Raw genomic sequence first — 72,089 nt, 5'->3', positions numbered from 1 at the left:
ACAGAAAAATAAAATAACCAAAATAATGAACTAGTAGGTTTAAGAATGGATAATCTACAGCTGAAGAAATAATTGTTATACTAGAAAATAGGTCTGAAGAAAACAGCCAGAATATACACCGATAAACAATTAAATAGAAAACAGACAGAGAGGGGGACATAGAAGATACAATGGGAATGTTTAACCTATGTGTAATTGGCATCTGAGGAAGAAAGAGGAAAAGAGAGAAAGTGGGGATAGAAGAAATATATGAAGAGCTAGTGGTTAAGGACTTTTCAAACTGATAAAAAGGCATCAAATCACAGATTCAAGAGGCCTACAGACTGCAACAGGACAAATTCAGAGAAAAAAGCCACCGAGGTCCATCACAGTAAAACGACTGTGATAAAAGACAAAGAGAAAAAATCAAAACCAGGTGGAATGAAATTATATAATGTTTGGGATTTACTTGGAAATGATGAAACAGTAGTAGGACAAGTCTATGGGGTAGATGAAAAATATGAGGAACTTTCACTTCTAGAAATAATGGAATAACTGAAAGCAGAGTATCCCTGTCAAAGTAAACCATAAAAATGGACAGAATATACAAGGCAATTGCATTCAGGCATTAGAAATTAGACATTAGGTTTTAGGCAACAGACAATACAAAATTGCAAACCTTGGGAGCAAGTGATGAGCTCCGCAATTGTCCCAGTTCTCTGCACAGAGAACATTTCTCAACTGCAGTGAAGTGGGCTGGAATCCAAGCAGACCATGGTGATCTTATGGAGGTGAGGAGGCAGATATCAGTTTGGGGAAGCTAAAATGTGACTTTGGGGATAGGTCTCAGAGTGGGAGGAATCATAAAAAGTCCTTAGTTTGCTAGGGTTGTCCTAACAAACAACCACAAACTGGATGGCTTCACCCACAGAAATTTATTATTTGCAATTCAGGAAACTAAAATTCCAAAATCAAGATGTTAACAGGGTTGTTTCCCTCTGAGGGCTATGAGGAAAAGATGTGTTCCAGGCTTGTCGATGGCTGTCTTCTCCTTGCGTCTTTTCACATTGCTTTCCCAGGATGTGTACCTCTGTGTCCAAAATTCCTCTTCTCATAAGGATACAAACCATATTAGGGCCCATCCTAATGGGATCTCACCTTAAATTCATTAACTCTGTAAAGACCCTGTCTCCAAATAAAGATATATTCTAAAGTACTAGGGATTAGGAATTAAACATATGAATTTTAGGAGAACACAATTCAACATATAAAAGTCTGGCCCAGTGCAGTGGCTCATGTCTATAATCCTAGCACTCTGGGAGGCCAATGCAGAAGGATCACTTGAGCTCAGGAGTTTGAGACCAGCCCAAGTGAAAGCAAGACCCCATCTCTACTTAAAATAGAAAAATTAGCTGGTCATTGTGGTGTGTGCCTGTAGTCCTAGCTACTCAGGAAGGTGAGGCAGGAGGATCCCTTGAACCCAGGAATTTGAGGTTGCTGTGAACTAGACTGATGCCACAGCACTCTAGCCTTGGGCAATGGGTGTGAAACTCTATCTCAAAACAAACAAACAAACAAACAAACAAACAAAAAAAACATATAAAAGTCCACGTGAGGTCTCCTGCAAGTCTTTGGCCGAGTCTGAGCCATTAATAGGCAAGGCAAACTATCCAAGATGACAAATACATTTAAAATAAACACTGAGATGGTACAGATGTAGATTTTAGCAAAGATTTCAAATAACTATAAAAATTTATTGTAAGAATAAAAGGAAATAAGTTATTCATGAGTGAACAGACAGAGAATCTATGCAGAGAAATGGACATTACCCAAAAGAGCCAAATGGAACTCTAGAACTGAAACGAACAATAGCCGGAGTGAATAATTCACTGGATAGATTTAATAGCGGTTTGGAAAAACCAGAAGATAAAGTCATTAACTTTGAAGACAAATTAATAGAATTTATCCAATGTGAGGAATAGAGAGAAAAAATTGAAAACTCACACACAGCCTCAGGGTCCCATAGGACATCAAATAGTGTAATACAGAGGTGTCCAACCCACAGCCCACAGGTTGCATGTGGCTCAGGATGGCTACTAATACAGCCCAACACAAAATTGTAAATTTACTTACATTTTGAGATTTTTTTGTGATTTTTTTAGTGAAACTCAATTGAGTAGTTCTTGAGTGTGAATTTTATAGATGACAACATCATATTCCAGTATCATGTGAAATAACTGTATGTGCTCTCACCATTTGTACACACGCATGGCTTCAGTTTTACATAGCATGTGGCTTCTAATGTGTTATCTTCAGAGTGCACAGAGTTGAATTGACACCATCAGATGTTATGTGCTCGTGGTAACTTAGTTAAGTAGACATTATCAATAATATTTCAACCTACCATTGCCATGTTATGCATTTACTGTTATTTAGAAGTCAGGGAAGGCACTGACTTCTTACTTGGTTATCAAGGCACTTCCACACCTTGGTGGCACCTCACACATCGCCTGCCTGGCTTTACAATTGGCTTTCAACCTTGCCCTGCATCAGCAGCCAAGATGTGGAAGGGCCCAAACCTTGGTTTCCATTTTCCTGTCAATTAATTTTCATAATAAAAGTAAATATAGTCCCTAATCTATTATTATTTTTTAATCCCAGCATGGGCTTCTATAGTATCTCAAAAGAAAAAGAACATCCAAAACAAAAAATTACAGACAAAGGAAGACTGTTCAATGAAAACTGGACAGATGACTACTTATTTCTTGAGGCAAATAGTAAAGCACTCTGCTTAACTTGTAGGGAATCTGTGTAAGTTTCCAAAGGCTATAATTTGAAAAGGAATTGTAATCAAAAACATGCTGCCAAATGTAATGTGTATGAAGGGTTGTGTCAGAAGGACAAAATAGGAAAACTGAAAAAAGTCTGTCTCCTCAACAAATATATATTTTTTAAAGTTAAAACTCACCCCACCTCCAGAAGAGCTACACGAGGACCCTCCCAGACCTCCGGAAGAGCCACGCCACAACCCGTGATCGGCACCCACCCGGAGCTCCAGAAGATCTGCACCGCAACCTGCGATTGGCACCCTCCTGGACCCCAGTAAGAGCTGCACTGGGACCCTCCTGGAACTCCGGAAGAGCTGCACCATGACCCGCAATTGGCACCCCCCCGGAACTCGGTAAGAGCTGCGCAGGACCCACTACCCTGCCCGCCGGGCCTCCCCATGCCCTGACCAGGAACACCAGGAGCCAAGCAACCCCGCATCCTCCCTCCTGTACCGTCCCTGCCTCCACACTGGCCTGCTCATCTAGCCAGGGCACTGGTAGCCACGTGCCCTCCGGAGCCTTCCCTGCCTCGGCATGGAGCCCTTCCCCTGGCCAGAGACTGCTGGAGACTTGGGTGCTCTGTGCCAAAGTCACTGAGCACCAGGCACTCCCAGAACCATCTGTACCACCCCCGCCCTGATACTGGATCCGAGGGTGTCACACTCAGGAGCTGCTCCCACAACCAGAACTCCCTGGCTGGGGCAGCCTAAGAAGAGCTACACAGGGTCACTCCCTACAAAGATCCAGCAACAATACAGTGATCCCGCTGGGATCTAATCTCGGAGAGATGCCACCCCAACTCTGAGGACAACCAGAGGCAATGGTGAAAAACAATCGTGAGACGAAATCAAAGGAAAAACTCTGGCAATATGAATAATCAAAGTAGATCAACGCCCCCAAGGAACAATGGGGCAGAAACAGCACAAGATCCCATGCACAAACAAATAGCTGAGATGTCAGAAATCAAATTCAGAATCTGGATAGCAAATAAGATCAAATTAGAATACCAAGCAGTAACCCAAAAGATGTCTCAAGAATTCAACAAATTCAAAGACCAAATGACCAAAGATTTTTGACACATTGAGACAAGAAGTGGCAACCCTCAAACATCTGAGAAACACAGTAAAATCCCTCAATAACAGAATGGAGCAAGCAGAACAAAGGATTTCTGACACTGAAGACAAAACTTTCGAACACTCCCAAACTCTCAGAGAGGAAGAGAAATGGAGGGCAAAAACAGATCATGCTCTCAGAGACCTCTGGGATAATTTGAAGAAAATCAATATTGGTCTAATAGGGATCCCTCAAAGCAATGAAGTGGCTTCACAAGGCACTGAGTCTCTTCTCCATAAGATTATGAAAGAGAACTTTCCAGACATGCCAAGAGATTCTGAATTTCAGATAGCTGACAGTTTCAGAACTCCAGCATGACTCAACCTGAATAAGACATCCCCCAGACACATCATAATCAATTTCACTAAAGTTAATATGAAGGAGAAAATTCTGAAAGCAGCCAGACAAAAGAAAACCATTACCTACAAGGGGAAGAATATTAGAATAACTGAAGATCACTCTGCTGAAGCCTTTCAAGCTAGAAGAGGATGGTCATAGACTTTTAATCTCATAAAACAAAATAACTTTCAACCCAGGATCCTGTACCCAGCTAAACTGACTTTCATTTATGATGGAGAAATTAAATACTTTAATGACATTGACATGTTGAAGAAATTTGCCACAACTAAACAAGCTCTCTAGGATATTCTCAGACCTATCTTCCATGAAGACCAGCATAATCCTCCACCACAAAAGTAAACCCACCCAGAATATTTTGATCAAATTCCAACTTCCACAGTCACAAAAGGATTAAAAATGTCCACCAGACTCTCGAAAGGCTTATCAATATTCTCAATTAATGTGAATGGTTTAAATTGTCCTCTAAAGAGGCACAGGTTGGCTGACTGGATAAAAACTCAAGCCAGATATCTGCTGCATACAAGAATCTCACCTTACATTAAAAGACAAATATAGACTCAAGGTGAAGGGATGGTCATCTATACTCCAGGCAAATGGAAAGCAGAAAAAAGCAGGTGTTGCAATCCTATTTGCAGATGCAATAGGATTTAAACCAACCGAAATAAGAAAGGATAAGGATGGACACTTCATATTTGTTAAAAGTAATACTCAATATGATGAGATTTCAATTATTAATATTTATGCACCCAACCAGAATGCACATCAATTTATAAGAGAAACTCTAACAGACATGAGCAACTTGATTTCCTCCAGTTCCATAGTAGTTGGAGATTTTAACACCCCTTTAGCAGTGCTGGCTAGATCCACCAAAAAGAAGCTAAACAAAGAAATCTTAGATTTAAACTTAACCATTCAACATCTGGACTTAACAGACATCTACAGAACATTTCATCCAAACAAAACTAAATACACATTCTTCTCATCAGCCCACGGAACATACTCCAAAATTGATCACATCCTGGGCCACAAATCTAACTTCAGCAAATTTAAAAAAATAGAAATTATCCCTTGCATCTTCTCAGACCATCATGGAATAAAAGTTGAACTCAATAACAATAGGAATCTGTACACCCATACAGAACATGGAAGCTAAATAACCTTATGCTGAAGGATAGATGGGTTATAGATGAGATAAAGAAGGAAATCAACAAATTTTTGGAACAAAACAACAATGAAGACACAAATTATAAGAACCACAAGGATACTGCAAAGGCAGTCCTATGAGGGAAATTTATAGCACTGCAAGCCTTGCTCAAGAAAACGGAAAGAGAGGAAGTTAATAACTTAATGGGACACATCAAGCAACTGGAGAAGGAAGAACATTCCAACTCCAAACCCAGCAGAAGAAAAGAAAAAATGAAAATCAGAGCAGAAATAAATGAAATTGAAAACAAAAGAATTATACAACAGATCAATAAATTCAAAAGTTGTTTTTTTGAAAAGGTCAATAAAATAGATAAAGCTTTGGCCAACCTAACAAGGAAAAAAATAGTAAAATCTCTAATGTCATCAATCAGAAATGGCAAAGATAAAATAACAACAGACACCTCAGAAATTCAAAAAATACTTAATGAATATTACAAGAAACTTAATTCTCAGAAATATGAAAATCTGAAAGAAACCGACCAATACTTGGAAGTACACCACCTATCAAGACATAGCCAGAACGAAGTGGAAATGTTGAACAGGCCTATATCAAGTTCTGAAATAGCATCAACTATACAAAATCTCCCTAAAAAGAAAATCCCAGGAACAGATGGCTTTACATTAGAATCCTACCAAACCTTTAAAGAAGAATTAGTACCTATATTACTAAACCTCTTCCAAAATATATAAAAAGAAGGAATACTACCCAACACATTCTACGAAGCAAACATCACCTTGATCCCTAAACCAGGGAAAGACCCAACAAGAAAAGAAAATTATAGACCAATATCACTAATGAATATTGATGCAAAAATACTCAATAAGATCCTAACAAACAGAATCCAACAACACATCAAAAAAATTATACACCATGACCAAGTGGTATAATCCCAGGGTCTCAAGGCTGGTTCAATAAACGTAAATCTATAAATGTAATTCAGCACATAAACAAACTAAAAAATAAAGACCATATGATTCTCTCAATTGATGCAGAAAAAGCTTTCGATAATATCCAGCATCCCTTCATGATCAGAACACTTAAGAAAATTGGTATAGAAGGGACATTTCTTAATGTAATAGATGCCATCTACAGCAAACCCACAGCCAATATCGTATTGAATGGAGTTAAATTGAAATCACTTCCACTTAGATCAGGAACCAGGCAAGGTCACCCATTGTCTCCATTGCTCTTTAACATTGTAATGGAAGTTTTAGCCATTGCAATTAGGGAAGAAAAGGTGATCAAGTGTATCCACATTGGGTCAGAAGAGATCAAACTTTCACTCTTCACAGATGACATGATTGTATATCTGGAAAACACTAGGGATTCTACTACAAAACTTTTAGAAGTGATCAAAGAATACAGCAATGTCTCAGGCTACAAAATCAACACCCATAAATGTGTAGCCTTTATATATACCAACAATAGCCAAGCCAAAAAAAAAAAACAGTCAAGGACTCTATTCATTTCACAGTAGTGCCAAAGAAGATGAAATATTTGGGAGTTTATCTAACAAAGGACGTGAAATATCTCTATAAAGAGAACTATGGAACTTTAAGAAAAGAAATAGATGAAGATGTTAACAAATAGAAAAACATATCATGCTCATGGCTGGGAAGAATCAATATTGTTAAAATGTCTATACTTCCCAAAGCAATATATAATTTTAATGCGATTCCTATCAAAGCTCCATTGTTATATTTTAAAGATCTTGAAAAAAACAATACTTTGTTTTATATGCAATCAGAAAAAAACTCGAATAGCCAAAACATTACTCAGAAATAAAACAAAGCAGGAGGAATCACACTACCAGACATCAGACTACACTATAACTCGATAGTGATCAAAATAGCATGGTACTAGCACAAAAATAGAGAAGTAGATGTCTGGAACAGAATAGAGAACCAAGAGATGAGTCCAGCTAATTACCATTATTTGTTCTTTGACAAGCCAATTAAAAACATGCAGTGGGGAAAAGATTCCCTATTTAACAAATGGTGCTGGGTGAACTGGCTGGTGATCTGTAAAAGACTGAAAGTGGACCCACACCTTTCACCATTAACTAAGATAGACTCTCACTGGATAAAAGATTTAAACTTAAGACATGAAACTATAAAAATACTTGAAGAAAGTACAAGGAAAACTCTTACAGGAATTGGCCTGGGTGAATATTTTATGAGGAGGACTCCCCAGGCAATTGAGGCAGTATCAAAAATACATTACTGGGACTTGATCAAACTAAAAAGCGTCTGCACAGCCAAGAACACAGTACGTAAAGCAAGCAGACAGCCCTCAGAATGGGAGAAAATATTTGCAGTTTATACCTCCGATAAAGGTTTAATAACCAGAATCCACAGAGAACTCAAATGTATTAGCAAGAAAAGAACAAGTGATCCCATCTCAGGGTGGGCAAAGGACTTGAAGAGAAACTTCTCTAAAGAAGACAGATACATGATCTACAGACACATGAAAAAAAGCTCATCATCCTTAATCATCAGAGAAATGTGAATCAAAACTACTTTGAGATATCACCTAACCCCAATAAGAGTAGCCCATATAACAAAATCCCCAAACCAGAGATGTTGGCGTGGATGCGGAAAAAAGAGCACACTTCTATGCTGCTGGTGGGAATGCAAACTAATACATTCCTTTTGGAAGGATGTTTGGAGAATATTTAGAGATCTAAAAATAGACCTGCCATTCGATCCTATAATTCCTTTACTAGGTATATACCCAGAAGACCAAAAATTACAATATAACAAAGACATATGTACCAGAATGTTTATTGCAGCCCAATTCATAATTGCTAAGTCATGGAAGAAGCCCAAGTGCCCATCGACCCACGAATGGACTAGTAAATTGTGGTACATATATACCATGGAATATCATGCAGCCTTAAAGAAAGATGGAGACTTTATCTCTTTCATGCTTACATGGATGGAGCTAGAACATATTCTCCTTAGCAAAGTATCTCAAGAATGGAAGAAAAAGTATCCAATGTAATCAACCCTACTATAAAGCTAATTTATAGCTTTCGTATGAAGGCTATAACCCAACTATAGCACAAGAATATGGGGAAAGGGCCAAGGGAGGGGAAAAGAGGGGGGAGGTTTTGGTGGAGGGAGGGTAATGAGTGGGGCCACACCTACAGTGCATCTTAGAATGGGTTCAGGCAAAACCTACTAAATGCAGAACACAAATGTCTACATACAATAACTAAAAAAATGCCATGAAGGCTACGTTGAACAGTTTGATGAGGATATTTCAGATTGTATATGAAACCAGCACATTGTACCCCTTGATTGCACAAATGTACACAGGTATGATTTAACAATATAAAAATAAATAAAAATAAAAGTTACAACTCAGTTTCCATTGTAAAAAATAGTTATGTTATGTGGTAGCATATTTCATAGCAAAAATAAAATCAAAACCATTTACTGAATGTATGGAAAGCATAGCAGATACAATTTGCCCTGATTAAAAAAAAGGGGGATATATCTAGCATCAGTTTGTCCCAGTAGATTATAGCCAGGCAAATTTAAGAAACTGCAAAATCTATCAAAAGAAGTTCTGGGAATAAAGCTGCTAATTTTAAATTTTATGCTTTGGCAATGGGTGACAGCACTGTTGCTACAAATATAGCTCAACTTGCCATTTTTATTAGAGATATTGATGACAAATATAATATCATTGAGGAAATGGCTTCTTTAATGTTATTAGAAGACAAAACTAAAACAAGAGATTTACACAAACCAGTAAAAAATGTGTTAAAGGGATTTTCTTGATCCATTGTCAACGTAAATTATATATTTACTGATGGTGCGCCCCAGAGATGGTAAATAAAATTCATAGACAACAATGCAATTACTACACGAAACCCACGTTTGATGAAGAATCATTGCATAGTACATTAAGAAAATTTATGCACAAAACTTTTTAAATTTATTTACTTATGTTTATTTTTAAATTTAACTTTTATTAAATCATAACTATTTTTAGGGGGCACAACATGATGATTTTATATACAATGTGGAATGCTTAATTCTAACTGATTAACATAACCATCACCTCATTTACTTATTTTTTGTGGTAAGACATTTATAATATACTCTTATTTTGAAATGTACCCTTGCATTGAGCACATTAGGTGAGATCTCACTAAATACCCTCCATCCCCTTGCCTTTCCCCACTCCCCTTTCCCTCCTCTACCCTCCTTTCTGAACTATGTTTGTATCATTCGTATGAATGTGTAAGTGTTTACATATTGGTTTCATAATAGCATTGGATACGTTTTTTCCCATTCTTGAGATACTTTACTAAGGAGAATATGTTCTAGCTCCATCAAGGTAAAGAGAAAAGATGTAAAGTCTCCATCTTTTTATGGCTGCATAGTATTCCACAGTATACATATACCACCATTTGTTACTCCATTCAGGGGTTGGTAGGCATTTGGACTGTTTCCACAACTTGGCGATTATGAATAGGGCTGCAATAATCGTTCTGGTGCAAATGTCTTTTTTGTAAAATGATTTTTGTTCTTCTGGGTAGATACCTAGTTATGGAATTGCAGGATCAAATGATAGGTCAACTTTTAGTTCCTTGAGAATTATCCAAACTTCTTTCCAAAAAGGCAGTATTAGTTTTCAATCCCACCAGCACTGAAGAAGTGTCCCCTTCTCTCCACATCCATGCCAACATTTGCAGTTTTGGGATTTCGTGATGGGGACTAATCTTACTGGAGTTAGGTGATATCTCAAAATGATTTTGATTTGCATCTCTCTGATGATTAAAGATGATGAGCATTTTTTCATGTGTTTTTTGGCCATTTGCCTGTCATCTTCAAAGAAATTTCTGTTCAAGGCTCTTGCCGACAAAGAAATGAGGTTGTTTGTTCTTTTCTTACTGATTAATTTGAGTTCTCTACAGATTCTAGTTATCAGACCTTTGTTGGAATCATAACCTACAAAATTCTTCCCCTATTTTGAAGGCTGCCTGTTTGCTGTATTTGCAGTGTCCTGAGCTGTGCAGAAGCTTTTTAGCTTGATCATATCCCAGTAATATATCTTTGGTGTTGCTTCAATTGCCAGGAGCGTCCTCCTCATAAAATATTTTCCCAGGCCAACAACTTCAAGTGTTTTCCTTGCACTCACTTCTAGTATTTTTTTTTTTTGACAATTTCACTATTTCACCCTCAGTAGAGTCCTGTGGCATCACAGCTCACTGCAAACTCAAACTCTTGGGCTTAAGTGATTCTCTTGCCTCAGCCTCCCGAGTAGCTGAGAGTACAGGTGCCTGCCACAACACCCAATTATTTTCTTGGTTGCAAAAAAGCCTGCAAAAAGAAGGATAAAATAAAGACATTTTCAGATTAACAAATGCTTAGAGAATTCATTGCCAGTGGCCTACACTACTAAAGGAAAATGATATCTCATGGGGAAACTCAGAACTAGAGGAAGCTAAAAGTGCATGGTATAGAAGTAAGTAATCATAAAAGACCTTCTTTTCAAATAGTACATTTCGAAATTTCCTTAAAATTTAAGAAAAATAATATAAGGTTAATAAGATAGGATTTGTGACATATATAAAAAATAAAGGATTTGACAATGATATCACAAAGCACACAGTGTGGCTGGTAAATCCAATTTTTTATCTACATTTGTGTCATAGTTAAATGTGAGGGGGACCATACCTATGGTGCATATTGCAAGGGCACATGTCAAATGTATTAAGTATAGAGTATAAATGTCTTAACACAATAATTAAGTAAATGAAGTGAAAGCTGTATTATAACTAGTTTGATGTAAGCATTCAAAATTGTATATAAAATCAGCACACTGTACCCTATAAAAGCATTCTGGTATACATGATCTATGTGTATATGACTTAATTTAAAAAAAAAAAAGAATCCTAGCCAATAGATTACAGCTTATCATCAAAAAAGTCATTCATCATGATCAAGTAGGTTTCATCCCAGGGATGCAAGGCTGGTTTAACATACGCAAGTTGTAAACGTTATCCACCATATTAACAGAGGCAAAAATAAAGATCATATGATCCTCTCAATAGATGCAGAAAAAGCATTTGATAAAATCCAGCATCCTTTTCTACTTAGAACACTGAAGAGTATAGGCATAGGTGGCACATTTCTAAAACAGATTGAAACTATCTATGACAAACCCACAGCTAATATTTTACTGAATGGAGTAAAACTGAAAGCTTTTCCTCTTAGAACTGGAACCAGACAAGGTTGTTCTCTGTCACCTTTACTATTCAACATAGTGCTGGAAGTTCTAGCCAATACAATTAGGCAAGACAAGGAAATAAAGGGAATCCAAATGGGAGCAGAGGAGGTCAAACTCTCCCTCTTTGCTGACGACATGATCTTATAATTAGAGAACCCCAAAGACTCAACCACAAGACTCCTAGAAGTCATCAAAAAATACAGTGATGTCTCAGGATATAAAATCAATGTCCACAAGTCAGTAGCATTTGTATTCGCCAATAACAGTCAAGAGGAGAAGCTAATGAAGGACACAACTCCCTTCACCATAGTTTCAAAGAAAATGAAATACCTAGGAATACACCTAACGAAGGAGGTGAAGGACCTCTATAAAGAAAATTATGAAATCCTCAGAAAGTAAATAGCAGAGGATATTAATAAATGGAAGAACATACCATGCTCACGGATGGGAAGAATCAACATTGTTAAAATGTCCATACTTTCCAAAGCAATCTACATATTCAATGCCATTCCTATCAAAGTACCAACATCGTACTTTCAAGATTTGGAAAAAATGATTCTGCGTTTTGTATGGAACCAGAAAAAACCCTGTATAGCTAAGGCAGTTCTTAGTAATAAAGCTGGGGGCATCAGCATACCAGATTTTAGTCTGTACTACAAAGCCATAGTGGTTAAGACAGCATGGTACTGGCACAAAAATAGAAACATAGACACTTGGAATAGAATTGAAAACCAATAAATGAAACTAACATCTTACAACCACCTAATCTTCGATAAACCAAACAAGAACATACCTTGGGGGAAAGACTTCCTATTCAATAAATGGTATTGGAAGAACTGGATGTCTACATGTAAAAGACTGAAACTGGACCCACACCTTTCCCCACTCACAAAAAATGATCATATTGATGTACACAGCTATAACTTAATAAAAAAATTAAGAACAATATAAATTTCATAATCTGAAAAAAAAAAGATCGATAAAGGACTTAAATTTAAAGCATAGGAAAAACACTGGAAGATATTGGCCTGGGGAAAGCTTTCATGAAGAAAATTGCCATGGCAATTGCAACAACAACAAAAATAAACAAATGGGAATTCATTAAACTGAAAAGCTTCTGTACAGCTAAGGAGACAACAACCAAAGCAAAGAGACAACCTACACAATGGGAAAGGATATTTGCATATTTTCAATCAGACAAAAGCTTGATAACTAGGATCTAGAGAACTCTAATTAATCCACATGAAAAAAGCCAACAATCCCATATATCGATGGGCAAGAGACATGAATAGAACCTTCTCTAAAGAAGACAGACGAATGGCTAACAAACATATGAAAAAATGTTCATCATCCCTATCTATTAGATAAATGCAAATCAAAACAACCATGAGATACCCTCTAACCCCAGTGAGAATGGCCTACATCTCAAAATCTCAAAACTGCAGATGCTGGCATGGATGTAGAGAGAAGGGAACACTTTTACACTGCTGGTGGGACTGCAAAATAGTACAACCTTTCTGGAAGGAAGTATGGAGAAACCTCAAAGCACTCAAGCTAGACCTCCCATTTGATCCTGCTATCCCATTACTGGGCATCTACCCAGAAGGAAAAAATTTCTTTTATCGTAAGGACACTTGTACTAGACCGTTTATTGCAGCTCAATTTACAATCGCCAAAATGTGGAAACAGCCTAAATGCCCACCAACCCAGGAATGGATTAACAACCTGTGGTATATGTATACCATGGAATACTATTCAGCTATTTTAAAAAATGGAGACTTTACATCCTTCGTATTAACCTGGATGGATGTGGAAGACATTATTCTTAGTAAAGCATCACAAGAATGGAGAAGCATGAATCCTATGTACTCAATTTTGATATGAGGACAATTAATGACGATTAAGGTTATGGGGGGGAGGAAAAGCAGAAAGAGGGAAGGAGGGAGGGGGTTGGTGTGTGTCACACTTTATGGGGGCAAGACATGATTGCAAGAGGGACTTTGCCTAACAATTGCAATCAATGTAACCTGGCTTATTGTACCCTCGATGAATCCCCAACAATAAAAAGAACAAAAAAAAAGAAAGAAAGAAAAAGGAAGTGTGAAGAGGAAGTTGGAGTGTCAGGTGTAAAGTGGTAAAATACTCCAAATACATTGATCTTGATAAGCTAAAGATGCATATTGATAAACTAAACCAGGCACTAAAATAATAACAATAATAAGGGGTATAACTAAGTGATTAAGTTTCTCTGCATCCTCCCTATCCTTGGTATTGTCACTGTTTTATTTAGCCTAAAGCCAGGCAGTAAAAATAATAATAAGGGGTATAACTAAGGACTAGTATACTACAAAAAGTACTAAGCAAAAAGAAACAGGTAAAGAGCAAATAAGGGAGAGGGTAACAAACACCAGATAAAAGAAACTGAAAACTAATATTAAAGGTAAAACCATAAAAATTTTTAAAAGAAAACAGAGAAAATCTCCCTCACCTGCAGTTAAGCAAAGAGTTCTTAGATATGACACCAGAATAATTGATCATAAAAGAAAAAAGGGTCAATTGAACTTCATTTAAATTTTAGAAATTGGCTCAGCAACAAACGCTAACATAAGAATGACAATATTAGCAAATCACACATCTAATAAAGGATTCATATCTGGAATATATAAGAATTTTCATACCAAAAAAGAAATATTTTTTTTAAAAAATTAAGCTTTTATGGTAACTATAGATTCACATGCAGTTGTAAGAAATAATTCAAAGAGCCAGTGTGCTCCTTCCCAGTTTCCTCTAATGATAACATCTTATTAAACTGTACTATAATATGACAATGAGAATATTGACATTGATACAGTCAAAACACAGAACATTTCCATCACCACAAGGATACCTCATTTTGCCCTTCAATAGCCATGCCTATTTCCCTTCTCCTTTACCCCTCTCTTAACTCTGATAACCTCCAATCTCTTTTCCATTTCTATAATTTTTTCATTTAAAGAATTTTGTATAGAGGGTGGAGACAAGATGGCTGACTGAAGCCAGCTTTCCACAGAGGCTCTCGTCCAGAAGGAGAGTTAAAGGACAGAAATTTAGCAAGTAACCTCGTGGATTACAGCTGCACCAAAAGAGAAGGATGAAGAACGCACATCAACCCCGCTGAGGAGAGCTGCAACGCCAAGGATACAAACAAAAGGTACAAAATCCATCACCAAGCGGACGGGAGTCCCCTCCCCCATGAGAACAGCTCGGAGTGCCCCACAAACAAACAAGCAGAGTTCAAAGGTCCTCCCACTACATTTCACGGGAGAGACCCTCTAAAAGCTGGACCTATCTCCCCTACTAGGATGCTATGGTGTTCTCCTGCCAGGCTTAAACCTGTATAAAACTGTACATATTCTCTACCTTCAATTCTGAGCTCCCAGCATTCCCCTCCACTCTCACTCTGAGGTCTGGAGGCCTGTCCCCCAGGAGTCCAGATTCTTGGGAGGGGTGTGGACAGGGCCTAGACTGCAGCTAATCAGTGCTTATTCTGCAGCACGGGAGTGAGGAAAGGACTGTCGGCTGAGAGGGAACCACACCGGAGCAGTGGTGCCCCGAAGTGCAGAGCAGCAGCCGTTTTTGGCAAAAATAGGGCTCACTCCCGATATTCCGAGGCCAAACCCCCTGTCTCCCTGGGCAACCAGAGGAGGCTAGTCATCTTCTCAGGTGGCAACCAACACAGAACAGATCTAGGACGGAAATGCAGGTCCCATAAGTAAAGGGTTTGCCTGAGGCGTTACCAACCTGGGTGGAGTGCAGGGACTAGAAAACACATGCATAGAACCGGGAAATTCCCAGGGTGAGGCCGACCCAGAGGACCACTTTACTGAGCCTAAGATGCACCCAGCCGTCAGGGGACCATCAGCCTATAGACAAAGGAAGGCATGAGGCTAGAACTGACAGATAACTGAATACAAACCTGCAAGAGCAAAGACAGGGCCTGAGTTGCAGGTTCTGGGAACTCAAAACAACTTCTCTTCTGCAGGGGAATTTAGCAGGGACAGAAACGAATTCCCGCAAAGTTATTCTGTTCTGTCAGTAACATCAATCAGGGGCGGGGCTGGAACTGAGTGAACACCCCCCAGCATCCATCAAGCGCCCGAGGTTGTCAGGCCTCACCTCCCCCTGATGTATAGAGGCAGAAAGTAGCAGCCTGGCTGAATAGATATAGATTTCCTTGTGATTCAAGCAGGTGCAAATGCCTGGAGTATCTGCTCACTGGAGGCAACTGGGTCACAACCCTGTGGGGCTATCAGTGACTGGGTGTGACAGAGGTACAAGGGGGAGAAGGAGGCATCAACCTTCTCAGACTAATCTATTTGCTGGGTGGGTCCTCCTGACTTCATGGAGCACCGGAGCAAATCATATCTGAGTTGTCACCAGACCCCTGCGATCCAGGTGCTGACTGAGACAATTGATTTGGACCTTTTGAACGGAGCCAATTGCCCAAGGACTATGCAAGTAGTGCCCTGGGTGTGTGGTTGTAGGAAGGTTTCATTTTCCTTTTCCAATTGTTGCCTGTGGGGGGCAGGGTGACTTAATTGCTGGTATTTCTCCACAGCTGAGACTTCAACCCTGAGTAACTGTTTTACTAGGGTCAGACAGAGACCAGCTGAAAACACGACAGAACCACTTAGCCCCACCACACCAAACAGGTCCCCAGTTTCTCAGGCCATAGCACTGTACAGGTCTGCAACAAAGCTCCAGGGGAAAAATCAAATGGTGTAAAATAATCATGGGGCAGAATCATTGGAAAAACTCTGGTAACATGAATAAGGAGAATAAATCAACCCCCCAAGGAAAGATATGGCGGATGTAACTGAAGATCCCATTCATAAACAGCTGGCTGAGATGTCAGAAATCGAATTCAGAATTTGCATTGCAAACAAGATTAATAGAATGGAGGAAAATTTGGAATTAGAAATTCGAGGAGCAATTCAAAAGTCGAACGTAGAAATTCAAGGAGAAATTCAAAAGTTGTCTCGAATATAAAGACAAAAAAAAAAAAAAGAAAGATTTTGACGCACTGAAGCAAGAATTTGCAGCCCTCAAAAATCTGAAAAATACAGTCAAATCCGTCAGTAACAGAGTGGAGCAAGCAGAAGAAAGGATTTCTGACATTGAAGACAAAGCTTTTGAACACTCCCAAACTCTCAAAGAGGAACAGAAATGGAGAGCAAAAATGGATCATTCTCTCAGAGAACTCTGGGATAATTTGAAGAAGGCTAATATCCGCCTCAGTGGAATCCCTGAAAGTAATGAAGTGGCCTCGCAAGGCACAAAGGCCCTTCTCCATGAAATTATGAAAGAGAATTTTCCAGACATGCCAAGAGATTCTGAAACTCAGATAGCAGACAGTTTCAGAACGCCAGCACAACTAATCCCAATAAGACATCCCCCAGGCATATCATAATTAACTTCACTAAAGTTAATATGAAGGAGAAAATTCTGAAAGCAGCCAGACATAATAAATCCATTACATACAAAGGGAAAAATATTAGAATGACTGCAGATCACTCTGCTGAAACTTTTCAAGCCAGAAGAGGGTGGTCATCGACTTTCAATCTCCTAAAACAAAATAATTTTCAACCCAGATCCTTTATCCAGCTAAACTGAGTTTCATTTATGATGGAGAAATTAAATATGTTAATGACATTCATATGTTGAAGAAATTTGCCATAACCAAACCAGCTCTTCAGGATATTCTCAGACCTATCCACCATAATGACCAGCCGAATCCTATACCACAAAAGTAAACTCACTCAGAAACTCTGGATCAAACTCCAACATTTATAGTGGCAAAAGGATTAAAAATGGCCACTGGATTTTCAAAACATTCAATACCCAAAATTTTACCAGACTTACCAATATTCTTCATTAATGTGAACGGCTTAAACTGTCCTCTAAAGAGGCACAGGTTAGCTGACTGGATACAAAAACTCAGGCCAGATATTTGCTGCATACAAGAGTCACATCTTACCTTAAAAGACAAATAAAGACTCAGGGTGAAAGAATGGTCATCCATATTTCAGGCAAATGGTAATCATAAAAAAGCAGGTGTTGCAATTCTATTTGCAGACACAATAGGCTTTAAACCAACAAAAGTAAGGAAGGACAAGAATGGTCACTTCAAATTTGTTAAGGGTAATACTCAATATGATGAGATTGCAATTATTAATATCTATGCACCCAACCAAAATGCACCTCAATTTATAAGAGAAACTCTAACAGACATGAGCAACTTGATTTCCTCCAGCTCCATAATAGTCGGAGATTTCGACACTCCTTTGGTAGTGTTGGATGGATCCTCCAATAAGAAGCTGAGGAAAGAAATTTTAGATTTAAACCTAACCATCCAACATTGGGATTTAGCAGACATCTACAGAACATTTCTTCCCAACAAAACTGAATACACATACTTCTCATCAGCCCATGGAACATACTCCAAAATAGATCAAATCTTAGGTCACAAGTCTAACCTCAGTAAATTTAAAGGAATAGAAATTATTCCGTGCATCTTCTTGGACCACCATGGAATAAAAGTTGAACTCAGTAACAACAGGAATCTGCATACTCATACAAAAACATCGAAGTTAAATAACCTTATGCTGAATGATAGCTGGGTCAGAGATGAGATTAAGAAGGAAATTGCCAAATTTTTGGAACAAAACGACAATGAATACATGAATTATCAGAACCTCTGGGATACCGCAAAGGCAGTTCTAAGAGGGAAATTTATAGCACTGCAAACCTTCCTCAAGAGAACAGAATGAGAGAAGTTAACAACTTAATGGGACAGCTCAAGCAACTGGAAAAGGAAGAACATCCCAACCCAAAACCCAGTAGAAGGAAAGAAATAACCAAAATTAAAGCAGAATTAAATGAAATTGAAAACAAAAGAATTATACAACAGATCAATAAATCAAGAAGTTGGTTTTTTGAAAAGGTCAATAAAATAGATAAATCTCTTGCTAACCTAACCAGGAAAAAAGAGTAAAATCTCTAATCTGAACAATCAGAAACGACAAAGACAAAATAACAACAGACTCCTCAGAAATTCAAAAAAATCTTTAATGAATATTACAAGAAACTTTATTCTCAGAAATATGAAAAATTGAAGGAAATTGACCAATACTTAGAAGCACATCACCTTCCAAGACTTAGCAAGAATCAAGTGGAAATGTTTAACAGGCCAATATCAAGTTCTGACATAGCATTAACCATAGGAAATCTCCCTAAAAACAAAAGCCCAGGACCATATGGCTTCATGTCATAATTCTACCAAACCTTTAAAGAGAAACTAGTACCTATATTACTCAACCTGTTCCAAAAGGTAGAAAAAGAAGGAAGACTACCCAACACGTTCTATGAAACAAAAATCACCCTGATCCCAAAACCAGGAAAAGACCCAACAAGAAAAGAAAATCATAGACCAATATCACTAATGAATATAGATGCAAAAATATTCAACAAGATCCTGACAAACAGAATCCAGCAACACATCAAACAAATTATACAACATGACCAAGTTGGTTTTATCCCAGGGTCTCAAGGCTGGTTCAATATCCATAAATCTTTAAGTACAATTCAGCACATAAACAAATTAAAAAACACAGACCATATGATTCTCTCAATTGATGCAGAAAAAGCTTTTGATAATATCCAGCATCCCTTCATGATCAGAACACTTAACAAAATGGGTATAGAACAAACATTTCTTAAACCGATAGAGGCCATCTACAGCAAACCCACAGCCAATATCGCATTGAATGGAGTTACATTGAAATCATTTCCACTCAGATCAGGAACCAGACAAGGCTGCCCATTGTCTCCACTGCTCTTTAACATTGTAATGGAAGTTTTAGCCATCACAATTAGGGAAGAAAAGGCGATCAAGGGTATCCATATAGGGTCAGAAGAGGTCAAACTTTCGCTCTTCGCAGTTAATATGATTGTATATCTGAAAAACACCAGGAATTCTACTACAAAACTCTTAGAAGTGATCAAGGAATACAGCAGCATCTCAGGTTACAAAATCAACATTCATAAATCAGTAGCCTTTATATATACCAACAATAGTCAACCTGAAAAAACAGTTAAGGACTCTATTCCATTCACAGTAGGGCCAAAAAAGATGAAATATTTGGGAGTTTATCTAACAAAGGACGTGAAAGATCTCTATAAAGAGAACTATGAAACTCTAAGAAAAGAAATAGCTGAAAATGTTAACAAATGGAAAAACATACCATGCTTATGGCTGGGAAGAATCAACGTTGTTAAAATGTCCATACTACCCAAAGCAATATACAATTTTAATGCAATCCCTATTAAAGCTCCTCTGTCATACTTTAAAGATCTTGAAAAAATGATATTTTGTTTTATATGGGATCATAAAAAAAACTCAAATAGCCAAGACATTACTCAGAAATAAAAACAAAGCAGGAGAAATCATGCTACTGGATCTCAGACTAAATTATAAATCGATAGTGATCAAAACAGCATGGTACTGGCACAAAAACAGAGAAGTAGATGTCTGGAACAGAATAGAGAACCAAGAGATGAATCCAGCTACTTACTGTTATTTGATCTTTTACAAGCCAATTAAAAACATTTAGTGGGGAAAAGATTCCCTATTTAACAAATGGTGCTGGGTGAACTGGCTGGCAACCTGTAGAAGACTGAAACTGGACCCACACCTTTCACCATTAACTAAGATAGACTCTCACTGGATTAAATATTTAAACTTAAGACATGAAACTATAAAAATACTAGAAGAGAGTGCTGGGAAAACCCTTGAAGTAATCGGTCTGGGCTAGTATTTTAGGAGGAGGACCCCCCCGGGCAATTGAAGCAGCTTCAAAAATACACTACTGGGACCTGATCAAACTAAAAAGCTTCTGCACAGCCAAGAACACAGTAAGTAAAGCAGGCAGACATCCCTCAGAATGGGAGAAGATATTTGCAGGTTATTTCTCCGACAAAGGTTTAATAACCAGAATCCACAGAGAACTCAAATGTATAAGCAAGAAAAGAACAAGTGATCCCATCGCAGGCTGGGCAAGAGACTTGAATAGAAACTTTTCTGAAGACAGGTGCATGGCCTACATACATGTGAAAAAATGCTCATCATCCTTAATCATCAGAGAAATACAAATCAAAACTACTTTGAGATATCATTTTACGCCAGTAAGATTAGCCCATATCACAAAATCCCAAGACCAGAGATGTTGGCCTGGATGTGGAGAAAAGGGAACACTTCTACAAGGCTGGTGAGAATGAAAATTAATACATTCCTTTTGGAAAGACGTTTGGAGAACACTTAGAGATCTAAAAATAGATCTGCCATTCAATCCTATAATTCCTCTAGTAGGTATAGACCAAAAATCACATTATAACAAAGATATTTGTACCAGAATGTTCATTGCAGCCCAATTCATAATTGCTAAGTCATGGAAAAAGCCCAAGTGCCCATCGATCCATGACTGGATTAATAAATTGTGGTATATGTACACCATGGAATATTATGTAGCCTTAAAGAAAGATGGAGACTTTACCTCTTTCATGTTTACATGGATAGAGCTGGAACATATTCTTCTTAGTAAAGTATCTCAAGAATGGAAGAAAAAGTATCCAATGTACTCAGCCCTACTATGAAACTAATTTATGGCTTTCACATGAAAGCTATAACCCAGTTATAACCTAAGAAGAGGGAGAAGGGGAAGAGGGAGGGGAGGGAGGGGGGAGGATGGGCGGAGGGAGGGTAATTGGTGGGATTACACCTGCGGTGCATCTTACAAGGGGTACATGCAAAACTTAGTAAATGTAGAATATAAATGTCTTAACACAATAACTAAGCAAATGCCAGGAAGGGCTATGTTAACCAGTGTGATGAAAATGTGTCAAACGGTCTATAAAACCAGTGTATGGTGCCCCCTGATCGCATTAATGTACACAGCTATGATTTAATAAAAAAATAAATAATTTTGTATAAATGGAATGATATATATAAAAAAAAGCCAATCATAAATGAAATTTACATTTTTCACTTAATTACCCAGAGATTCATTCAGATTGTTGTGTGCATCAATAATTTTCCCTTTTTTGTGAAACAGTATTTCATGGTATGAATGCATTATAGTTTATTTAACCACTCCTGTGGTAAAGCATATCTGGACCATTTCTGGTTTTAGGCTTTGTAGGTCATGATGAAAGTTTTGAAACACACACAAATAAGAAACATAAAATCTTTGCCAATGGAAACAAATGAAGCCTTTCCAGAAACACCAATAAACTGATCATGTTGAAACTTTCATGCGTGAATCAGAAAGGACACTGTGAACTGTGTCTTGGAAGTGAAATAATGGACCATAATATAGTCTGTCTCAAAATTTTTGTAGTGACCCATGTATTACTCACAAAGCTGCTATAACATTCATGTACAGGTTTTGTGTGGATATAAATTGTATGGTAGTTGCATATTTATTTTCTAAGAGACTACTAAACAGTTGTACCAAACTGTTTTCCAGGATGACTGAACCATTTTATTTTCCCACTCACAATGTATGAGTGATTCAGTTTCTCTGCATCCTCCCCAGCCTTGGTATTGTCACTGTTTTATTTTAGCCAGGTTTGTAGCAATATCTCATTGTGCTTTTTATTTGCATTTCCTTGGTGGCTAATGATGTTAAACATTCCTTTTGATTTGTGAACAGTGTCTTTGAGTGTATCTTCTCCTATAACATTTTTAGTGGTTGTCCTAGGTATTATATCATATATACCTAACTATCACAATTTACTGGTGCAAACATTTGCCAGTGTTAAGCATAGAAAGCTATTCTTCTTTTATACCCCTTAGCCACCTTCATTTATAATCCAATTGCTTAAAATATTTCTTACTTGTACATTTTGAATTATATCAGTGTTATAATTGTTTTAATGATCAAACAATTTAGAAAACTCAAGAGAAAGAAAATCTGTTATATTTATCTATATTTTTGCTCTTTCTATTGTTCTTTCTTCCTCTGTGATATCTGAGATTCATTCTTGTATCATTTCTTTTCTCTTTTTTTTTTCTTTAGCAACTCTTTCAAGGTAGGTATGCTTGTGATAAAAATATCTTAGATTTTTTTCAATCTGTGAATATCTTGATTTCTCCTTAATTCTGAAGAATTTTGTTGGGTATAGTATTCTGAGGTTGGCAGTTCTTTTCTTTCAGCACTTGAAAAATGTACAACTTCTTCATGACTTCTTATGAGAAATCTGCTGTAATTCACATTTTCCCCCTGTACTTAACATGTTTTTTCTCTCTTGATGCTTTCAAGATGCTTTCTTTTTCTATATGTTTTCTTTGTTAAACTTTGTCAGAAGTTTAATTACATCCTGGCATGGATTTCTTTGGTTTTACAGTGTTTAGAGTTTGGGAAGCTTCTTGTGTGTTTATATCTTTTACTGAATTTGGAGAGTTTCCAGCCACTATTTCTTCAAGTATTTTTTAGCCTTTTTTTCTAGCCAATTTTTACCCTTTTCTCCTCTCCTCTTGGCATTCCTATGACACAAATATTAGATTTTTTTTGTTATTGTTCCACAGGTTTCTTAAATTTTCCTCATTTTTTTTCAGTCCATTTCTGCTGTATTGCCCAGATTCAATAATATCTGTTGCTTTTCAAGTTCACTGATTCTTTCGTCTTTCCCTCCATTCTCCTATTCAATCCATCCATCAAGCTCTTCATTTTGGTTACTGTATTTTTCATTTCTAAATATACACATTTGGTTCTTCTCAATATCATCTATTTTTTTTCCTGAGACCTTCTATTTCTTTGTTAAGGTGTTATCTTTTTTTAATTAGCTTCAAATATGTTTGCAATTGCTCATTAAAATAACTTTAAAATTTTTATACTTGGTGCACTGAGTTTTTGTCAGCTAATTCTAATATCTCTAGCATCATGGTGCTGGCATCAACTGATAATCTTTTTTATTTGCTTTGAAATTTTCTTGGTTCTTGGTATGATGAGTGATTTTGTATGGAAATCTGGGTAGCGAGGGTATTATGTTATAAGACTCTGGGTCTCATGTATACTTCAGTTTATTCTGGCTTATTCTAACATCAGTGTAGCAGGGGAAGAGAGGATGAAGTTCCAGCTTGATATTGCTAGATAGGGACAAAAATCCAGCTTCCCTCTTTTTTTTTTTTTTTTTTTCAGTTTTGGCTGGGGCTGGGCTTGAACCTGCCACCCCCAGTATATGGGGTCAGCACCTTACTCCTTGAGCCACAGGTGCTGCCCCTTCCCTCTGTTGATACTTGAAGCAGGAGGCTCTTTGTTATTGCTGGGAAGGGTTGTGAATTCCAGCTCCCTACTAGGCTTCCACCAATACTTCCCTACCTGGAAAGGTAATAGTGCCTTGTTACTGCTCTCCATGTTGCCTTCATTGATGGGGGTGGTGGCCCCCATCTCAGTGAAGAGCTATGAAGTGCCTCATTACCACCTTGTTGGACAGAAATCTAGGCTCCCCAAGTGATCTCCACTGACACCCCAGGGTGGGGGGTGGGGGACGGTGTCTTGCCACTAGCTGGAGGGAATGAAAGTCCTAGCTCCCTGCTCAGCCTTCTCTGACCCTGGAGCCTAAATATAGCCTGGCAAAGGTGAAAGTGTCATTTACTATGAGCTTTTGCTGGTATGGGTATAAGTGAGGCCGTTTTTCTTCTGTAGTATTGGACTAGAACAGAACAGGTATTGTTTAAAACTTTTCTGTCTTGTATGCTTCCACCAGATGGAATTGCTCCATATCCTGATTTTGGTGATAATTATACCAATCTATCCTTGTGTTAAAATTCACAGAATTATATAAAAATGTCAATTTACAAATCAAAGTTTATGGAAAAGAAGAACAAAGTTGTAGGAGTTACATTGACTAGATTAAGGAATCATTATAAAGATTGCATGATTGGGGACATGTAGTATTGGTATAAGAATAAATAGATCAATGGAAAAGAATGGAAAATCCAGAAATAGCCTCACGCATATTTGATCAATTAAATTTAAACAAGGGTGCCAAGGTAATTCAATGAGTGATAATCTTTTTTAAAATTACAACTAATATTCATATGGGGAAAATGAACCTCAATCTCTAACACACAGTATACAAATATTAACTTGAAATGGACCATAAATTTAAAAACAAATGCTAAAAGTATAAAAATTTCAGAAAATTAGGAAAAATATTTGCAAACTTGGGAGAGGAAAACTTTTTTTTATAGGACACAAAACATATATACCACACAATAAAAAAAGATATATTGGATTTTATCGAATTTTGTTCTTTGAAAAAATACACAAAGAAAATGAAGTGGAATCAAGCATATATAATTACAATTATAATTTAATAATAATACCAGGAGCCAAATTTAAAAATAGGCAAATGATTAAAACAGACACTTCATTAAAAAAAAAATATGACTTGGCAATAAGCACATGACAAAAAACTCACTGTTATATATTATCAGGGAAATATAAATTTCCTCTTCTCTTCACCTGCTGCATTAGTACCTGAATAAGCCAGATTAAAGAGAAGGTATAAAAAGACTAGAGTCTTATAATACCCAATACCCAGGTTTCCATACAAAATCACTTGCCAAATCACGAACCACGAAGATTTCAAACTGAATGAAAAACATGAAGAGATACTACGTCATACCCACTGGAATGTTAAAAATTTTAAAGCTGGATAATATCAAGCCTTGGCAATGATGTGGAGCAAGAAGATTTTTCAAACTTTGAATTGTGGAAATGCAAAATGGTATAATCACTTTGGAAAATCATTTGGCCAATTCCTATAAATTTTAACACATACAAATCATATAGCCCAGAAATTCCATGACTAAATATTAATCAAGAGAAATGAAAACTTATGTTTGCAGAGAAACTTATATACAAATGTTCACAGCTGCTTCATATTTAATAGTCAAAAACCTGAAACAGCCCATTAGTAAGTGAACGGGTAAACAAGTTGTCCATCCACAATATGGAATACTGCACAGCATTGGACAGACACAAACTACTGATACATACAACAACATGAATGGGCTCAAAAAATCGTTATGAGAGCAAAAGAAGCCAGGAACAAAAGAGTACATACTGTAACATCCCATTTATATGAAATTCTATAAAAAGGCAATACTTATGTATAGTGACAGAAAGCAGGTCAGTGCATACCTGGGGCCAGGGTGGGAGGAGTTTGACTGCAAAAGGGGAGGGGGGAGATTTTTGAGGTAATGGAAATGTTCGATATCAACAACACAGTTCAATCTCACAGACAATGAAAGGAAACCATACACAAAAGAATACAAACCACATGATTTCATTCATGTTCAGTTCAAAACTATAGGCACAGCTAAAGTATAGTGCTCAAGGATCTGTACTTAACTGGTAAACTATGAAGATAAGCAAGGAAGTGATTACTGGAAAAGCTAGCCTCGTGGTTTCCTGGAGTAGGGAGTGGGGGTGTGGTGATTGGGAAGGGACATGTGGGCGGTATCTGTGGTGCCAGCAGTGTTATCTTTCTTGATCTGGATGGTGGTTACATGAGTGTTTGCTTTTTAGCAAGTTATTAAACTGTAAAGCATTGGCTATGCACCTTTTCTGTTTGTATGTTACATTTTACCACTAAAAACATTTTTTTTTTTTAAGCGCAAAAATGGTAACTGAAAGGCAAGCTGAGGCTGGCATAGGAAAATGAGGTCAGGAGAGTTAAGAGCCACACAGAGCAAGCATCACAGCTGAGTGAACCAGATCTGTGAAGTATTTCCAGGGCAACCCTTGACATTGGTGGGAGTGAGAGCATGACAAGCTTGACCGTGCATCTTAACTGCTGCCCTATTCTGTACCCAGCACAGGGACAGTCATACACTATACCCAACCGACGTTTGTGGATACATTGGTGTTGTTAGGTTATGCCATTAAGGCAAGCCCAAATCAGAGCATGGTCCCTAGAGGCTACCTACCAAAAAGCACCAGACTTGAAAACAAGAGATCTAAGTTTAGGTGACAGCAATGACACTGCAAGCTATATGACTTTCAACAGGCCATTTCATGTCTCAGCATTAATGTCCTTATTCCTGGCCCTGACTATGAGGTGCAACGAAAGCCAGAATGGAGCAGAGAAATAGAGATCTATATGTATCCACCTGTGTTCAAGCCCGGTCACTGAGAAGCCAGTGCATTACAATCTTCAAATGAGGACACTAAAGACCTCAACTTAAGACAGCTAATTGGGCTTGGCGCCTTAGCTCAAGTGGCTAAGGCACCAGCCACATAAACCAGAGCTGGTGGGTTCGAATCCAGCCTGGGCCCACCAAACAACAATGACAACTACAACCAAAAAATAGCCGGGTGTTGTGGAAGGTGCCTGTAGTCCCAGCTACTTGGGAGGCTGAGGCAAGAAACTTGCTTGAACCCAGGAGTTGGAGGTTGCTGTGAGCTGTGATGCCATAGCACTCTACCCAGGGTGACAGCTTGAGGCTCTGTCTCAAAAAAAAAAAAAAAAAAAAAGACAGCTAATTGGTCCCCCTCATCTGCCCAACATTTAATTGCCTCTGAGTGTAAACTAGCATAGCGATGTAAGGGGCTGCATGCCCACTATTCCATGACAAATATCCAAAAAGCTGCCATTATGATGGGTGTATCAGGAATGGGGAGGTTAGTTATATATGAAGGTCAAATGCTTTGAACCTCTGCTGACTTTGCTACACATGGTCCCAAGGTGTAATTACCCATCTGTCAGACTTGGCAGTGGGGAGTGTGCCAGGCTGACATTCCAGTCCACAAAGAGTATCAGTACCTGAGGTGGAGGGTTGAGGTGGGGGTCACCACTGCTGCCTCCACACTGCTCTGTCACATATCCTAATAACTCTGAGACAAAGAGACGCTGGTAACAGCAGTTGGGGAGTTCTCTGCCAACAGCACCCTGACCAGATCAATGGACTTTCAAGCTTGGAACTTAGGGCAAACTTCCTTCTCCTCTTTGGGGAAGATTGCACATTTCTTTTTGTTTATCTGAGAGAAAGATTGTTAATACACCTCTATTCACTGATAAAAAGGAACCATTTTCAAATTAAAGACTTAAGAGGAGGGCTGGCTGGCAATCTAGGAATGGCAGCAATGGACCAGATGCTATAGCCTTATCCATTTAAAAGCTTCATGAATAGCCAGCTATACCAAAGGAAGGATCCTGGCTTCTTTTTATGAACATGTCATGGTCCTGATCATGCATCAAATGGTGCCAGCACCTGTTTTCTTCCTGTCTCTGTTCCTTGTATGTACACTTATATTCTTAAGTAGATGTAAGAATCCATTGGAAATAGATTTAGCTTGGAGAAATTATGTGCTAATTCTCCCAACACATGCAACACATACACACAAACACACATGCTATTCCTTGTAGAAATGTAAAAACAATATAGCAACAATCAAGATATTTTTATAAAAGAAATCACCCAAATCCCATCTCCTAACATAACTCTTTTTATTTGGACATTTACTGTGGAAACAGAGCTTTTATAGCTAATGAGATCACAGTGTAAATACAATGGTGCTGCTTCCTTTACAGAACCTGTTTCATGTATTCCTCAGGCTGCTGCAGGTTTCAGAATGTGCATATTAAATGGTTTCATAATATGCCATGGAATGGATATTCCATAATTTAATTAACCATCCTTTATTGTTGGGCAACTCATTTGTTCCCAGTGTTATGTTACTACAGCCAGTCTCACAATGAACATCTTCATGCATGTATCTTCTCAATTCTGCTAAACTGCATCCTGAGGAATAAAATCTCAGGAGGAAAAATGATTGGGTTCAAGGTCAAAAACAGTTCCAAGGCTCTTGCTGCAGTTGACTAGGCTGCCTTTCACAAGTGTGGGTGCTTTTCTGAAATGTGCAAACCCTCAGCGCAAGCAAGCCTTCCCCTTCAGCCCCCCAAACCTGTCCCATTCACTCTTGGTATCTTAGTTACTGCCTGTTGTGTGGGGATCAACTTCTATTTTCTCTTTGGGTGCTCTGCACCATGGTTTCAAAACAATGCAAACCTGTTTTGGGAAACAGACCTAGTCAATGTGGAATATCCTCTGAGCTCCAACAGCTGAGAGTCTGCAGTAACTGTCTTTGGGGAACGCCAGGTTTGGGAAGTAAGGAGCAGATGTGCTTGTTTCTCCAAGCCCACATTGTGGAGAACTTTCCCCCACACCCTTGACCATGGGACTACCACACTCCAATACAAGAAGCCTGATGCTGACTGCCAGCTTCTCTCAACACCCAGTATGCGGCCAGCCTTACTACAAATCAGATATAGCCCTTATCCTCAAAAGGTCTATAACCTCTGGTAGAGAAAATGAGTAAACAACTAACAGGGCTGCAACACAATGTCATGAACAGGTGCATTGCGGCCAGGCTGACCTGGGGTGAGATTCCAGCTCTGTCATCTCCTTGCTGTGTGGCTATAAGTTAATTTACCATTTTCTCCCTTGGTTTCACTGTCTACAAAATAGAAATAACATCAGGCCCAGCTCCTCTTCAGTCATGATGAGTTAACGAGCCAGTGCATGGAAAGCATGTAGCACAGCGTCTGGCATGTAGTAAAGTAAGTGTTCAATAAATGTCAGCTACTAGTAGTGGCATCGTATTTCTTGTGCAATTTTTACTAAAGCAAGTTAGGAAGCGAAATATTTCCTGAGAGGGACTCTGGCACAGTAAATGAAACCTCAGTCTTCATGCCTGGGGGACCAAGAAAGTCTTTTCTGCCCCCCACCCCAGGAAGAAAGTGCTGAAGGCACCAGACAGCGTGAGAGTTGGGTGTCCCTTACCAGTCACAGGACAGGAGGGCCTACTGGTGAACCCTGGTGAGCAGCCTTAAAGTGGCTGGATAGTAGAGGACCTCTGTGACTTGGAGTGGCCTGCATAACCAGTTGCAGAAGTTCCACTAGTCCCTGCCTACATTATTTCTACCAGGAGGGGAAAGTAGTGTGGCCCAGCTGACTTCTTTCTCAAGTGCTAAATTGGCCTCCTTGATTAGGAAAACAGCATTGGGCTGACAGCCTTGCCAGCAATCAGTGCTAATGCAAGGCCCAGCTGAGGAACACAGCAGACCAGGCTCCACGCCCAGTGCCACGAAGCCTTCTGCCTTGTCCAGGATGTGGTCCAGAGATAGAAAATGCTGATTTTATAGCAGAGCTACTTAGAGTCAATATTTACAAGTGCCAACAATGCCTTATGTGCAACGAAAGGCACATGAGTGGGGCAGCTCTCTTCCTGTCACCCCAGAGTCCTTGGGTAAACTTTCCCAGAGGAACTTTCAATTGAGAATAGCCTTGAACTGACATGTCCAGCAGCACAGACAGACACATGGGCCACAGAAGTACCCATCACTATTGTGGTTAGTATGCTGTCTCCATCAAGCCTTGTACTCATTTCTTTCTGGGAACAATCTGCTCTCTTTTGGGGGCTGGGAATCTACAGTCTGCATTCAAAATAGCTGCACTTTCAATCTAATGTATCCATTTCTTATTACACCCCCTGTTCAACACCCACTGTCTAAGCATCCACTGTAGCAAATGCAAACCCGAGTCAGACATCATCCTCTTCCCTCAGATAATAATTTAACTATGAGGAATCACCAACAATTATAGCAATGTAATCCTGGGTAATGATCCACTCTAGCATTTCCCAAAGTATGTTCCACAGACATTGGTTCCCCAAGATACCAGTAGATGCTCAGCTCCATAAGGGTTCTGTGGTGGAAAAAAAAAAATTGAGTTGAGTGGAGGAAACTTAGCAAGCTTTCTTGATTGCCACACTTGGCTGAGCCTGTGATGTGCCAAGATGCACTGTCACTCTCCAACAGGGTCTAGGGAATGCAGGGTTCCCCAGACATATTCTACTCCAGGCCCATGTGGAAAAGCCCGACAACACCTTTTTGGAAACACAGAACTATTCCAATTCCCTTGTTTTTTAGATGAGAAGACTGAGGCAAGAAAAGGAAAGAGACTTACCTGAGGTCACCCAAAGTCTGTGGCAGGGTAACACTAATACACCCTCAAAAGAGCTGTCTCTAATCAGTTTTTCAGAGCCATTAGAAGGTGTTAAGCAGTGTGGGTGATGTGGTTAAATTGGCATTTTGGTAAATTACCCCAGCTAATATGGGGAGGAGACAACAAAGAATAGTCCACGCCAGAGAGCATAAAGGCCTAAAGAAGTGTGGTGGTGGAAGAGCAGGTGGGGTGAAGATACTTTGCAGAAATCATTAGGAGGTAAATTGGCAGGATCTGGTAGAAGTTCAGGTGGGGGAAAGGGAGGTGATGCTAAGAATTTTGGTCTGGGTGACTGGGTGGATATTGATGTCATGCACTAGAGAAGCTGCTTGCCTAGAGTGAGGGGTACTGAATACCTGTATCTCAATGACTCGGTCTTTCCAGGGTACATATCTAGCTAGGGTTTGGCCTTACAGGGAGAGGTTCAGTCTAGAGACCAAGATCAGAGATAACTGTGTATAGAATTTAAAGCACAAAAATGGAAGAAAGGTCCGGGGAGAACCCATAAGGGGAATAAAAGCAATGGGCCAGGACAGCGCAGAAGCCTGGGGGACTCAGTTTGGTCCTGCAAAGAGCTCACGGTCTGAACTTGACTCTTCCTCAGAGTTCCCCTTAAATAGCACCTCTTCCAGGCAAAGAATGCTACCAAAGGAGAAATGGGAGTTTCTGGGTAGATTTGGAGAGCATAAAATTCATATCTAACTGGCAGGATGAAGTGTCTTCTGATAGCACACTGGATTCTGAGGGCTCAGACAGACTGTAGGAAGATGAGTTTCCCCCAGCTGGCTTTTTGTGTGTGTTTGTCTCTTTAACCCTGGAGTGTCTGGTTATGTATACATGTCTTATTCCCTCAGTAGACAGTATACTTGCTCCTGAAGGGCAGGGAGTCCTAAATCTTTAGAACTCCCCATAGAACCTAAACAATACATGACATATAGTACTCAATACAAATTTGCTGAACACGTGAATGGGGCTGGAGGTGGAGGATGGGAAGGAATCCTTGGCCAAGAAAACAGTGTGAACAGTGGCCCACGAGCAGGAAAGTGCAAGAAAGGCAGAATGATTGTGTTCCATGCACAGTACATAAGTAATGGGGGGAAGGGAAATGGAGGAGACTAGCAAGATAGATTGGGACCAGATGTGTGGCCTTGAACATTAACATGCAGGAGCGAGCTACCTTTAAGCTCTGTAGTAAAGCTGGAGGGGTGCCAGAACCGGGGTGGGCTTGAGCAGAAGTGAGCTTCCCTTCAGAAGCTCTGATCAGGAAAGCACTGATGAGGGCTCTGTAAGTTCTTCTCAGCTTTTTCTTGCTGGGTGCCTCCTGAAGTGGCCATTAAACTCACTGTGAACAAAGTCACTATCATTTTCAAGGAGCCAATGCCTCCTTCCATTTACATTGTTCCTGTATCCAAGAGATAAAGAGGCGAATCAAAGGTCTGAAGTACCGTGGGCTCTTAGGACAGTCTATGAGAAGGGAGTCCACAGCCCAGTCTCATTATTCCATACACGAAAGTATAAGTTTGCCTACTAACCTTGTGGATCCTGAATACTGGGGCTCAACTGAGACTCACTCCCAGCATTAATTGCCCTAGAGATGGTCTTTTTAGTATTCTATGCATCTGTGACCTTCCACTTCTCCATGGCTAAATTCTCTGACAGTGTTCCTTCTTTCAGGAAGCCTGTTTTGCAGAGCACTTTAGTTCAAAGTGACTTTTTCTTCAGAATGCCTGTATCATTGAAGCCAGTGCTCAGCCTTATAGCCTAAATATACATTTATGTTCTTATTGTCTGGAAACACGTATTATGGATACACAGAAATACTTAAAGCCCTGGAAGATGGGGAGGTACTGTGATTGAATCATCAAGAGACAAAGTGTCAGAGTGGAGAAACCAGTGCCCACTAGAATCAGGAAGACCTGCATATTAACTCCTGTTCTACCACTTCCTGGCTTTGTTACCTTAGGAAAGTCCCTTAACTTCCTGAAACTCAGTTTCCTCCTTAGTACATGGCATAATAGGATTCTGACATGGTTGTTGAAATGATTAGGTAAGAAAAAACTTAGTGAAGCATCCATAATAATACCTGGAACTGGAAAATCCTTCCTTCCTCTCTTTCACCCTCAATATTCCTCACAGGGCCTAGCACAGAGTTTTCATTGATTGATCTATTAATTAAAACATTAGTGGAAAAAAGATAGTATGTATATTGGCATAAAAATTAAGTACTTAGAAATAAATCTAGCAAAAGAGATTTATATAAATGGAAAAATATCCCATGTTCATGAACAGGAAGATTTAATAATAGAAAGATGTCAATAGTTTCCACACTGATTTATTAATTCCATGTTGTATGTGTAGATGTACAATTTAACAAGCTACTTCTAAAACGTATATGGGAAAGGTCAAAAATAGCTAAGATATCCTCTAAGAGAAAAAAAAAACAACACAGAACATAGGGAAATTTATGATAAAGCTTTAGTAATTAAGACAGTGTAGTATTTTCTCAAGGATTGACAAAACAGAATCTAAAGTCCAGAAATAGAGGCACACATATGTTGACACTTGATATATGACAAAGATAGCACTGCAAGTTGGACTTTCCAATAAACTGGAAAAAATTATTATCAGTAGTGAAAAAAATTTAAAACTTAGACCTCCACTTCACTGCACACACAAAAATATTAAAAATAAATTCCATGAGAAAAACTTCAGACAAACCAAAATTGGTAGATATTATACAAAATATATGGCCAATACTCCTCAAAGCTGTGAAGGTCATCAAAAACAAGTAAAGTTTGAGAACCTATCACAACTTATAGAATAAGCAAAGATGCCAATTAAATAGAATGTGGTAACCTAGATGAGATCCTGCAACAGAAAAGAACATGGTGAGATAGGAGGAAAATATATATTTTAGTTTATAACATTGTTATCAGTGTTGGGTTGTTCATTGTGAAAAATATGCTATACTAATGTAAGATTCTAATAATAAATATAACTGCGTTCAAGATACATGATAACTCTATACTATCTTCAGAACTTTTCTGTAAAAACAATCTTTTTTCAAATGTTTTTAAAATTTATTTCAAAACAAGTAAAACATCAATTACAGGAGGTTTAAAAACCTATATAAGAAAGATTATATAAGAGAAAAATTAAATAATTTGGGGATAGGAAACACTTCCCTGCATACGATTTTAAAAAAGAAATAACCACAAATGAAAAGATAGATATGACTAAATTCAAATTAAGAACTCCTGTTAATCAAAAAAATACGATTAAAAGGAAAAAAATACAACAAGCCACAGAATCTACTTCCAGTAATGGATAAGGAAGCTTCTCCTAATGAAAATTAAAACATATTACTGTAAAACAAAAGTTATAACATTATATTTTGAAGTACATAATGTCAGTATGATGTAATACATATGACAATTATAGCATAAAAATTGTGAGGAAATAGACCTACATATTGAAAGGTTTCTATATTTGACATGAAGTAGTACAATTTTATCTCTATATAGATTACAAAAATATATCAGTATGCATTGCAACCCCTAAAACAACACTAGAAAAGGTAACAGGAGGTATAGCTAAAATCAAATGTATAAACTGGATACCTACAATATATTCAAATAATACCAAAGAAGGCAGAGAAGGAGGGATATGGAAAAAAATGGAGGGGAAAAACAGAAAACAAATAGTGAAAAAATGTAAATCTATAATATCAATAATTATGTTAAGTATTAATGGACTAGACACTTGAATTAAAACACACAATGTCAGAATGGAGAAAAAGAGGAAGATATTACCATATGCTTTCTAGTCTGTCATGCTGAGTAGAGTGCCATGCTGTCATCACAGCTCACAGCAACTTTAAACTCTTGGGCTCAAATGATTCTCTTGCCTCAGCCTCCTGAGTAGCTGGTCTACAGGCCCCTGCCACAACACCCAGCTAGTTTTTCTCTTTTTTTTAAATTTCAAATTAATATGAGGGTACGAATTTTTAGGTTACAGTGTTCTCACTTGCAAGGTAAAATTAAAGTTGTAGAAGAGCCCTTTGCCCAAGGGGTGTGCTGAATACCCTCACATTATGCACATTAGGTGAGATCCCACCAAATGCTCTCCCTTCTCCCTCCAATTACGCTCCCTCTCCTTAGTCGGCCTCATCCCTCCCCCTTGCTAGACTATTTTTGTGTTTTATTATTCGTATAAGCATGTAATTGTTTATATACTGGTTTTATATTAGTATTGAGTACATCAGGGTTTTTTTTTCCCCCATTCTTGAGATAGTTTACTAAAAGAATAACTTCATCCAGGTAAACAAAATATGTAAAGTATTCTATTTTTAGTAGAAATGGGGTCTTAATCTTGCTCAGGCTGGCCTCGATCAGGCGATCTACCCAATTCAGCCTCCTAGAGTGCTATGATGATAGGTGAAAGCCACTGCACCTAACCCAGAGGTGTATTTTAAATATAGAGATAGGCTGAAAGCAAATGGATGGAAAAGGGCATATACTATGCAAACAGTAAGTACAAGAAGGCTTTAGTGGCTATCTGATACTAAATCAGGTAAAGCAGATTTAAAGTAAATAGGTATTATGAAAGGTAAAGAGAAACATTTCATAATAAAGAATTATTTCATCAGGAAGACTTTTATAAATGCATATGTGTGTAATGACAAAACTTCAAAATAACCAAAGTGAAATTTGCAGAATTAGAAAGAGAAAAGAGCTGGAGATTTTAACAACCTGTTGTCAGCAATGAATAAAGTAGACAAAAATTAGTAAAAACATAGATAATCTAAATAATATTATCAGTCACCTTGACCTAACTCATATTCACAAAACATTATACCCAACAACAGAAGAACACACATTTTTTCAAGTATACATAGTACATTCACCAAGACTGGTTATATACTGGGCCATAAACCATGTCTAAGTAAATTTGACAGAAATAAAATCATATAGAGCATATTCTCAGACTACAAGGGAATTAAAGAAGTCAATAACAACATATCCAGAAAAGTGCTCGCTTCGGCAGCACATATACAACATATCCAGAAAAAAAAAAAACAAAACAGAAATATTTAGAAATTAAACAAGTAACTAATAAGTAACATATGGGTCAAAGAAGAAAGTATAAGGAAAATTAGAAAATATTTTGAACTAAATGATAATAAAAACAAAATATATTAAAATTTGTGGGAAGCAGTGAAATAGCACTTAGAGAAAAATAATACAACTTTAAATGTTTATATTAGAAAAGAAGAATGGTCTAAATATAATAACCTAAGTATTCCATGCAGAGAAGGTAGAAAACAGTGGGCAAAATAAATCCCCAATAAGGAGAAGTTAAGAAATAGTAAAGAGGGCGGTGCCTGTGGCTCAGTTGGTAAGGCGCCGGCCCCATATACCGAGGGTGGCTGGTTCAAACCTGGCCCCAGCTTAACTGCAACCAAAAAATAGCCGGGTGTTGTGGCGGGCGCCTGTAGTCCCAGCTACTCGGGAGGCTGAGGCAAGAGAATTGCTGAAGCCCAGGAGTTGGAGGTTGCTGTGAGCTGTGTGATGCCATGGCACTCTACCGAGGGCTATAAAGTGAGACTCTGTCTCTATATAAAAAAAGAAATAGTAAAGAGAAGAGCAGAAGTCAATGAAATAGAAAAAGAAATGGAGAAAATTAATAAAACCAACAAAAATCTGTAGCTAGCCTAGTCAAGAAAACAGAACACAAATCAGCAATAACAGAAATAAAAGAGGATAGATATCACTACAGATACAGTAAAAGGATAATAATAAAATATAATAAGCATCTTTATTCCAACAAATTTGACAACTTGGATGACATGAACACATTTCCTGACCATAACTTACTGAAATGGACATAATATGAAACGCAATCTGCATTTCAAATCTAAGTAAATTGAATTTATCATCAAAAACATTCCCATGAAAGCAACTCCAGAGATAAATGGTTTCATTGGTGTGTTCTATCCAATATTTAAAAAAGAAATAACACCAATCTTAAACACTTTCAGAAAATGAAGGAGGGACTCTTCCCCACTTGTTTGATGAGTCTCGCATATTCCTAATACTTATGTTTTCTTCTAAAGCTTCATAGTTTTAGCTTTTATTTTTAGTTCTGTGAAACATCCCAATTAATTTCTGTGTATGCTATAGGTATTGGGCTGAGAATATCCTCATGACTTGGGTAAACAAAGCTTTCTTAGGACACAGACAGGACATGATAACCATAAAAGGAAAATAAAAGTATAAATAAGACATCATCAAAAGTAAACATTTTTGCTCAACAAAATACATCATTAAGACCCCAGGGAGTGAAAAAATAATGTCCTCCTCCTTAAGTGTGGGCTTCTCATAGTACTTCCTAAGGGTACAGTATGGAAGGAGAAAAGACAGAGTAACATTACTGTGAGGAAAGCTGATAGTCACTACTTCAGCCATGTGATCAAGGTCAGCATCAACAGTGATAAGTCGTGTTGATATGATGTGATGGACATGGCATGATACCTCTATGGTCATCCTCCCATAAACACACAAGGCCATTTTAATCACAAGGAAACATCAGACAAATCCCAGGAGAGGGGCATCCTACAAAATACCTCACCAGTATTCCTCAAAACTATCAATGTTAGCAAAAACAATAAAAGTCTAACAAAAAGTCACAGCCAAGAGAATCCTAAGAAGACATGGCAGCTAAATAATATTAATATGGTATCCTGGAATAGAAAGATGACATTGGGTAAAAAGGAAATATGAATAAAGTATCAGTGTTAGTTGATAAAAACATGTTGATCTAAATTTATTAATTGTCACAATGTACTATACCAATGTAAGATGTTAATGACAGGGGAAACTGGGTGAGAGGTAGATGGGAACTCTCTGTACTATCTTCAATTTTTCTATAAATGTAAAACTGTTCTATGTCTATTTTTGAAAGACATCAAGAAAATGTAGAGATGAGTCACTGACAAGGAGAAAGTATTTGCAAAATATATATCTGACAAAGGTCTCATAACCAAGTTATTTTTAAAAATCCTAAAGCTCAACAATAAAAAAGAAAAACAACTCAATAAAAAGAGACAAAATATTTAAACAGACACTTCATGAAGGAAGATATCCAAACAGCCAATAAGCATGTGAAAAGATGCTTACCGTCACTAGTCATTAGGGAAATGCAAATCAAAATTTATGACAGATATCATTACATCCACCTGAATGGCTAAAATTAAACAGAATAAAAACACTAAATGTTGGCAAGGATATGGAGCAATTAGAATTTGTGTACATTACTAATAGGGAAGTTAAATGGTACAACCACTTCTGAAAACAGTCTAGCTCATAAACATACCCTTACTCTATCACCAAGCAATTCCATTTATAGGCATTTACCAAAGAGGATATAAAGAAATGTCTACAAAAACATTTATGAAAGAATATTTGTAGAAGTTTTATTTACAAAAAACAAAACCTGCTAACAGTCCAAGTATCCATCAATAGGAGAATAGAGAAACAAACTATGGTAAATTCGTAGAATGGAATACATCTCCAAAATAAAAAAGAAGTAAATTACTGATACATGCAACATGGGTGAAGTTCAAAAACATGTTGAATGAAAGAAAATATTTTAAAAGAACATTATAGTGTATAAAACCATTTATATGAAATTCTTGAACAGATCTAGATGAAAAACAATTAGAACACTGGTTGTCTGGAATGTGAGAGCAGGGATTGACTGGGAAAGAAAATGAGGGAACTTTCTTGGCTGACAGTAAGGTTCTAATTCTCAGTAGAGTTTTAGTTACACAAGCTTGGATTTTTCCAAGCTTGTCAATTTGAACACTTATGATTTGTGCATTTCATTATACAGAAATTTTATCTTAGAATATAAAGGAGTTGTAAGCAAATATTAATGGTATTCATAGTGATATTCATCCCACAGTTTAGGAGAGGATATTTGTAACACATAAAGGGAACAAAGGGCTACTATTCCAGAATATACAAAGGATCCTACAGGACAATTAAAAAAATGAAAAAGAAAAAACAACTTAATAGAAAAAGTAGCAAAATCGCTTACCAAGAACATTCCAGAAAAGGATATCCAAATGACCAAAGTTAAGATGTAGGCTGCACCTGTGGCTCAAAGGAGTAGGGCGCTGGCCCCATATGCTGGAGGTAGCGGGTTCAAACCCAGCCCTGGACAAAAAAAAACAAAAAACAAAAAAACCCAACAACAACAACAAAAAGTTAAGATGCTGTGATGGATGGGGTAGACTTCTTCAAGAGTTATTCTTGCAGCTGTTGGAGTGCTACTGGCAGACAACCTTGGTTCTAAGTTCAGTATGAGATTCTCAGCACAACGAAAATGCTGCCAAGGGTTTCAGAACGGCACTTTGAATACCACTGAACTGTGGTGAAGGTAAATACCACTTTAAAAGCTCTTTCTGGAGAATGCTACCTATAAGTAAGTCATGCTCAGTAATAAGAACAGCAAATAATATAACTGGAACTTAAACCCAGGATGTTGATGCCCTCCCTAGCACCACTGCCCTCAGAAAAGATTCTTAGATTTTTCTCCCAATGGCTGCTAAGATGGAATGTTTTCTATGTAGAGAAGCCCCTGTGGCAATCAAACGAAAAGTCACTTCCTCTGCTTTCCTAACAATGAAAATTATATCAATAAGAAGCTGTTACTCATTATCCCCAGGTAATGATACCCTATCACACACATAGAATGAAAGGTTATAGCAAATGAGGGGTCAATAAGCTAAAAGTCCTCCGATAGTATTATTGATGGGTGATCCTGGAATGGTGCAATATACATTTGTGGTATATGGTTCCTGAATATCTGAAGGAGGCTCTTTCCACCCTACCAGTTTAGGGGTGAGCTCCCCAAATAGTGGAACTCCGTGTTCTGACCAGAGTTAAGAGTCCACTACAGGAAGAACTCACTGTGCTTGTGAAGCTCATTCACCCCTGATAGTAACAGTAGTTGACACAGCCGTGTCACTCCCATCTCTGAGTGTAGGATATGTCACCATAATTAGACTGATCCAACAATTTCCATCTGGCCTCCTCCAGGACTGTTCTGGGTTACATGCATTTAATACTTCGTATATAAGAATCAATCCTCAAAAACAGGCCTGAGAGACAAGTCTTATGTTTTTCACTTATTAAATGAGGAAATGGAGGCTTTCGTAGGTAAAGAAAATTTCCCAAGGTCACAGAGCTGACCAGTGTCAGAGCCAGGACTTGAACTTGCATGCCCATTGTGGTCTCTGTCTTTTGCACATACAACCAGTGCTCCTTCTCCCACACTGTGCAGCCTACATGAATACATTCTCGGAAAGGCCAAAGGAGATGAGGTTGCCCTCACAGTTAATGACCGAAAGTGCCCAAATACCACCGACTCAGTCACTGACTGCATCTTTAGGTAAATTCTGGAAGCACAGTGTTCTGCCCTTTCTATGGCCACCAACAAGATGCATGGAAAAAACTTGTCTTAAATTTCTTCCCTGGGCCCTGCACATGTCTAGGAGTTTGCTATTTCTGGGGGCTGCTGCAGTCTGAGTCAAGAAGAGTGGCCAGGCACAAGTGTGTGTTGTGTCTAGGATGCTGGCAAATCCTAGCTGTGACTAGGATCTCAGCTCATGAGTCCTTGCTTCATGGTAGTCAGTCAGCCAGTGCAATGAAAACTGCTCTGAAGCCAGGAAGGCCACTTGATGGGGACAATGGCCTGGGAGTTGGTGCCCAAACATGCAGGTATAAGGCTGAGGAACCAACGCAGCAGCACATTAGAGGATCTTTTCCTTTCTTACAAACCCCATTCCCACTCTGCACAAGCTGAAGCCACAGGGAGCCCTCACATCGATCAGAGCTTTTGAGAATGGCTAATGTGGAACACAGAAGAAGAATCCAGTGAAGGACTCCTGGCTAAGTAAAGGAGCAGTTTGGGCATAAGTTTAACCTCTATACTTCCCGTCTCTAAGTTGCTAATTGCTATCCCTGCCTGATGTCTCCCCAGCCAGGGAAGGCTTCCCCTGAAGGATGAGGCAGCAATCAGGAATCCGACTAAGGCCAAGTCTAGGTTTGCTGGGTTCAGGGTAGCACCCTGACAATCCTTTTAACTAGCACCCCCACACGCCCCAAACGCAGAGAGGCAAACCTAACCCATGTAGTTATTGAATCAACAAGCATTTATTCAACATCTACTATGACCCAGTCACTGTGCTGGCCACTAGGGACACAGTCCCTGTTCTCTGAGAACAGACATTCTACTTGGGGAAGAGAGAAAATACAGAAGTCAATAAATACAAAATGGCTTCATAACGAATGTTGTGAATCATAATTGCATAATAAGAATTAGAAAGACAAAGATAGCATAATATGATGGTGACTGTGGGGGGCAGGGGCTTAGCAGTCCTAGTCAGTAGGTTCAGGGAACTCAACATAACATTAATACACTCACACGTCTCCAGCATATATGTAATGTACAAATGTGCCAGAATAAATCAGTGTTTTCCTGTCTCTCTCTCTCTCACACACACATACACACGCGTGCTCACACACACACACACACACACACACACACATAATCACAGCATGTCAGGGATGGAAAGGATTTCAGAGGCCAACTAGCCCAGTGGCTATCAAACTTCTAAAGAATCATTTATTTCTTTGGAGAAGCCACATCCTTGGCCTTACCCTCGCTCCCCCAAGGCATTACCCTAGCCTAGAATTTCTGAAACATGGTTTTGATGCTACTGCTTCAGTCCAAGCCTCTTGATGTACACAGGAACACTCCAAGGCCCAGGATAGATAACAGACTTGCCCAAGGTCAGGCCATGAATTGGTGACACAGCTGAAGGTGGGGACTGGGGTCCTAACCCCTTCCCACCATGTCTTGCAGAATCTTCTTCCAACTCTCGTCTGTGGCTGCCTGACAAGTGCTGTGGCTGGTATAAGGACAGTCAACGATCTCCCTAAGGAAGGAGGGAACCTGTGAACCTCAGTTACCACTGAGGACAGAAAGGAAAAAGCCAGATGGGAAGTGGAACACCCATCTCAAACTAGCAACCTCTGCCATGGGCAGAGCACTGCAGCTAATGAGCATTCCATCTCTTATCCAGGAAAGAGTAGAGGAAGCAAGGTCATGTGTGAGTGTGTGCATACGTGCATGGGTTCACGTGCACAAAGGGGAAGTCCACGTTACCCAGAAGCCTGGCACCAGCTTCAAGGTAGGCACAGACCAAGGGCTTTCAGAAGCAAGGGCTGGCAAAGATGAGCTTCTCTTGGCAAATTGCCTTCAGGAAATACACATACTTTTGGAAATTAATGATGCTGGCAAATCTTTAACTTGAATGACATATTTTTGTTCCAGAACTAGCCAAGTGGTATAAGGAAAAAGTGTGTGGGGTTGGAAGCCAGTCAAGTCTGGGTGAGAATCTGAGTTCTGACATTAAGCTCCTCTATGATCTTGGACATATAACTACAAATCTTGCTGATTCTCTGCTATCTTGTCCATAAAATGGACCTAATAATGATAACTCCTAATAAGAGTTATCATTTGTCAAGTGTCTGTTTTAACCAGGCTCTGGGCAGATAAAGAAATTCTCTCACTCCAGGCCAACAACAACCTTGCAAGGTGCATTGCTTCCATGTTGCTTCTTATTCTGGCTTTGGCCTGACAGTCTCCCACAGAAATGGCATCCACGTGGCACCCTTTTTACCCTTTCTCCATGTGGCACTTGTCTGTACCCACTCCCAGTGGATTGTGGGCTCAGAGGCTCAGATCAGGGATGTCTAGTTCCTAGACATGCTATGGAGATGACAAGGGGAGCCAAAAGTGTATATGCAGTGTCTTGATGCTTCTTTTACGTGTCAGTTGTTCCCAACAGAAAGCTCCCTATAGACAGGGGGAGGGTTGGCTTCCTTTCTGAAGCCAGAGCACCCAGCCCAGTGCCTGGCACACACACAGCTTCAGTAAATGTATATTGAATTGATAGTTATGCAAACTCTTGTTCTGTCACAGATAAATTCCTTGGTGGCTGAAGAAAGTCAGGACTGTCCCAGATCACTAACTAAGGCAGAGACAAAGATCCTAGAATTAAAACTGTCATAGCTAGAAAGAAGTCCTTGGAGATGGTCTAATTATTGAACAGATGGAGACCTCCCCCTGTTCATGAAAGGAAAAGACCACCCGAAGTCACCCAACAAGCTAGAGGCAGAGCCAGACCTAGATTTCACACCTCTTGACCTTGGGTGATCTTATACCTTGTACAGTCCTCTCACCTCCCTCATTCCACCCAAGGTGATCCAGGACCCCCAGAGCCAACAAAGGCCCTGGCAGATAGCACCAAAGGCCTCCCTTGTGATGCTGGAAGAGGAGCAGAGCTGTTCCCCAGTAAGACCCCAGTAAGGGCTCTGGCTTCAGGCCCTCCTCCCTGACCTTGCAAGTACCTCAGGAAATCCCATTCTGGCCACAATCTGCTTCCTCCCAGCATCCGGGTCCCTCTGCCCTGACAGGCTTGCTGCCAGCCCATCTCCCAGCCACTCTACCCTTGGGCCACAGCTGGCTCAGGCTCATGGGCCCCAGCTTCCTGGCCAGCAGCCAGGATTACTTCCCAAATTTCTACCCAGGGCTCTGTGGAGCTAGCCAGAGGGTCACAGCTGCCCTGTTTTAGCCACTCCATCAATTGCAGGCCCCATAATTATAGCTTCCAAGCTTTGGAGCCAAGGACTGGGACAAGCAAGGATGTAGAGATGGACAGCCAGGCTGGCAGTGCCCACTGGCCCCCTTAACCACCATGTGACCTGTGATTGCGAGGGTTCAATGAGACAATGCATTTGAAAGCCCCTCACCCCAATGACAGGTGCCCAGAAAGGGCCCTGTTAATATCAGCTTTCTTTCCCTGGAGAGGGCTTCAGAAGCACCAGGGGCTCCCGGAGACTCTCTACAGCAGTGGTTCTCAACCTTCCTAATGCCGTGACCCTTTAATACAGTTCCTGTGGGTCACGACCCACAGGTTGAGAACCTCTGCTCTACAGTATCCATGCATGTGTGTGAGATCATTTTCCAGGGAGAAGCCCATTTCCTTTCAGAGGTAATTACCCAGTTATGTATGTTCTGAGAAAAGCATTGCCAGGTGATTTCATCGTTGTGCAATATCACAGTGTGCTTTCACAAACCTACATGGTGTAGTCACCACATGTGAACGGTATAGCCTAACGCCCTTGGGCTACAGACCCGTATGGCATGCGACTATGCTGAATGCTGTGGGCAACTAGAGCACAATGGTCTGAACTTGTGCATCTAAACACATCTAAGCATGGAAAAGGTACAGTGAAAATACAGTAGTACAATTTTAGGGGACCACTGTCATACATTCAGTCCATTGTTGACCGAAATGTCATTATGTGGCACATGACTGTAGTACCTACCTGTAAGGGGGTGGCAGGGGTTAAGAGAGTTAATCCATATGAACCCTCAGAACAGGGCCTGGCCCCGACAAGCATTGTACATGCTCGCTGCTATAATTCCTACGCAGGCCAGTGAAGCTAGAGGGCAGAGCTTGCGGATAAGTGCAGTGAGAGGTGAAGCCGGACAGCAACCTGGGCTCAGATGTGCTTGTCTAGGTTAGACTGAGGAGTCTGGGATTGAACTTGTGTATTCAGGAGTACCATTGACCATTTATAAAGAGAGAACCAAGATATGAGAACAGGTATCATAAAGATCATACAGTTATGACAGCTGTGCTGGACACAGAAGTAGCTGACTCATTTATCTAGTCAGCCAGTCACTTATTTGCAGAATTCTTACTCATGCCAGGCCCATGGTGGACCTGAAAGAAGAGTTTCTGGGAACAAGATGCTTCAAATACCACATGTGGAGCTGAGTCTGTGTCCTGAAGCAGACTGCATGTCACTTCTTTCCCCCAAGTAATGAGGCACTCCTCTGTGAGGGAGGCCAGGGCCTGGCTGGGCACGAAGGGGCAGAACCCCAATTGAATATGTCCATGGTCACCTAAGCTTGTCCTGCTAATGTCATGGCCTTGCAAGTAGGAGTGTGAGATAGACAGAATAATAGTCCCTTCCAATGAAGTTCACGTCCAAATCCCTGGAATTCTGTATATGTGCCCTTACACAGTAAAAGTATGCTGATATGACTAAATTAAAGACTTTAGGATGAGGAGATTATTCTGGATTATTTGGGTGGGCCCAGTGAAACTACAAAGGTGCTTGTTAGTAGATAGGGAAGACAGAGAGATGGTCAGAATAAGAGTAGGGGATGTCATGATGGACTCAGGGTCAGAGAGAGGCAGTGGGAAGGGAGGTAATTAAAACTTGAAAATGCTGTGTTGCTTGCCTTGAAGATAGAGGAAGGAGCCACAAGCCAAGGAATGGGGGCATCCTCTAGAACCTGGAAAAAGCAAAGAAATGGACTCTTCCCGAGAGCCTGCAGAAGGAACACAGCCCTGACTTCTTGATTTTTAGCCTGGTGAGACCTGATTTTAGTCTGGTGAGACTCATTTTGGAACTTCTGAGCTTCTGAAATGTAGGAGAATAAGTAGGTGTTACTTTAAGCCACTAAGTTTGTGGTACTTTGTTGTAGCAGCCACAGGAAACAGATACAGAGTATGGGCTTAGAGAGGAAAGGAAAGCCGGGTATGAGATCTATTACATTTTAGGAATAGAGCCAACCCAGGTGAAAGAAAACCTCAGGGAAATGAAAGCTCATTTAGCAAGTGGTCTGGGGGAGCGTGGATGTGCACCTAAGGGAGATTCATTTAAATCTTTACCTCTCCATGTACAACTCAACTTATTCTAGATGGACTACAGAATGAGATATACAGGGAAAAAACTGGAAGAAAACAGGGAGGACAGGACAGTGGAGGGTCTTGGGATCATGACTTGGGAGGAATGGATGATAAGCCCAGAGAAGAGAAGGTAAGGCATCCTTAATGCCTGTAGTGAGAAGTGCATGTTGACTACAAAACTAGAGCTAGAACTAGATGGGTAGATGTTTAAGGAAGACAAATTTCAGCTCCGAAGAAGGAAAACTTTCAGCACTGTCTGAGAACTGGCATGGCCTACAGTAGGAAGCAGTAGGCAGCATTTACTTAGAGACATTCAAATAAAACCCTAATTCTGTAGAGCAGATTCCTGCATGGGGCAGAGGATTTGGGAGCAGGACGGACCCTCCCAGATTCTAGTTTGTGTCAAATACCTTTGACACAAAGTCAATCAATGCCCTTTTCTGTCTGGAGTTGAAATAAAGAAAAATTAGCTCCAGTTCAGAGACCAATTCTTCTCAGCTCCCTGACACAAGCAGTATCAGAGGGAGCACACAAAGTCTATGAAGGCTGAAGCGTGTCCATGCACATCACCCCCAAACAAGTCCTCGGTGTTCCTGGGAATTACAGGGAAGGTTAACAGATTTGCCTAAACAGGCTGTGGTACCATGGCAAGTGGATTAATCTCTGCAGCATGGCATTCTGGGAGAGCAGGCAGGAACCAAGGGCAGAGGGGCCTTCCCATGGCTAGGAAGGAAAACAAGGGAACTTCAAGGCTGGCACCTTGACAGGTCAAATCAGACCCCTGCCCTGGCCCAGCTTCACCCTCATTTTGACATGTTTGGGCTACCAAGCAGTACCACCTCCTGCCCCCCAAGTTAACTGCCTGGCTCATCAGGGTCACCTGAGGCAAGGCTCCTCCTTACTCTCTTCTACCTCCGGGGAGTTACCAAAAAGAGGCTCCTCATAAAACACAGCCACTCGATTTAGACTATTTTGAAGATAAGGAAAGTGAGGTGGGGGGGGTGGATTAGGGAACACAGCAGCAGATAGGCAATGGACTCTGTCACACTCAGGAGAATAGTTAAGTCCTGCTAAGACTGACCTGCCCCAGCTTGCTAAATAGTCCGCAAAATCATGACATGTTGGAGAGGAAGGGGCCTGGGAGTGAAGAGGCCTTCCCACCCCTTCTGCTTGCACAGGAGGAGGCTAAGTCTCTCACTGGGCTGACAACGTGGCCTCCCTCCTGCCAGGCCTTCCTCCCTTACTTTCAAGCTGCCGATTTATCTCATCAAAAAGGAACCCCACCTTAAATAGCAGACAAATACTGGCTTGGTTCTGGAAGGTGCATTCATAACCTAATTGGTACTTGGAAGTCACAACCCCCTCCATTCCCCTCACTCAAGGGCTACGTGACTCCCCTCCTTTCTCCAGCCCTTATCCTGGTTTCTTATGGCCTAGAAAATGCTTCTAAACCCCCTGCTCCAGGAAGGCCAGCGGGAGGAGAACGTGGTAAGCCATCTGCTTGGCTTTCAGTCAATATGACACTGAAGATTTGCAAAGTATATTTTTCCTTTCTTTTCTTCACACAAACCCAATTTACAGTCCCAGCCATGACATCTTGCTGGCTAATGGGCTACATAGTTCATTGACAGCCTGTGGAGTGGCTCTTCTTAGGAAAATCTTTCCTTAAGCTCTGGTGGGATTCAAGATAAGTTGGGCAGCTGGCCGGAGGCGCAGCCTGTCTGCAGTTCTGCTCTTCCGAATGGCCTGGAAGAGGGAGGAATGATGAAGGAAGTGTTGGAGGCCTGGATTTCATGGCCTTTGTTACTTCACTGGACCCTTGAGACAGCACTAGGGTGTGGCTGTGTGAACCCCTGCAAGTCATGTCGCTTTGCAGAGCCTCAGTTTCTTCAAGGGTTGGAGAAGGACAGGAATACCACCTGCACAGGAAAAGCACTGAAAAAGCTGTTGTGACCGCCATCGTGGGGACCACCTCTCTATTCACCGCTGCTCTTGCCACAAGACATACTATCAAGTGCCCCTCAGGACCCAGGGTCTGAGCTACATGTGCGTAGAAATTAAACTTCTATATGGCAGGACATTACTGTGTCCAGTTTACAAAAGAGAAGACAGAGGCTCGGAGACCTTGAGTAACTTGCCCAGAACCTCTCAGTGAGGCAATGTGCCCGTGGAGCCCAGGAGCCTTGCTGTCTGGCTCCAGAGCTCACCAATTCTATCCATTTCCACTGCACTGCTTTCTAACTACTGCTTCTCAAAGACCAGGCTTGGTTGCTAAACTGCTCTACCAGAAACTGTGGGGATACAGGTAGGCGGGGTGTGAGTTCCAGGGTGTGGCCCCCACAGGCCCTGTCCTAGAGGGGCTCTCTGGATGGGAGGGGCTCTGCCCTGCTCGCCCTACCTGAGAGAGGACCTTTCGAGGTCCTTTTGCGACATACTCACACACCCCTGCCCTTCCCCAGGGCCACCCTGTGGGGCTCTCCCATCCAGCCTGCCACACCCAGGGCTGCTAGGCCTAGGAGGCTGCATCAACTCTGGGCTCTGTTCTGAGAGTACTTAGCAGAGTCGGCAAGGACACCCATCCCCGAAGCTTGCTAGGTAACCACGTGTGGGGCTCATGCCCTTTAATGAGCTTTGCTTGTCTAATATGTTAAAAAGATGCATTAACCACATAGTGCAAGAGGAATAAAGAAAGAAGAAAAAAAGTTGGGGTTTAAATTTATGAATTTATGTAAGAGGCTGGATGTTATAGAAAATGTATTTCAAAAGTGTGGATGGTCTCACAGCTCTTTCAAGCAGCAAAAGGGAGCAAGGGAAAACCAGAACAAAGACATTAGCTGACTGGTTTGCCTTTAGATCTGTGGAGGTTAGCCATCACCAAGGAATGAGAATGCATGAGTTTGTCCATAATGTCTTCTTTGCTAAAGTCTGAAATTCTAATGTAATTCTAATGTAACATGTAATAATATAAAAAGTCTATTTTAATCTACTCTTATTATGTGACTGAGCAAAAAAGACATTTTGCTGTAAACATATCCATTCTCATTCATTCATTCATTCATTCAGTAAATATATGCTGAGCTCCTACCCCATTCTGGGCCCCAGCTAGGGCCTGGAAGGAGGAGGGAGATTACAAGGTTTAGGCCCTAACCTTGAGCCTTATAGTATAGCAAAGGAGACAAAGCAGTGACCTAAATAACCAAGGGGTCACAGTACCCCAGGACTAGCAAAGTCCTAGGCAGGAGGTTGTGAAGAGGGCTCATAGATGGCAAAAGAACTTAGCAGGCCTGCACAGCCCCTGGTTTGTCACAACAACCAGGAAGGGGATCTAAGCCCACCTGGCAACATGGGCCAGAAAGAGTCCTGCTTTCCAGTCCCAGCTTGGCAACAAGCAAAGTGTGCAGCCTGGGACAAGTTCCTGCCTCCCTCAGGACCTGTTTTCTCAAGTATAAACTGAGAGCTTTAGACCCCACAATCTCTGCAGTTGCTTCTAGGGTGATGAACCTGAGTTTAGTCCCAGGTGACCAGGCTTCAAATCCCTGGCCCTTTGGCTATCCTTCCACTATTTCCAACCACACAGCAGCTCCCGTTAGATCAGTCTTTGAGTTAGAATCATGGAGCCTGGGAAAGAGGGCTAAACTTAGTAGGGGACCAAAGTACTTTCCATTGCTCTAAAGCCTTGAGAGCATGAGTCAAAGATCTTTCTTTCAAATACATCTCCAGGCAAGAGCAACACCAGAACCAACAATGTTGAAATGCTCGGCAAACAAACAAATGATGCTTCTCTCCCATCCTCACTCCCTCCCTGTCCCCTTTTATCTCCATTTTATCAGGTATAAAACAAAATACACCAGAAGGGATGAAATACAGTTCAAGCTAGTTGAGAGGTAAATTAACTAATATGCAAGAGCCCTCTTGAGAGCCATTATGACTGGTCACTCTTCGGGTTTCCTGGATACTGCTGGGAACCAAGGCCCCCCTTGAGCAGCTCAGCAGGCAGATGTTTCTGCCACTCATGATGGCCTCTGAGCACTGGGCTGAAAGCCTCTGAGTGAAAAGGACTGTGGGCCTGAAGGGAGCCAATTTTATCCTCTATCATTCTCCCTGTCACTTCCAAAGGGTAGGTGGCATTGATATTCACTCCCATGCTGACCTTGACCCCCAGTTTCTTCGGAGGAGAAATGGCACATCAAGACCCTTCCTGGGGCTCACTCCCTGTATTCATTTCCCAAGGCTGCTATACAAACTACTACAAACTGGGTGGCTTAAAATGATACAAACTTATTCTTTGACATTGTGCAGGCCAAAAGTCCAAAATCAAGGTGTCAGTGGGGCTGTGCTCCTACTAAAGGCTCTGGCATAGAATCTGCTGCATGACTCTCTCCTAGCATCGGGTAACTGTCAGCAATCCTTGGTGTTTCTTGGCTTGTAGTCACAGTGCTCCAATTTTCTGCCTCCATTTTTAAATTGCCTTCTCCTTTGTGGGTCCTCTCTTCTGTCTAAGGACATCTACCATTGGGTTTAGGGCACACCCTAAATCCAGGATGATCTCTTACAGAGATACTTAATTACAGCTGCAAAGAACCTTTTTCCAGATAAAGTCACATTCACAGTTTCTGGATAGACTATCTTTTGAGAGGGACCCCAGTCAACACACATCTCTCAGAGCTATTGTGTTCTCTGAGCCAACCGGCAACATTCAGACAGAGACAGATTCTGGTCTGGGCAATTAGTGCTCTCATTCCTTCTATTGGACAAGAACATTCTAGAATACTTGGCTCATCAGACTCCTTCCAATAGAGCAAAGCATGAACTCTGCAGCTATGCTTCCAGAGTTTGTAACCAGGCCACTTTCCAAATGCCGTATGACACTTGGAAAATCACTTCACCTCTGTGTGCCTCAGTATCCTCATCTGTTAAATAGGCATGATAATAATACCTATCTCAAGGGAAGAGTGAGGCTCTCTGAGGGTTTGCAATTATTCCCAGTGTACTGTTCTCATTGCTACTGGGCAAGCTCATATCCTCTCACTCCTATTCCCAGAAGCAGAATCGTGACTGGAAATAAATATGACTAGAACAGAACTGGAGGCAACCCTAGAGAACATCACCTCCCCAGAAGCTCCAGTTTACACAAAAGCAGAGGCTTACGGGGCACAGTTACTAGGCATTTCCATAGATGTTCTTTTATAGCGGAGGTGTTGTGATAGTGAGGCTGTTTCTAAGTGAGGAAGCAGAATTTACACCATCAAGGAAATGTCTCCCTAGAAAGGCTTTACATGCTTTCCCTCAGCTGCTGTTGCTCAAACCCTGTGGAGCTGTGCACATGCTCGTGGAGACAATTTATGGATCCTACTAACCTTTGTAGCCCAATCTAGACTTCCCTGATTTAATCACCCACCTTCTCCCCATTCTCTCAGATAGCTTTTGGTTACTTAGAATAAATGCCACCACCCTCAAATGACAGAAAGCTGCTCTACAAATGGCTGGCCAGCTCTGAATGGGCCACCCCAAACATCCCTTTACAACTATGCATGGAAGTCTGGTGATGGTGAACCTGCCACCACTTCCCATCAATGCCACGTCCCTTACTTCATTTCATCCTCAACAAGCTATGCTTAGGTGCTTACTGCTCTTTTACAAATGAGGTAACTAAGGACTAAAGAAGGTGAGCAGCTGTCCCAAGGTCACATAGCTAGTCCACGGCAATGAGGAAGGGGTGAATTCTGACTTTTGCCTCCAAATTGATCATTCTTTCCACCACTGCAGGATGAGCACAGTTGAGCCTTATAGTGGAGGCCAATCTCACATGTTCAGCTTAATCCTCTGATTGTCTATTTTGTCATTATTCTCTCAGAAATATCCTTGGGAGGAGTTCAGTGTGAACTTGGGGCTAATGGGGAGGGGGTTCCATCTGCCCTACATGCCAGGCTGAGCCCAGCACTTTGCTTTGCAATCAACAACCGCGTGTGCAAATACCGAGAGCTGCCAGAGCAGTCTGGTGTCACTGGCCTTTAGGACGTGCCCTCATCTTCCTGGTCCTGGGCTTTGCTCTCTCCATCCGGCAAACTGGCACAGTGATAAGGGAGGCGGAGTTCTGGTCTCAGAGGGATTCTGTGAATCCGACCTTTTCTAGGGCCAGCAATTGGAAGTGCTCTCCACTGGGGATGCCTCTGCGGGATCCTACAAACTATGGCACTAGCCCAGGTAGAGGTGACCACTCAGAGTCCCACTTCCAAATAAACTGACAGAAGAGCCTCGCAGCTGCTGGGCGCAGAGGTGCGCAGAGGATGTGAGCGGCAGCCCCAAGGCTGCCCCTCAGACAGTGTTATGAAACTGGGACACGGCAAGGCAGGGAGGGGAGCAGGGGAGGAAACAAGCACATTTTCTTACTCTATGTAGAAAAATAGGACGTTTTAGGATGGAAAGAGGCCAGAAAGCCCACTGAGAGCTGCCTCTTCCTCTCCCAGCCATGAATTCGGGTGCAGTATAATTTTCCTCCTAATACTTGTCGAACCATTTTTAAAAGCAAAAACAACCATTCCCACTAGTAGTTTCCATTCTTGCCACTGGCTAATTTTCCTGTGGTGCCGTCCTCTCTGGGAAGAGACAGCCGTGTGTTCCGCCTGCGCGATTCCCCCACGGTTCAGAGCTGCAGCTGTCCTGGCCTGACTTGCCTGGGCCCTGCGGTACTCACTCCCCAGCAAGCCAGGCTGCCGTGCTCCACCTCATTGTGGAATAAAATCCTGTCTTTTGATCTTCAGAAGAGAAATTCTATCTCCCAGGAGGACCTAGGGGCCTTTGTGTACCCGTCACTAAAGGATAAGTCCTCTCACCTCAGAGGGAAAAGGTACCTAGGCCTCCTAGGGGGTTTCATTTTCTGGAAAGACCTTGCTGCCAACTTGGAGAAAATTCCTGGGCTCCAAGTGATGTCAACTATTTCTTCTTTTCTCCCAAGGCTCCTTCCCATCCTGCTATCTTCTGGCCTGTGTCAGAGCTAGTCCTTGAAGACAGGTGGCTTTTTCATCATCAGTTACCTGTCTAAGTATTTGAGCTTACTTCCTGATCCCAGCTGTGGGAATTAACTCAAACCAACCCCAGTGAAGAGCCTACAAATTTCCTACACTTTGCCCTGACATGTGGTGCCACCCCCCCCCGCCCCATGCATACAAACAAATTCATTCTGTATTTGAGAAGACAGTCCCTATTGAAGGAGGTAAAGAGGAGGAGAGGTGGAGACTTGGTCTCACCTCCCAGGAAGATGCCAGTGTGGGGCTGGGCACTGTCCACTGGGCTCCAGCGTCCCTGGTGCAGACTCCCTCACTGCCCTTGCCATGCTGCACTCCCGATGTCTGTTTCCCAACTCCAGTAGAAGGAGCAAGGCCTTGAAGAGAGAACCATGGTCACCAGTCTTCTCAGAGTAGAACAGAGGGCCTGACAGGGCAGGTGCCCAGTAAATAAATATTGGTTGATGGAATGAGGAATAAAGCAGCCAAATAACCATTAATACGTATCCAAGTGAGAATAAACAGAGAACCAAGAGAGGAAGTTGGTTAGCTAGTCTCAAGTCCCTACCAGTACCCACCCCTCACTGCCAGGCCTAGGGCCTCTCCCCATGGTCCCAGCCCTGATTTTACCCTGGCCCCAGCAGGACCCACTCAGCAAATTCTATCCTGCTGCCTCAGTGCCAGCAGGTGGTGGGAATAGAGGAGCCCTGTGCCCCTGTGTCTTTCTCTACACCATCCATGTTGGCCAAAGCTATATAAGTGGGCCTACCTCAGTTTTTCTGCTGAGGAGTCTAGCTCCTTGCTGGACCTAGATCCCTTCCCTAAGCCCCAGTGTGTTTGGATCAGGTCCTGCCTTCCTGCCTGCTTGTGTCTGGCATCCACCAGAGGTGACAGACAGCCCCCCCCCCCAGTTGTGACAATCTTTTGATTAGAACAGCTCAGCATGTGGCAGTACATCATCAAATGTCCCTGAGCTCCCACTGCCATGCTGACCCACAAGATGAGCCCCCATGCAGGACATGCCCACATTCTCCTCACCACTTGTGATGCCTGAGAGCCCTCACTAGTTTTTGAAGGGACCTGACTCTGCAGCCCCAGATGTCACCTCATCCCCACCAGTCCAGCTTGCTAAAGATGCATCCAGGTTGCTGTGTCCCATATAGCCACAGAGGAACACAGCATTTTGTTTAAGGAACCCCTGCAGAGATTGTCCCTGAGTCAGATTTAATGGTGCACCTGTCACCAAACCCTCTTTAACACCTCCTCCAATCACCACTTAATCATGTTGGTCAAAAGCAGCTCTTCCTGGAAGAGACACATAATTCCTTACATGCTGGTGAAACTTGAGTGCCTTTACCAGAGTACTAAATGGGATAGCTACAAACTGACCTCATGTCAAGACATCCTCAGTAATAACCATCATTTCCAGGAGCCTCTCTGAACTACTCTCCTCAGGGCCCACATCACAGGAAAGGCTCATGTCCAAGGCTTTGTTGTAAAGAAGTCCTTTCACAATTTAGGATACAAGTTCACTTGAATAGGGTCCAAGCAATGCCCATCTATGCTGCAGAGCCCTCTATGGTGATAAGACTAGCTGTGGCCTGATAATGAACCTTTACTGAGTGTTCACCTTGTGACTTACCTAGTTTGGCTTTCCCATTTACTCCTCAGAAACACATTATAGAAGGGTAAAGCAACTTGCCTATGATCACACAGCTAGTAAATGTGGGGGATACAGGATACCTCCCAGGTCTCGCTGACCCCAAAGTCCTAGTTCTCATTGCCATGTATCTTCTCTTCCTGTTCTTGGCCTGTCTCTGAGTCTAAAGCTTCAAAGCAAGACAGGAAAATGGAGCCCTTGCTATTCAAGATGTTGAATTCCCCAAACAAAACCACCTGGCGGGGGCTTGTCTCTGAGTAGGCAACTTATTAGGATCCAAACTTAGATACTGTGCTAGCAGGGACCCAGGACCCACTCGGCTTTTATGGAGAAAGAATGCACTGGCCCTCAGGGACACAAGGCCAATATGATCTAGTCAAATGTTGGAAAAGCCATCCTCTACAAAGCTCCACATGTGACCCTGCACTCTGTGGGCCCTGGCAAAGCTACTATTCTATACCAAGCCCTGTACTCTTAGGGGAAGAAGACCCGGTGCCCATCTCCAAGAAGCTCAGGGTGATGAGCAGCACAAGGGAGGGTAAAATGATCAGATCAGGTGGAGGGGCCAAAAGGGCTTTTCAGCTGGGCTTTGAAGTATAGGGTTGATTTAGATAACTGAGTTTGATAAAGTAAAAGATGTCCCAGGTAAAGGTACAAGCACAAGCACAAGCAAACATATGAAGCCAAAGCAAAGGCTCATGGAGTCATTAGCAAAATAGCAAAGACCAAATTGGGCTAGAGCATAGGGTATGTGACTAGGATGGGATGAGAGGTAGGAGGAGAGGTTGGGGCCATATTATATGTGATAGAATATTGCACTGCAATGTTCACAGCACTGATAACTGACCAGCCACAATGGTTAAGCACTGGGCCAGATGCTCTGCATTTATTATTATCTATAACCCTCACAACAGCTCTATCAGGCATTATTACCTCCCTTTAACAGATGAGGAAATGGACGCTCATAAAGAAAAATGGAATAATTGTCCAAGGTCACCTAAGAGTATGAGACACAGCTGTTATTCAAACCCAGATCTGCTTGGATCTACAGCCAATTGTCTTTCTAGGGCTCTACACTGAAGAAATGAGTAAAGTAAGGCCTTGAATATCAAGTGGATGAGGTCCAGCTCCCAGGAGGCAATGGAAAGAAGGTCAATTGGGTGAAAGAACACAAGCAGAGAATGGGAAGCTTCTAGCAATGGCAACTGTGCTAACCACACTCCCAAATAGTTTTAATTTGGACAGCATCTTGGACACTGGTCTTTATCAGGACTGGGGGAGGGGAGAGACAAAGGTCTTCTAGAGATGCAAACTCCACAGCAAAGGTAAGAGGAGTCTGAAGGTGAAGTTTCTGTAGAATGAACAAGTTTCTAGCATGATCTGATAACAGCCTACGTTGCCAGCAGCCTAATAGAGGAAAAATACAAGCCCGTAAGACACGATCTGCAATGATTAACAATGAGTTTCTGCATATTTAAATCTGGTCCATTGAAAATATGTCAGTTTTCATCTAAACACCTTGATCTTTCTGATTGGGTAACTGTTTGGGAAACTGGCCTAAGTCTGCAGCCTTGTGTCTGTCTGATTGCAGGGCTGGTAGGGCCAGGAAGATTGCCTCCTGAGTTATCTCAGGCAGAGGCCCCTGTTTTTTCATGGCTCCTGGGGTTAGAATGACTAAGGCAAGAAAGATCGATAAAACCCCACAGCTGTCCATCCAGATACCACCCTCTTCATCCACTACACTGACCTGTTCTCCAGCAACTACTGACCTCCGGCACCCCAGAGCCTCTATTGGACCTTCTGGTGAAAAGGCTGGCCACAAAAGACCCTACCTGCAAAGACCCAGTGCAATATAAAGCCTCTTGAACGTGTGACCGATCTGCACTATTCAGCAGGCTACTGAAGAGCTAGAAGGGTCTGGAGAGAGCCTCTAGGTCAAGCCCACATGATACAGATAAGGAAAGTGAGGGCAGCCAGGGAGGGCAGCAAGCTTCCCCTAGAGCAAGTGGTTCTCAACCTTCCTAATGCTGCAGCCCTTTAATACAGTTCCTGTGGGTCAAGACCCACAGGTTGAGAACCATTGCCCTAGGGCAAGTGAGTGTGGTAAACCACTCTCTGACGTGAAGTCCAAGGCTCGTGTCCCTATGTTCTTAAGAACAATTTTATATGTTTCAGATGACTTCCTTCAGATGAGTGTTCTGAGTCCGAAACACCTAAAAACAGAACTCTGGCCTGGTCTTGCTCTGTTGGCATTCTCTAGACTCTTTGTCTAATAAAAGCAAAAGTAAAAGATTGTGTCCCTGAAACAATTGACAAAAAGCTTTCCTGCTCCTTTTTCCCTGGGCTCTTCATAACAGCCATATGAGGTCAATAGAGCAGGGTTTTAACCTTGTTTTAAGAAGGGGGAAAGAAACTCAGGCTCCAAGAAGTTAAGATGCTCGCCCAAGGTCAAATAGTAGAACTTAGACTGATGGCAGTGACTCTATTCCAAGCCCACTGCTCTTCCCACCCCATGAGAGTTAGCAGGGAAAAGCTTTCTGCAAAACTCAATTGTATTTTCCAAGCTGTTCTCAGTCAAAATAAAGTATTTGCATATGGCCTTGTCCCTTCAGCACTTTCCTGGAGACCCCATCCCCAACCACCTGGGGGCCCAGGATAACTGCTCTAAGTTCCAGCTTATACCTCACTCTACTCTAAGATCACTGTGAGCCTGGTGCTGTCTCCTCCTCCCCTCCCTCTGTGGAAGAAAAGAGTCACATGCAAATCAAGTGGGGCATTTCTACTTGCATTTGGGGAGATGCAGCCAAATCAAATAGGATGACCACATTAACTAAATATCACAGGCATTTCCTTTCTAGTTTTCCTGCCTGTCACCCACTCAATCTGGTGTAAAATGTCCATGCAAGAATGTGATAAATATTTTTTTCCTCCCTAAACTGGAATTTAACATGTATAGGAATTGGAGTGAGAAAGTGAACTGTTGAAATATTTGCTTTCCTTGGGCCAAGTATCTGTGGAAAGGAGTTGGGGTTGTTCAGCATTGAGCTGTCGCTGAGGGGAAATTTAGGTGCAATGCAGATATTTGAGTCTAAAAGCCAGGACTGGGACACATATCATCTTTGTTGTGCTTCAGGTTATTCAGGGGCAGATGGGCTAAGAGGTGGAAAATCCTTGAAAATAAATGGATTCTAGCCTGGCTGCTGCTTGGCAGCTTTTAAGCATGATAATTTCCCCATCCAGAAATTTTCTCAAAGAACAATGAATAGGCGTCTCTGATCTGGGGTCATAAAATGGTTGGAGCTCTGCAGCAGGTGCAAGGAGGGCATGGGAAGGACTCACACACAACCCCTGCTCAGGCTGGCAAGAGAATGTTCCCACCTTGACCAGAAGACCTTTCAACTTTCTGGTTACAGAGCTCTAATTGCAGACCTGAATGTAAGGAGGGTTCAAGTAGGAAGGGAGGTCAGAGATAGGACAGACCAATTTCCTTGTTCTGGAACTGGAGGAATCAAGGCTCAGAAAGGGACCAGGCCTTGTGCAAAACCAAGAGCAAGGCAGGGTAGACCTGGGGCCAAGGTTCTGGCTCCGCATTTGGGCCACACTGTTTCTTACTGCCCCAGGCTGTCCTGACCAAAGAGCTAGGGGTAGACTACCTTCCTTACCATTTATGGCTTGCCTGGAGGGAAGCCCACCCTAGGACTTAGAAAGAAGATGGCACTGCAGACAATGTCCTCAGCAAAGAAGAGTCATGAGCAGATCTCAGACCTCTTCGTAATAGAGAAAATGGAAGGACCACCCACTGACAAGCCCTTTTTCACTGGACTGGCCATTCCTTCTCTGTTCAAAACCCATCAGCTTTACACTTCACTCAACTGGCCCTTTCTGTGGGTCCACATTTACCTCTAGGCAGCAATCCCCCAGAGGATGGGCAAACAAATGGCAATTAGAATGTGGTTTTTTAGTGACAGACTGATAGACCAGGCCTATCCTCCTGGTGTGTGTGTGTGTGCGTGTGCGTGTGCATGTGCGTGTGTGTGTGTGTGTGTGTGAGAGAGAGAGAGAGAGAGAGAGAGAGAATGGGAGGGGGAATAGCTGCTGATAACCCAAAAGGGAGTTTTAAAAGCACAACCTAATTGGAACTCCAAGAGGGCAGGGGTTCTCAGAACTTAAAGTATGAAGCGACTTTAAACTAGGGTGAAACTTTAATGAAGGAAGTAAGGTGGCACCTGAAGGTTAGCCTGGGTGCCGAGTAGGATAGCAGACTATGGGCTAACTTGGGCTACACTTTACAAAGCACTTCCCTCATGCTCTCTCATTTGACTCTCCCAGTTACCAGTGTATTTCCGTGTATGTGTGTGTGTGAGGGGAGGGGAGTATTATCCCCATTTAACTGATGATGAAACTGAGGCTCAGAACACTTAAACAATGTCCTCTGATCACCCTTCCAGCATATGGCAGAGCTAGGACTCAAACCTAGATCTTCTGCATCCCTATCCCATTATTTTTTTCATTATAGACAGTAGATAGGATGCAAGCTCTAGAATCAGAAAGACTTAGGTTCAGATCCCAGCTCCACTACTTCCTGGAGCTAGTGTTTGTGAGCATGAAATAAGAAAGTACATGATGACAGCATAGCTTAAGACAGGACTAAAAGACCCTTCTTGCCTTTCAAAAGGCAAGTCGCAGGGAAATGTACCTGCCAGGACAACCTTCATTCTCCCAGCATGGGCCATCTATGCAAGGCCAGAAGGAGGAGGGAGTTGGGATGAAGGAGACAACACTTGTCACCTTCCTTTCTCCAAACAAATCCGTGCTTGCTTTTTGCCTTCCACCTCCTCTTCCCCCAGCACTCTACACTTTGGGCTCCCAGCTCTTTCCCTCTGTTCCCACGTCCCCAGCCTTGGCCCCATACTCAGCTCCACAGCCTAACTCTGCTCAGATCACTTCACAGGGGCACATGAGAAGCAGATCAATGACAATTCCTGGGCCTCTACTCAACTTTCCCATCTCCTTTTCTCCCTGACCCCTCCATAAAGGGAGGTAATCCTTTTTTTCCTGAGCCTTGAGTACAAAAAGATCATACAGACCCTCCCCCTGAATTCATGGGTACACTGGCAGGAAGACTTGAAGTGGAAGAACATGGCTCCCCACTGTTATCCACTTATTAAGTTATTAACGCTTCCTTCAGTTGAGTCTCATTGAGCTGTGCATGATTCCAGGTCAGCCGCCATGCCAGGCTCTGCCAGGATGTAGAGACCAAGATGCTCTAGGCTTCACTGGATCCACAGCCTTTCCCCAGACACCTTCATTTTATTTCCCCAATCACACTGGACAATAATTAACAGCCCATTTTATGGAAGAAGGAACTGAAGCTCATGGAGGAAAACGACTTGTCTACCCATTACAAAAAGTGTGCAGACCTCTCTATGCTCTAAGCTTGTGTTCCTTCACCTCACCAGGCTGGGCAAGAAAAGGGGGAAATAGAAGAGGCTCATGGAGATCCCTTCTCCTCCCAAGGGGTACCTGGGGCAGATCAGAGAAAGTTAAAGGCATGGGCTTCTCAGCCATTTAATAGAATACTCCATACCCAAACTGACAAAGAACCACATGGAACTACATGGCTATGGGTTTAAATGTATCTTTGCCTTAGTAGTGGTCTGCTCAATTAAAGGCAGGAATTGGTAGTCCTGACGGGCAATGTACACTGTGGTCAAGAGAGAGTGGGCCACAATAGGACAGCCTGTTCTGTGTTGCAACAGCATTCTGTGCAGACCCTTTCCCATTTTGGACCTCGTTAATTGAAACTGTCATTACCCATTGTTATGGAGTGAATTTTGTCCCCCTAATATTCGTATGTTGAAGTCCTATATTTGTAGACAGGATCTTTACAGACCTAATCAATGTAAAATGAGGGCACTGGGGCAAGCCCTAGTCCAATATTATTGGTCTTCCTATAAAAGGGGGACATCTGAACCCAGAGACAGACATAGAAGGAAAATGATGTAAGGAAACATCATCTTCCATCTATGGGAGAAGATGGCCACCTACACCCCAAAAAGAAAGGCCTGGAACAGACCCTTCCCTCACAGCCCTCACAAGGAACCAACCCCCCAACACTTTGACCTTGGGCATCTAGCCTCCAGCACTGGAAGAAAATACATTTTTGTTGTTCAATCCACCTAGTCTGTGGTGCTATGTTATGGCAGTCTAAGCAAATGAATATGGCCATATACAGAGATCTATTTTCCCATAAGACCATGGAGAGAAGATATTATTAGGCTGGGAGGCTGGTTGTGCCCCACTCCTCACCAGACAGGTCTCGGGGAGCCTGCCTGCTGTCCCCACCTTCCTATGCTTCCTGTCAGCCGAAGTGGACATCCTTCCTTACAAAAGAGGGCCGTGTTCCTACCAGCACACGTGAGCAGCTGCATCTGACATAGGGATGGCTGTGAACAAGCAGCCCACAAGGAGCCTGGGTAGTGTATGTTCCTGGAGACTTCAGGTCACTCAGGGAAATGCTCACTTCTAAATCTTATCACCAAACAGCATATGATGAAGGCCTTGGGAACAAGGTTCTGGTCTGACTTTGATATTACCTGAAAGGACACTAACTCTCTGGAGATTAGGAAAGGCTTCACAAAAGTGGTGATGTTGACAACTGTGGTTTGAAGAATGAATAGGGAAAGATGGTGTGGGAGGAGAGAACTCCACGCCTGAACAAGGCACAGCAGTGTGTAGGTAACTGAGACGCTCCGGGAACAGAGGGAGGACTGGCATAGCTGAAACACCAGGAGCCATGGGAGAGGGTGGCCCAGATCACCTGGAAAGGTAAGTAGGAGGCAGAGCGCTGAGATGCGAAGGGCCCTGAATGACAGACCCAAGGCTTGGGGCATGATTCTGAAGTCAGTGAAGACTCCCACTGTGAAGTCATGCCTCCACCTGCAAGGACCATTCTTCAGTCCAGGGGCAGTGGAGGAGACAGCCTGGAGCAAAGAAGACTAGTCAGGGGGCTTCTGCTAGCACCCGTGTGAGACATGAACCCCAGAGATCCAATGGTGAGTGACAGCTGAGGGACAGTGAGGCGTTTAGAGCTGGGCAGCTGATGATATAGAGGGTCTCCTGGCCCAAACCCAAAACTGTCTAGCTAAGTCTGCTCTGTACACATCTGTCATAATCCTTTTGGGATCTTTTGCCCCCAAAGGTCAGAGGAATTACTACTTCTCTTCACAGAGCTCACTACCAAGCTTAGTCCAGATTAAAGGCCCAGCATGGACTCAAGAGTCTCTCAGGAAAAACAAATCAATTTGCAAAAGAAGGAATGAATGTTGTTTCTGTTTTAACACTATAGAAAGATAAGGGGAATGAAAAGTGGGGAGGCTTCATTGTGAAAAGCAGCCAATATGTAAATCTAAAACTGCAAAAATATTCATGGAAGTCAGTACCCCCTAGCAAAGAGGAGTTTAAACTTAGGAAATACAATGCCTCATTGTGACTTATATTGTCAGGCCGAAGGGGAGGAGAGTTCATCTAAAGAGAACCAGCTCCATCTAGCAGGATTAATCATCGAAGTCTTTGCATCTGTTTTGGCCTAATAACACTCCGGGAATAAAAGGCTTGATCAAGGCCAAGGGAAATTCACCTTTTAGAGTGTCATGCTTAGCCTGTCTCCAACAGGCCCCAGGATATGTGTATCAAGACCGCCTCTCCACAGAAGTTCCGCAAAGCCCTTAGGGACACACAACATCAGCCCTGTCCCTTGGCAAGAGGCGAGTCCTAGCAAGATACCATGGGGCAAATGGTATGTTTATGAGTCCTTGGTCTTACTGCCCTGGCATATATGCTCTGGCATCTAAATGGCACCCCATGCCACAAATGAGAAGGCTGATCACTAATGAAGGATTTGTGATGGTTTTTCTGGAATTTGAGCTCAGCAGAGCATGCAAGGCCTTCAAATACTGAAGTCCACAGGGGAGGGTAGCACACACAGGTTAGTGGAAAAACTGTGAGTATAACTCCAAGTTCTCGACTCCCAAGCCAGGGTTTCTTCCACCAGCCTCTCTCTCAGGTTAGACCCCCAAATCCAACCAGGTTAATCATCTTGATGGAATTGACTGGTCAAATTAGTGAACATTAATTTGGCTATTTTTTTTCATACTCAAATGATTAGTATTTGAACAAGTCTACATGTTCTGGTTATTCAAATGCTTCTTGACTGTGGTTGGGTATGGTGAGCTTTGAGATTTAGAATTGGGAGTTGTCTGTGACAGTTTTCAATGGTCCATCAAAGAGCAACAATGGAAGAATAGGCCTTTAAGTGGTATATCCATATAATAGACTACCATTCAACTATGGAAATTAAGTGAGCCATCAAGCCATGAAAACACATGGAGGAAGCTTAAATGCATATTGTTAAGTGAAAGAAGCCAGTCTAGAACACCTATATATTGTATTGTTCCATTTCTATGACATTCTGGAAAAGTAAAGTTAAAAAGACACACGCACGCACACAAAAAAAATCAGTGGTTACCAGCAGTTGGAGGGGGAGGAGAGAGTGACAGAAGGCTACAGCACAGGGATATTTAGGGCAGCAAAACTCTTCTGTGTGGTTCTGTTATGATTGATACATGACCTTATACATTTGACAAAACTCACAGAATTGTACAACACAAAGAGTGAATCTTAACATAAACTATGGACTTGAGTTAATGATAAAGTATCAATATTTGTTCACCAATTATAACAAATGTACCACACCAGTGTAAGTTGTTAATGATGAGGGAAACTGAGGGGTACATGAGAACCCTCTGTACGTTCTGCTCAATGTTTCTGTAAATCCAAAACTGTTCTAAAAATTAAAATCTCTTCATTACGAAAAAGAAGAATTGACCTAGGTGTCTAGATACAAAAGGAAGCAGTGCAGAGCTGAAAAGCTTCCATTCCGTAACAGAGACAAATGAAATAGTAGACTATGAAATCTTGGCTAAATGTCTGTACTGACACTTCTGAATGAACACAGCAATTTGGTCATGTATCTGAATACTTAGAAATATCCATATATAGGCACTGTGTAGTCATGGTCTTCTGCGATACATTGCATATATCTGGAAATAGCCTTAGAGCCATATGAAAATGGAAAACAAAATAAACAAGAAACTCACAGCATAGTTGTCACTCCATGGTTATCAAGGTGCTTCAAAATGTTCTCTTTCAATTTGGATAAATTGCATTGATTCCTGAAGGAGTGAAACTCTTTTATTATTATTATTATTATTGTTGGGGATTCATTGAGGGTACAATAAGCCAGGTTACACTGATTGCAATTGTTAGGTAAAGTCCCTCTTGCAGTCATGTCTTGCCCCCATAAAGTGTGACACACACCAAGGCCCCACCCCCACTCTTTATGCTCTTCTCCAGCCTAGGATTTTGTGCTAAGTCCTTGAATGCCTAGAACCTGAAGCAAACAAATGGGTAAGGCAATAAAAATACAAAAGAACACAGGAGACAAGCACTACTGGGTCAAGTTATATGCACAATTGACAAATACGGAACATAAGACACAGACTAAATTTTATACGAAGATATGAAGCTCAAGGTACTTCAGTGTATCATTAGCTCTGACCTTTGTTGGAGGCAGATCCCTTGGAGCTGAGACCACATTCGGGTGGCTCAAGAGACCCCCTCAAAAACTCATTCTTTTCATAAGAAAAAAGATGTAAAATCACAGACATGTCAATTTTTCCCAAACCATTCCATAAATTCAGTTTGATTCCAATAAAAATACAAATAGTTTTTAAATCAAATTTGACAAACTAATCTTAAAATTCACATGGACAAGCAAAGGGCCAAGAACAGTTAAAACACTCGTGAAAAGGAATGATAGAAAGAGCAGGGGCTTATACTACCAGGCAGCAATATTTCTCATAAGTCCAGAGTAGTAAAACCATGTAGGATTATCATAGAAGTAAAAAATAAAGCGGCCCAGTAAAACAGGACAGAAAGTTCAGAAAGTTACCCTCGGGTGTAGGGAAATTTGATATATGACAATGGAGAACAGCAAAGAGGCAGGGAAAGGGTGGGCTAGTCTATAAATGACACTTAGAACATGAGATAACAATATGGAAAAGAAAGAAAGAAATCCCTATACAAAAATAAATTCCAGGTGGACATGTAAAAGAAAAACATCAAAAAAATAAAGAAAATATAGGAAATTATAAGGTAGAATAAAAAACAAACTATATTTTAAAAATATTAAGTCTGACTTCTTTTCATTAAACCATTTGTACAACAAAGACAACATGAAGTTCAAGGATAGTTACGGCTATCTTTTCCACAGATATAACTGGCAAATGTTCACATTTATAACATTTTGAAACATTTTCTTTAAATCAAAAAGTACAATGCACCCCAATTTAAGTGGGCAAAATACGATTAGACACTACATAGAGAAAAAACCTGAAAAGTCATTCAATACAGTGCAAGAAAAATTACTTAACTCCCTAATAATCAGGGAAATAAACATTAAGCACAAAGATAAACTTCACACCCATCTATCTGGCAAAATATTAAAGCCTAACAGTATCAGATGTATTGCTTATAACACATAGATATGCCTAACCATTTTAGAAACCAATCTTACAATGCCTAACAGAGTTGCTTAAAGTGGAAGCTTAAGCAGTTCCTTTTAGATACTTCTTTTTTAAATTAAGCATTAAATGCTAAAATTTTCTTTATAAGCCATGTTCTACCTGCATACCACAAATTTTATAATTTATTTTCATTTAGTTTAAAACATTTTTCTGTAATAATTTATCTCAAGATTTGTTCTTTGACCCATGAGTTATTCACAAATGTACTGTTTAACATAGATTATATTGACACCATCCTAGATCAAAAAAGTAAAGACAGCCTGCAAAATGGGAGAAAATATTTGCAAATCACATATTTAATAAGGAACTTACATGTAGAATATATAAAGAACCCTTACAACTCAACAATAAAAAGACAATTTTATCAAAATGGGCAAAGGATCTGAACAAACATTTTTTCAAAGATATACAAATGGCCAATAAGCACATAGTACAAAATGTTCAACATCACTAGTTATCTGAGAAATCCAAATATTTCAGAAGCACTATGAACTCTCACTTCACATCCACTAGGATGGCTGGAATCAAAAAGTCAGACGACATGTGTTAGGGAATATGCAGAGAAATCAGAACTCCCATATACTATGGGGAATGAAAAATAGTGCAACCACTTTATAAAACAATCAGGCAGTTCCTCGAAATATTAAATACAGAGTTATACAATGACATGAAGTAACAATATGGCCCAGCTAATGCCCAAGAAAAATGAGAATATAAGTCCACACAGAAACCTGTACACAAATTGTTTATAGCAGCCAAAAGGTGGAAACAACCCAAATGACCATCAATGGATGAATGGATAAACAAAATGTGATATACTCATATAATGGAATATTATTAGGCCATAAAAATGAAGTATTAATACATACAACATGGATGAACAGTAAAAACATTATGCTAAGTGATAGTCACAAAAGACTACACAGTGTATGGTCCCATTCCCATGTAAGTCTAGAATAGGGAAATCTATAGGGATAGGAAATAGATTGCTTGGGTCTTGGTAGGGTCAGAGATAAGGGGACAATAGCTAAAGAACACAAGGGCTTCTCTGAGATGATTCAAAAGTAGAAATGAGTCCAGCAAACAATGTAACCTAATCATATGTACCTCATATTAATCTAAAATTTTTTAAAAATGTTTTAACATTGACTGTGGTGATGGTTGTACATATTTGTGAATATACTGTACTAAAAACCCATCAAATTGTATACTTTAAGTGGACAGACTGTAGGTATATGAATTATATCTTTAAAAAGCTGTTAAAACATATTGGAAATTTTTCTAGATAATTGTTTGTTATTAATTTCTTGTTTGATTGCTAGGTGGTCGGGAAACATCCTTTGTATGATTTAAATTCTCTTAAATTTGTGGAGATATTTTATAGCTCAGAATATGGTCTTAGTGAATTGTCTGTGTACACTAGAAATTACTGTATATTCTGTTCTCATTGGGCAGAATGTCCTATGAAAATCAATTAGATCAATTTGGTTGATACTGTAATTCAAGTCGTTTTTATCTTTGCTGATTTTCTATTTGTTCTATCAATAAATGAGAGAGGAGATTTCATCAGTTTTTGATTCATGTATTTGAAGCTCTGCTATTAAACACACACACATTTTGGACTGTTATACCCTCTTTTTTAAAGTTTTGGATTAATATGAGGGTACAAATGATTAGGATACATTGTCTGCATTTGTAAGGTAAGGTCTGAGTTGCAGTTGAGCCCCTCTGAGAGAACTGACCTTTTTATTATTTTGAATGATTCTCCTTTCTCTTGGTAATATTTGTTACACTAAAATCTACTTTGTCTAATGTTAATATTGCCACTCCAGCTTTCTTTTTTTGTTTTTTTTTTTGTTTGTTTTTTGGCCGGGGCTATGTTTGAACCTGCCACCTCCGGCATATGGGACTGGCGCCCTACTCCTTGAGCCACAGGCGCCACCCAATAAGGCTCTCATCAGCATTTTTTTTTTTTTGGTTTTTGGCCAGGGCTGGGTTCGAACTCGCCACCTCCGGCATATGGGACCCTCGCCCTACTCTTTGAGCCACAGGCACTGCCCCCAGCTTTCTTTTCATTACTGTTTACTTACTACATCTTTTTTCATCCTTTTTATTTTAAGCCATATGTGTATTTATATCTAAACAGGCTTTCTCATACACAGCATATAGTTGGGTCTTGCTTTTCCATTTATTTTGTTTTTATTTTAAATTTCTGCTTTATTGCTAGGAATAGATAGGTTTTTCCATGCTTTCACATATGACCTTGATGAGTGTACCTAGTACACATGTAACTTGATCCTGCAATCATAAGAACTTAGTCTCTATTTTTTTCTATTGATAAAACAAAATTGGCCTTACATACATTTTTTGGTGCCAATACACGTTGGGTCTTGCATTTTTATCCAAACTGACAATCATCTTTATCTTTTAATTGGAATGTTCGTATCTTCACACTTCATTAAAGATCTTTATATTTAATTTTAAAAATTATTTTGTTGGACCTAAATCTCAATTTTTTCCATCTAATTTCTATGTGTCTCTTCTGGTCTTGTTCCTTGTTTCCTCTTTTCGTGCCTTCATTTTGATCAGTTATGTTTATGATTCCCTTTTATTTCCAGTATTGGCTTTATTTGCTAACTCCCTTTGTTTTATTTTGTATTGGCTCTTCTAGTGCTTCATTACAATGTTAAATTTAGCACAATGTACATATAAAAAGTATTATATTACTTCACATACATTATTAGAGTTTCCAATGCTATACTTCCATTTCCCCCTTTCTGTCCTTTGTGCTATTGTTGTCATACATTTTATTTATTTTTTTCTTGTCATACACTTTATTTTTATATTTATAGAATGTGTATGTGGTGTAGAATGTATAGAATTAATGTGGGGTAGAAACATATTATACCACAATATGTTATTATTTTCATTTAAACTAAATATAAAAGTGATAAAAAGTATCTTTATAGACACTCAAATATTTATAAGTTCCAGCCCTAAAATCTTTGTTTGATCCAAACTTTCACTTGGTATCATTTTCCTTTGGTCTGAATAACTTTCTTTAGCATTTCTTGTAGTGTATGTCTGTTGACTATGATTCTCTTAGCTTTTGTCTGAAAAAAAGTCTTTATTTCATCTTAACTTTTGAAAAATATTTTCACTGGGTTTAGATTTCCAGGATGACAATTTTTTCCTTTAGTACATTTAAGATGTCACTCCATCGTCTAACAGCTTACATGATTTATGGTAAGAGGTCAAATATAACTCTATTCCTCATTATGTAATATGTCCCTTTTCCTCTGGTTGCCTTTAATGCTTCTCTTTATCAATGTCTTCCAACAATTTGATTATGACATGTCATGACGTTATTTTATTTATATTTATTTTGTTAAGGGTTATTGAGATTCTTGGATAAGTGGATACTTTGTTTTCATAAAATTTTAAAATTTCCCAGCCTTGGGCGGCGCCTGTGGCTCAGCGGGTAGGGCGCCGGCCCCACATGCCGAGGGTGGTGGGTTCAAACCCGGCCCCGGCCAAACTGCAACAAAAAAATAGCCGGGCGTTGTGGCGGGCGCCTGTAGTCCCAGCTACTTGGGAGGCTGAGGCAAGAGAATCGCCTAAGCCTAGGAGTTGGAGGTTGCTGTGAGCTGTGTGACGCCACGGCACTCTACCAAGGGTGATAAAGTGAGACTCTGTCTCTACAAAAAAAAAAAAAAAAAAATTTCCCAGCCTTGCTTTTCAAATCCTTTTTCTGTCCTATCGCCTTTCTAATGTTCCAATTAGATACTTTCACGTGTCCACAGGTCATGGATGCCATGTTCTTTTTCTTTGCTGTTGTTCAGTCCTATCCTTTCTCTCTGTTAGTCACTTTCAGTAGTAGTTTCTGTTGCTGTGACTTCAGATTAACTAATATGTTTCAGTTTCTACCCTGTTAATCTTCTGTCTTATTTCATATATTATATTTTTCATCTCTAAAACTTTGATTTGGATTTTTTTATATCTTTTATTTTTGTCTTAGTCATATCCATGTTTTTTTCCACCTTCATGATCATATATAGCCAGATTTATAATAGCTGTTAACATTCTTGTCTGCTAATTCTATCATCTCTGTCATTTTAAGGCTATTTTTATTGATCAGTATCTGTCATGGTTATGAATCATATTCTCCTGCTTCTTTGTATTACCAATAATATTTTACTGGATACTATATAATCTTATATTGTTGGGGGCTAGAGTTTGTGTATCCCTTTCAGTATTGTTGGGTTTTATTTACAGGATGTAATGAAGTTATATGAAATTTTACTCTTTTAAGGCTTGCTTTTGAGATTTGTTTGGTTAAGTCTATTGCATCCTTCAGTCTAGGAATAATTTAGCCCTACAAGTAAGACAATATTCTTTTGAAGATTCTACCTGAAACTCCAGGTGTTACAGATCTATTCCCAGCCCTGTGTGAGCCCTGATAATTGTTCAGTCTACTGCTTTCTCATCGTTCTTTCACTGCCCAAGTGTAGTTTTTCTCAAACAAGGGTAGAACAAAATTGTACACAGCTATGATTTAATAAAAAAAAATTAAAATTAAAAAAAATTCCGACAAAGACTAGAGAGGATCTTTCTCATAGCTCTGAAATTCTTTCTGTATAGATTCTGCTTCTTACGTATTGTTCCTTGCAATTTTAAACCTTCTTGGCCTCTCTGAACTCTAATCTTTGTCTCTCCTACTGATCAAGACCTCTAGGATTGTTTTTGTTCTCCCACTCTCTGCAGCGACCTGGAAAATGACTCCAGATAATAACATACAGCAATCCTAAGGCCTCACTTTACTTATATTATCTCTGTCAGGAATCACCATTTTGCACTTCTACACTGCTTATGCTGCCTGTTGTCCAATGTCTGAAAGCCATTATTTTATATATTCTGTCTGATTTTTAGTTAAGATAGAAGGCAAATAGTCCCAGATATTGTTTTGTGGCTGCCTAGAAAAGGAAGTCTCCCATCATAGTGATTTTTACAAGTACAAAATATTCAATATTTTAAAAAATATATTTTAAGAAAGTATTTATTTATTTATTAACTTACTTTCTTATTTTTGTGGTGCTACACATATGAGGAATAAGAAAAGAAGGCTCTAGACCAGAGTGTCTCAACTTTATCAGTATTGACATTTTAGACAGGAAAATTCTTTGTTGTGTGTGGCTGTATCATGCATTATTGAATGCTTGGCAGTTGTGACAATCAAAAATTTTTCCACTCATTGCTAAATGTCCCCTGGGAGGTTGGATGAAATTGTCCCTGGTTAAAAATCATGCTTTGAATAGTGTAGCAAGCCAGAGATACACCCCTTTTTATATAACCTGGGCATCTTAAAACAAATAAAAGCAGCATATTGAAAGGGCACAACATGGAGAAGTTCCCAGTAGCCAACACTGGAGCAACTTGAGCAATGAGCAGTAAATATTGAGATTATTGGATTATACCTCAAAGCATAAGATAAACCCTATGAATTCATATTGATATAAATTGAAATTTATATCAATTGAATGGACAAGTAAACAGGAGAGATGGTACACTCTCCTCAATAAAATTTCCAATTTATAGATGTAGAAAGAATGAGATAAATAGAAAATCGCCATTAGAGTACCAATGATAGATGCCACATGGAGGAATAAACCAATGGATGCAGTAATGAGTGGGCAAAAGTTTAAGCAGAATAGGATATCTACATATTCTCAAAGTATTTCTCCCAATTACTTAGTAATTGCCAGGGTGGGGAGTGGAAATGATAACTTAAAGGTGGAGAATCATGGCAGAAATTGCTTTAGCCAGGTGACCAAGGTTAACATCCCTAGTAATACATGTTGATTTCATGTCCTGATAAAATGGACAGAGAAGAGGACAGAACCTCTGTGGTAGCCTTCCCAACAGTACATCACTTGAGTCAAGACATGAGAAAAATTCCAAAAAAACCAAGTTAAGGAGCATTCTTCAAAATAACTGATAAGTGTTCTTATGATAAGCTACCATAGATCAGAGGCTAGTAGAGAGACATGATGACTAAATGCAATGGAGAATCCTGGACTGGCTCTGGAACAAGAAAAAGACATACTTAGTGGAAAAACTGGCAAAATCCAAAAAAACCTTATAGTTTACAGTATTGTACCAAAGTTAACTTCTCAATTGTGAAGACATTATCATGGTTATGCACACGCTGACATAGGGGAAGGTAGCTGAAGGGTGCAGAGCAGTTCTCTATGGTGTTTTTGAAACCTTTAAGTAAATCTAAAACTACCTCAAAATAAAAATGTTTACAAACTTGGATCATCCTGTAGTCTCTACTGCAGATGTACATCTGTGTTTTGTTAATACAATAAATCTTACTAAACACTGAAATCACACAATCCCAGAGTTAGAAGGGTCCCTGTACATCACCTCATTTGATTCTTCCATCTGACCTTTTGGGCAAACTTGGGCCAGGGAAGGCATAAGATCTGCTCAAGTTGATACTGATAGTGGCAGAGCAGGGACTGGAACCCCTTTTCTGCTCCCAGGTGAGAGCTCTTGCTAAATTCTCTGCATGGTCTTCCACCTTCACCTCTAAAACGTCTGCAAACATACCCTGAGATGTTTCTGGCACATGTAATGCTAAACATCTGTTCTCTAGAGCAAGAGTGGCCAAACATTTTCTGTAAGGGGTCAGTTAGTAAATATTTTAGTCTTTGTGAGATACATAATATATTCTCTGTGACAACTATTTAATTCTGTTGTAGCACAAAAACAGTCAGACATAATGTAAACAAATGGGTGTGCAAATAAAACTCTATAAAAACAAGCAGTGGGCCAGACTTGACCTGTGGTCCACAGTTTTTTGGCCCCTACTGTAGTTTATCGCTTTAAAAAGAAAAGGCTATCTGACCAGGGCAAGGTGCCTGTAGTCCCAGCTAATCAGGAAGCTGAGGCAAGAGAATTGCTTGAGGACAGAAGTTTGAGACCATCCAAGGCAGCATAGCAAGATGTCTGTTTGAAAAGAAAGGTGATCTTTGTTAGCTTAGGACAGACACCTAAGATACATCATGTATAGTAAAGTGAAAAGAAGATA

Source organism: Nycticebus coucang, chromosome X, assembly GCF_027406575.1.
Source record: "Nycticebus coucang isolate mNycCou1 chromosome X, mNycCou1.pri, whole genome shotgun sequence".
In the NCBI taxonomy this organism is placed as follows: Eukaryota; Metazoa; Chordata; class Mammalia; order Primates; family Lorisidae; genus Nycticebus; species Nycticebus coucang.
This window is presented reverse-complemented; position numbering follows the sequence as displayed.